The 72,089-nt window shown below is 40.4% G+C and overlaps 1 long non-coding RNA gene across 1 annotated transcript; it reads left to right on the top strand.

Moving 5' to 3' along the window:
- Positions 1–17,443: 17,443 nt before the first annotated feature.
- Positions 17,444–63,656, top strand: LOC125881807 (uncharacterized). Its single transcript, XR_007448258.1, has 3 exons — positions 17,444–17,580; positions 61,371–61,545; positions 63,503–63,656. It is a non-coding gene; the product is annotated as an uncharacterized LOC125881807 (long non-coding RNA).
- Positions 63,657–72,089: the final 8,433 nt, after the last annotated feature.

Genomic DNA, 72,089 nt, shown 5'->3' with positions numbered 1-72,089 from the left:
CTGCCATGTGGATAAACCTCATCCCGGCCTCTTGCATCACCTGTCTTTCACTTTCTGCTCAGACCTTGTGACCAAAAACCAAACCTGTGCTTTGTGACTAATCTTGAATGATTACAGCCACTGCACCCAATCTCATGGTCCTTCTTTTCTTTACATGATCCATGACACATAGAGTAAAATACTGTCCAACGAGGCCAGAAGGAACAGCGTCATCCTCACACCATGTGTCACAGTCTTTGGAGCTCAGCAGGACTTTAATATCCTGTCAGCATACTCAACAAAGAGGAAAGGGAAGAAAGTACATCCCTGTTACAGTATAACAGCTAACTTAACATTTGCTGCATAATGTCTTTAAGGGAATAGTTCCCCTGGGTAATGCACTTCATCGCTTTCTTGTCAAGAATGAGATGAGAAGATCGATACCACCCTTATATCTCTGCATGAAATATGAAGCTACAGTCAGCAGCCAGTTAGCTTTGCTTAGCATAGAGACAAAACGGGGTAACAGTGAGCCTGGCTTTACCCAAAGGTTAAAAAAAGACAACCAAATAACAAAGACAGAGAGTTACTGCTCAGCCCAGTTGCTTAAAGAAAACTGTACTGCTTACATCTGTATGTTTCATGAGTAGCATCATCGTTTCTAAAGTGACATAGTTTTGTCCTCAGGAGGTGGAAGGGATGGTGGATGGTGTGACATCGCCAACAATACTATAACAACAGGTGAGCTGGCATCTGAGGCAGACAACAGTTAGTATCCAACAAACAACACCACCAGCTGCTTTTTTGGCGACCCTTCACAGTGTTTTCACTGCTGTTTGTGGTACTCAACCTGGGTGCTGTAATGACACATGGTGGCATTTCCAGCTGCGTTTGAGCCACCAAAATTGGATGTTTTTCACTGGCACATCCTGGCAGTTTCCAGCCGTGTTTGAGTCACCAAATTATTCAGTTTATGGTCACAGGCTAGTTTCATGCACTGTTCATATCTATACCCATGAAAAGTAATGCACCACAATTTGTATATAACCTACGTTATCAGAAAGACTGTGATCATGTGACCAATGCACTGACAGGAGTAATACGTCATTTCCACTTACGTATGTGTAAAGAGACGAGGCAATTTTAAGTGCATTCATTCCTCTGAAAATCTCTGTGATATCTGACATACATGTGAAACTCCTCCCATCTGTGATATTTTGGTCTGGAATTCATATGTTCAAAAAAATTTAACTTTTGCAGTGGATTTCAGAGAGAGGTTTCTATCCATCCATAAAGAAATGCACTTCCTTGCGTTGGACACTAGAGGTATCATCTGTGTATTTACGGTTCTACGCACACCAGTCACATACGTAAGTGGAAACAAGGTGTAAAGAAGAAAGTGGGATAAAGACCAAAAGTTTGTTTAGGTTAAGGTGGTTGATGGGTCAAACAACACAGGACTTTTCCCATGAGACCAGTGTTCGAAAAAAGTTAACTTTGAGTCATGTTAAGGTACATCTCCACCATGTTCCTTTTCCCAAACCTGACCTGTGTAACTCATGTTATGATACGTACATTCCTTTATGATAAGTAGCCCTCATAACGTCATTCATGGAGTGTACTTTGTTGGATATCATACGAACTACTGTATGGGGACATGTTGACAGACTTGAAAGGAAGAAAGTGAATGAGTACATTTCTCAAAAAAATCAAACAGTTTTTTCAGCCTCCATGTTGCAAGCAGGTTATCAAAAAGAATTAAGAATATAGAATTAAGCACCTTGACTCAGTACCAAGAATTTGAAGATAACTTAGAGTATATAACCCTTAAATGGCTTGCAGAGGTGGATCTGGAAACCCGTATTCCCATAGAAAACCTGGTAATACTATTTTAGCCCTTTTCCCAACCCACACAGCACATGTACTATAGACAGGATTAACAAACTCCCTGGGCCCTTATTTTATCTCTTAAAGTCTGGTCTAGTCTTCCGTGACCAGGACAAAATCTACATTTTTTCCTCTTGAATCTGAGGCTTTGCCATCGGGCAGAGTCTCCTCCCTGGAAACCTTGACAAAGGATTTCCCAGAGAGACACAGTAGCCTAATCCTTCACAACTCTAATGGATAGCTGAAGAGATATGAGTTATATTCAGGTGAAATGGTGGAATTAATTCTAGTAATGCTTGTTAACAAAAGGTGTCACATCAAAAATGCAGATATCTTTGATCCCAGCTGACAGTCTGACACAGACTCAGTAAATTGGATCATTTTAAAGGTGATCCAGATGCAGTTTTTTACAGCCTGGTCTATTTTTTCATCTGTTGACTCTTTTAAAGGAAGTTACTGTGGACTTACATCATCATCAGTCAATGCACTTGACATGCCAGATGATGGAAAAACTTTCTTCACAACACACTGCATCTCCTGCCACCCACTCAGAAACTGGATAAGTAATGAAGCTACAAGAAACATGAGTTTATGTAAGTTGAGCCCTCCTGAATCCTGAACTGTCCCCAACTTTAATGTAAGCAAAGTATCCGCTAGAAAGGTCTGGTGTGTCACAGGAAAAGTTGTTCACTGACAAAAACACCAGACTCAGAAAATATCTGTATCCACACAGTAAAACAAACTGCTATTGTTGCTGTTGGTGCAGACAAAGGACTCCCCATTTGTGTTGGAGAAATCACAAGCAGAAAGTGATGCTTTGATGAAAAAAGCTGTCAACAAAACTTCATATTTCTTTCTCTATTTCTGCACTTCTTTGCCAGTTTTGATTTTGTTTTTTTTCCTAAGGCACAGCTGATGCAATGGCAAGGAAAATTTGCTTCAAGGCAACAGGCAATATTTATTTTAAAGGCAAGTGCTATAGCCTCGCATTTTATGTTTTTTTTTTCTTTTTTTTTTGTGGGTGGCTACAACTGCACGATCAGAATAACTTTTACTCTAACAAAACTGTGTGTGTGTGTGTGTGTGTGTGTGTGTGTGTTTGTAAAGGCTGCTCATTAAGTACAATTATTTCAGTTTGATATGATGAAAATTAATTTAATTTTAATTGTATGCTTTTGTGGGAGCCACTGGCTCTAAGAAGACCGCAGGCATTTTTTGATTTTTTGCCAACAGAAAGATGAATAATTCACTATAATGTTTTATGTTTTATTTTCTAATTGGAAAACACACACACACACACATACACACACACACACTGGAGGCACAGTTGGAGTCAATCAGATCTAGTACCTTTAACCTACAACCCTACAAATCTCTTGATTGGCAGACTTGATTTAAAGGCGCTTTTAATTGCTTTTAAATCACTCCACAGTCCGATTACATCAATGACCTCCTCCCAGTTTATGTCCCTCACAGATCACTGTGTTCACCTGAACCCTCACTCTTCCTCGCTGCAGGACTAAAGATTTCAGTGATGCTGCATTTACTTCATATGGCCCCAGACTCTGAAACAGCCTCCCTGTAGATTTCAGGGTGTGCACTTCTCTTTCAACTCATAAAGGAAAAACTTTCTTTCATCCACAATCTTTAACAGCACTTTTTCTCCTATGGAATGTTTTATTATCATCATTTTTATGCCCTTTCTTCTTGTCTATTCTATCGCCAAACCTTGTAACTACACTGATAATATTTTTATATTAACACTGAGTCAGATAGCAGTGTATAGTGTAGTGTAGTGTAGTGTAGTGTAGTGTAGTGACAAACACACAGAAAATGATCATAATTCTACAGTTTCCATCAGTGGTACCAAGTGTTCTATTTCTCTGAGCTCACTTTTCTGGGTTTTATGGTCCACAACTTTACAGTTTTGATTTACTCCAGTCTCAGAACCCATCGGTCATTTATAGGACAACTAGAAGCCTCCAGGGGGCAACAGTCAATAGGGGTGGACGATAACACAAAATCTGGTTTCAATCTGATACCAAGTACTGCAAGGCCAGAATCGGCGATACCAATATTGATGCAATATGATACGATACAGTGCGATACAATATGATACTTTTTGTTATCAAAAGTTGCATTTTTTTTCATGTAGGGGAAAGCATTGTGTGATCATGATTAATGAGGTGACTAAGTCTGCTAACGTAACAGTTAATGATTCATTTATTTTCCATAACCACTTTTCCTGTTGGGTGAGAGGCAGGGTACACCCTGGACAGGTCGCCAGACTATCACAGGGCTGACACATAGAGACAGACAACCATTAACGCTCACATTCACACCCACAGACAGTTTAGAGTCACCCATTAACCTGCATGTCTTCGGACTGTGGGAGGAAGCCGGAGTACCCTGAGAAAACCCACGCTGACACAGGGAGAACATGCAAACTCCACACAGCAGGGTTCCTTCACCCTGGGTTCAAATCCAACATTGCTAACCACTGCACCACGGTGCTGCCCCAGCTAGTGATGACCATTACAATTTCAAAATATAACATTCATCAATGTTGAAGATCTGATTTGACTAACATAATAATTTCACCACTTCATACCTGGATATTGTTTGTCTGAGCCTCACTGAAAAGACTCTCAGTGAACTCTGTCTCTGTGTCAGAGGTCAGGATGCTGAGGCATTCCCCTCCTCCTCCCTTCTATTTAGCTACAGCTCCAAGTTCCCTTTCTCGTGTTTTTTCTCTTTCATCAAGCTGTCACTGCTATTATGTGTCGGATTAAACTAGTCAGGTTTGGATGTCCGCTGACAGCCCCCAGCTGTGAATGGCTGAGGGCTGGGATGTGAGCTCACTGTCCTCCTACTGCGATTTAGGGTGAAAGTGAAACTAAGAAGACGCTGCTGGGTCTGGAGTAAGTTGTTTGAGTGCAGTCAACACAAAAGCAGTGGAGACGTTAAGAGCACAAGCACTAGACGTGTTCATGATAACAGAACATTGTTTGCACAGACAGATTTACTCTTGAAATACAAATAGGTACAACGTAGAGGAGAGAAAATCATCTCGTTTTTGGTATCGATTCTAGTGATGCTAGCAGTGATCTTCAAAATGACAATGTAGTGATGAGTGTTGATATTTTAGTATCAATCCAACCACCTCTAACGGCCAATATTTTGGGAGACTGGTCTAGCTGACTTCCTCTTCTATGCGCTGGTTATTTTGGCAAATTTCCAAAAACTGATAGTTGCATATGAACTCAGATACATTGAAAAAAGTGAAGAAATAACTCAGTCATTGTCAGGCGATAGCCGATGGGTCCTGAGATTTCTATTAAACATAACACAACATAACAAAGATATGTTGCTATTATGGTGACACTGAATGTACCTTCATACTGTATCCACCTGTAGTTACAACAGCATTGTTATTCTTTATAACTTTTTTATCAGCATTTAACCGAAATCTGAGTTGGGTATGACGCGTTACAAAGCAACGTGTTAGAGTACTTTGATTACTTTTTGCAGTAACAAGTAACCTAACGTGTTAGTTTGTTGTTTGAGTAACCAAATACTTGAGTACATTTAAGCCATATCACAGGAGAGGGAGTGATGATGTACTGTAGGCCTATATCGTCACGGCTGTGATGCGGTTGAAGACAATTACAGCCGTGACGATACACAGTACATCACAACCTTGAGTGTGATATTGCTTTTATACAACATTTCAACAACAGCTTAAACAGCAATGCTGAGTAAGGAAATGTTAACAAAAGGTGATAAAATAAATTATTTAAAGTACGTTATGTAGCTCCGCAGAAAAAAAAAAACAGTTCCCCCAGTCTGTTGCCAGGCAACGCAGCACACACGCCAGGAACTCACAAGCTACTTTGTATTTACATTGATCTGCAGCTGTGTAACTTCGTCCAGTTCGGCTGATGAAACGTTGGCAAACCTGGATGTTGGCACCATAGACATATATACATAGACGCCGCATCGACTGCCTGAGCGCGTCCTCGCCGGCCGCCATCTTGGATGGGTCTCGCTTCGCCTCCACAGTGCATTCACTTCTACTGAGGAAGGAGCTGTATGCACAAGTAAAATAGAATAACTCACTGAATTTTTAACTGATTTTCACGCGGTTTGGTTTGTTACAAACGGCACACATGTAGTTATGATACAGGATGCTTTCGTACATTCAAAATGCCGGATTTCATGCTTTAATACTTTCTGCAGATAGCAACAGCATGTTATTTAGGTCACAACACAGTTATTTTATTCACCTCAACCCCAGAGTGGGATGGATATATATACATATACATATATATAGATATAGATATAGATATAGATATGTACACACACATATATACTGTATAAACACAATATACACAATACAAAACATAGTATAGCATATTAATAAATTTATTAATATATTTTAATAAAGAAAAAGCTCTATTGTTGATTGAGTTTATTTATCACACACACCCACTCTCTTTTATACCCACAGCCATCAGACTTAATAATTCTTTGTTAAATAGATGATCTTACAGACTTGTTTGAAATTTTCTTTTCGGGGATTAGTAAAGTTATTCTTATTACACTGACTGCTGTGATACCTCAAAAGTAGTAAAAAACATTTTCAGTATTTACATAAACACTGAAATTAATTTTGGTATTGGTGTTATAACTATGAAAATGGGACTGTGGTCAAGATAATTTGGAAAAAGATACAGAAGGATGAGCAGCAGGGGATATTTGCAGCACAGCTGGTGGAAAAGTGAATATGTGCACAAAGGTGTGCTAGGCAAGGCAAGGCAAGGAAAGTTTATTTGTATAGCACAATTCAACACAAGGTAATTCAAAGTGCTTTACAGAGACATTAAAAGCAACAAGACACAATTTAAAACAATAAAAACAGTCGATTGAAAAGGGAAATAGAAATTGAGAATGATAGTGATAATAATAAAATACAGTAACATAAAATAAAAACAGGCTCAATACATTGAACTGTCAGGATAAGAAAAGAAGTAAAATAATAAAAGGCATAAATCAGCAGTGTGTAGTTAAAAAGTACGGGCAGTAGAATACAGCGGCTAAGTATTTAATCTAAGAGTACGCTTCAGTAAACAATAGTGTTTTTAGCCCTGAATTAAAGGAGCTGACAGTTTGAGCAAACCTCAGATCTACATATTATGCTATACATAATATGCTATACTGTGTTTTGTATTGTGTATATGGTGTTTATACAGTATGTTTATACAGTATATAAATACTGTATATATCCCACTCTGGGGTTGAGGTGAATAAAAGCACTGTGTTGTGACCTAAATAACATGCTGTTGCTATCTGCAGAAAGTATTAAAGCATGAAATCCGGCATTTTGAATGTACGAAAGCATCCTGTATCATAACTACATGTGTGCCGTTTGTAACAAACCAAACTGCGTGAAAATCAGTTGATAATTCAGTGAGTTATTCTATTTTACTTGTGCATACAGCTCCTTCCTCAGTAGAAGTGAATGCACTGTGGAGGCGAAGCGAGACCCATCCAAGATGGCGGCCGGCGAGGACGTCGGCTCTGATAGGCAGCGGCAGTCAATGCGGCGTCTATGTATATATGTCTATGGTTGGCACGGCCGGATTCAAACACACCTGGAGGTCTGCACAGAAGAGTCCTGGCTTTCCTTTTCCTCGTCCTCTCCTGACGACCACTCATAATTTAATTCAAATGTAATTTTGGGGGAAAATATCCATCTTCTTGGTGTAACACTATAGTGCCCGTTTGCGTCGATGTAGCGAGTGTGACAGTTGGTTAATTAACGGTTGTATTATAACACCTGTGAGCGGAGTGATTTTACTGTTAGGCTACATGTCCCAGTGGTGTTGTAGGTCTATATAGAGGCACTCATGGAATGCCTCTCGTCCAATCAAATTACTCGGTCGGAACTAACTGTTGTACATTTTCAAACAAGCCATCAGTTACTTCCGTTACTTTTAGAATGCTGGTCCTTAAGCTCCGAAACAGCAACGACTGTCTATTGGTTCTAATAACGGAGATAACTTAAACCTATCAGTCTGAAAGAAGCCATGAAGCTTGTGGCTAGCTACGTGGTAGAAGAAATGCTGTCATTGTCAACTGTGGAGTTTAAAACATTCGGCAGGATCATCAGTTTTCTGCCCGTTCTGAAAGTCACTATGTCTTTTATTTATTTATTCTTGTCCTATTTTTATTTTACTATTATTTGAGTCACTGTGTCTGTTCATGTGCCAGCCAAAATGTTGTTGTAGTCGCCTAAAAGCGTCACAAGATGGCAGGAGCTACATTTGAAGCGCCATAAGCTACTGTATCTTCCACAGGAAGTTCTGACAAATGTTTCACAATAAAAGCCTATTTAGAAAATGGAGGGATTCCCTAGCCGAGGTTATAAAGGGCTTTTAGTCTGAAAGAAATTCAGGAAGTGTTGAGTTTGAAATGACGGCGCAATGTGTTAACTCTATCAAGACAACGGGAGCAGTAACTATATAAACACACAGAGGGATTAATAAATAACGGACCATCTATAATGTAGTTTGTTTCAAATGAAGCTGGGAGCCTCTGCAGTTGTGGTGAGTAAAAGCCCCGCCGCTATTTGTTAATGTTATTACTTTATGTCCGACCGTGAGGATGTACCATTGTTTGCTAGCTTGATGCTAATGACAGTAACGTTAACTCAGCGGGTTGACAAAGTGCCTCTGCTGTTTCACACCATCATTTCCCCCTTTTACTCTGTGTGGTAACATCCCTAGAGGAAATATTAAAAATGCTGGGGTGGTGTTGTCATACAGTTGTCTACGGCAGCAGATTGTTCTGTGTTTCTACTGGTCAGAGTGACGGCTGTGATGGGAGAACTGGATCTCAGTGAAGGGCAAGTGGTCCATAACTTTAATTTTGGAGACAAAAAAATGTAGGCTTAGCGCCCTGTGGTCCATTGCCCAATAGGAAAGGTAGAATACTCAAAAGTACTTGAGTTACTTTACTCAGGGAGTAACTTTGTAAAGTAAGTGGTTACTTTTTTTAAAAAAAAAAAGTAATGCAGTAAAGTAATTTGATTACTTTTAAAGTAACCCTTACCCAACTCTGATGCTTAACCTAAGTGCTTGTATTGCCTAAACCTAAGACAAGACTCTGGATGCAAACCTGGAGTTCTGGTGTCACAATCCTGCACTTTTTCATCCCACTATCCTCCCTAACCACCTCCTTGTGACACCTATGTGTTGCATGAATGTAGTGGTTAGTTAGCTGAAAGAAATGTTGTCTCTGAACATAATCCAGGCAGTGATTACATCACCACAACACAGTAACTAAGAAAGCAGGTTGGTAACATACTAGTTTCTAGGAGACAGGGATGAAATGTTCACAGACTCTGGAGACATATGCAGATATCCATTTAGATTGTCACTGTTCTTGTTGTGGAGTTGTTTTCAGTTCCTGCAGGCAGGCGTTTTCTTTGTAAAAGCTATGTAAACCCACCATTAGTATACTATACACCAAAGACAGACACTGTTGGTGACTAGCTGGTTAATATAGCAAAGAATTTAGAAGCTAAAAAGGCAGATATTTCCCTGAGAGGTTGATGGAGGCCAAAAATGAAGCAAAAAGGAACCTGCATATTGGACTTACTTTTACCAGGTGGACAGAAACATGACTTAAAATGAAGACTTATGTTACTCCATGGGTTAGAAGTGTAAATAGTTAACAGTTTGCTGATACTGTGACATGGTTGTACAGCTTGTTGTGCTGCCACAAAGTTTCCAAAAATATCAGGTAAAATATTTTTAGACAATGCCTAAACCCTGCTCCTTTTTGTAATCCTCACCCCAAAACCATAATTAGAAGTGTCCTTACTTACCCGTTACTCTTTCTGGACTAAATGTTAAATGGAAATATACTGATCCTGCGTCAGTGAGGTGTTTCTTATGTGTCACACAGATCGTATTAGTGTAGTCATGTAAACTGTTTTTTGTCTCTTCTATTTTTTTTTTTTTTTTTTTTACTATCTCTGCTTTTTTGAAATTGTGAAGAAAAAAATGTAAATATCACACAGAGAGTTGTGTTCTGAAAAAGTAGTATTAGAGTAAGAAAATAGGAAACTGTGTTTATGCCTGTGTTTTCTTCTTACAGTCTCAGCTGGATTTGTAGTAAGTGGAAAAAGACAAAGATGAAGTTTGACATTGAAACGTTAAAAAATAAATAAAGAGGAGTGCAGCGGAGGGGCAGAGTGTAGCAGTACAAACAGACTCTTGATGATGTACAGTAGAAGATCAGAGACATTTTACACTCCTGACTGGATTTCCTCACCTTCCCCTTCTCTAATGTGACACTCTCAAGATGACAGCACATGTGATGTACGAGCAGCACTAACCTCTGTCTTCTCTACCTGATACCCCTCCTGGGTGTCAGAGCCTTGTTCTCTCCCTTTATTATAAGCGGCTGTCTCTTCCCCTCCCCCCTTACAATATTCACTGGCCTTTAGGTTACCATGGTAACAGGTGAAGGAGCTAATATAAGGGCAGTCATTGATTTGATTTGCTGAAGATTAATATAGACATAGCATAAACTCCACCGGGGATAGGAGGAGGAACCTGATTTGAAGTCCCTGAGATGATGGAGGCGGAGCCGGCTTAACTTCCTTGCTGTCACCAAGATGACAAATAATGGCTCATAATTCAGTAAATCACTGAACAGCATCTGTTCAATATTTGATAGTATAAAATTAGATCTCTATGTTTAATGCAAGGAGATACTGGAGGAATGTAGCTGTTATACACTCTGGCTTTAACAGGAAGCTGTAAATTGCATCACAGTTCAATGAAAATTATCTTGTAAGAATTATTTACTTATGTAATTATTAATAAGTTTAATAAGTTTAATTTTTATTAATTTACAGTAGGTAAAGAGTACAATGGAAACATCTTAACTATCCTGACAACACATACTTTATGTTGCAATAAAGAAAGGTCTATTTGTTTATTTGCTAGCATATGGCCTCATGCAGCAACACTGAGTGCGTTTACATGGGCAGTTTAATTCCCTTTTCATTCGGAATGAAAGTTCATTCCTATCTTGTAAACACGTAATTACAACTACTCTGTCAAAATACTTTGTTACTACTGTAGTAAAAGCCCTGCATTGAAAATGTTACGAAAGTAAAAGTATGTAAGTACAATCAGATAAATTTAGTAGTGAAATAAAACAAACTATACAAAATCATCAAGTCCCCATACATATTTATGAGAAACTGTAACCATGAGATGCTTTTTTTTTTCATGGACGATTGTGAAAATAGGTGACAATTAATTTTAGTATTAATCGACTGATAACTAGTAACTAGTAACTAACAAATAATTGTAGTGGACTATAAAGTACAGTATTACCCTCAGAAGATTGATGGAGTCATAGTAGAAAGTGTTGTGCTCAAGAAAAAGTTCCTCAAATATGTACTTAAGTTCAGTACTTGAGTAAATGTACTTAATTACATTCTACCATCAGTCAGCAGAGAGACGCACGGTGACTGAAATTATAATAACTGGCATCAATGGACCAAATACAGCAGTATTTATTTAGCATTCAATTGTAACGATCCAAACATTATAATTACTATTAAACATAATCTAAATTTGATTTTATGACATGTATGCATTTTTTTAAATGTTCCTCAAATATGAAACTTGCTTTTCATCGTGCTGGGCAACAATTTGTGGACTGTGAAAACAAGACCTTTTGCTCTTATCTTGGTAAGAGTTCTCTGGACCACTCGAAAATCAGTGGGTACTAACAAAATAAGAACAAATCACCGATACGAACAAAAGTAAGTGAACATTTTGTACATTGTTTCTTGCATGAGGCCCAATGTCTGTTACAAAACATTAACATGAAGCTTGAGTTTAACTGTGTAACACTCCTTATGTCCAACTACCTCAGAGAGGGGGGTTTGTTTTACCAGACAGTTGGATACTAAAACCCATTTCCCACTGGATGAAAATCTAATATCAGCAAATAATATCTGGCTTTTGTATTTAATGGGAAAGGTTAGAATTGGCATTCACACCAGGGTCAAATGTCTCTACAACTGTCACAGCTATTTATCAGCTCCAGCTCCAATCTGCTTCGATTGACAGGGACAGAAATATGGCATCCAGGTAGACGCTCTAATTTTTGCCCCTTTGCCAGCACGATGCAATGCCGTGCCATCACAAAATACGGGCAGCTTCATCCAAGCAGTGCTCGAACATCGTTCAAAATTTCATTTCTAAGTCATTCAGATCCACCCCTCGCTCCTCCATAATGCCAGCGTCTTGCCAAAAAATGGTCACTTCTGGCTCCAAGAAAACAGAATGCCAAATGCTGAGTAAAGGTTTCAGGATAGGAGGCCACAAACCAATCGGTGACTTTATGGTAGCGAAGTCCATCATTTATACAGCCTATGGATACACTCCCATAAATGTCCAGAACATAGAAAATAAGAAAAATAAATAGATAAATAAGAAAATAGTAGTAGAGGGCAGGGTCTCTGCAGAAAAATACTGCACCACACACTTCTAGTGGGTCAAAAGTAATGATTGAGAGGGATTACCTCGGAAAATCCTGCATAGTAAATCTTTAAGGTAAGAGAAGGATCATGGTTGTGAACTCTGGTCTCTTGAATCAGTCTGACACACTCCAGATGGTCCACACTCATACTCTCTGCCTCACTACAATGCAGACATCTTCCTTTGGAAACTGAAAAATACCCTGCTAAATCTATGGCTGCATAAGTGGATCTATAAAGATGGACTTCAGAGGGAACAAACTCCAAAACAAAATATCATCTGAACTGGAACCAGTTTTGCTAAAGCACTTTTTGATTAAGTGTAATGTGCTGCCGATAGGATGATGTGACCCTTCTCAAATCCAGCTTCAAAGAGCTCAATCCCAAAAACTTCCAAAAATCCCAAAAGCTTTAAATTACCATAGAAATGACAAATCACTGCTGAAATCTCCTGCAGCTTTTTTCACCCCACAGTCCTGAGCACATGAAGTGAATGTTAGAGTGATTTAGCCTACGGTCACAGTCTGATCATGCCTGTGAGGCAGCCGTCTTCAAAGGAAATCGCAGCTGAAGTTTAGGTAATTAGAAAGAAGAGCTATCTACAGCAGGCATCATCATACAGTACGGGCTGTTGAAAGCCTGCGTTGTCTCAGCTCCTCTCTCCTTCTCCTCTCGGTAACACATATCAAAGGGAATTTCAAGGGTGATTAAAAGTTAAACTGGATCCTTAAAGGGGAATGCCAGCGCTCTTCAGTTTCATGTGTTTCACTTTTCTGCCCCTACAACAGCTCACTTCATTAGTGCTGGGTGTGCTGTGGCCTCCGATAGCCAGAGATGAGACAGAATACACACATAAACTGTACATGTGACGTGAGCTAACAGTTATTTAACGTCACTGCATTGCTCCATTAGTAATGCACTGGAAAAAATGTCATGGAAGGACCCAGGAGGATTCTGTTTTTTGAGATGATTGTAAGGTTTGATGGCCAGAGTGGAATGTAACCAAGTACATTTATTGGTACTGCATTGGTACTACATTTTTCTATCCATCCATTCATCCATTATCATCGGCTTGATTGGGGCCTGGATGGGGGTAGCAGGCCAAGCAAAGCACCCCAGCATCCCTCTCCCCAGCAACGCTTTCCAGCTCCTTCTGGGGGACCCCAAGGCGTTTCTAGGCCAGATGAGATATGTAATCCCTCCAGCGTGTTCTGGGTCTACCTCGGGGCCTCCTACCAGTGGGAAGTGCCTGGAACACCTCCAATGGGAGGCACCCAGGAAGGATCCTGATCAGATGCCCGAACCACCTCAACTGACCCCTTTCGACGGGAAGAAGCAGTGGCTCTACTCCGAGCTCCCTCTGGATGTCTGAGCTCCTCATCCTGTCTCTAAGGCTGAGCCAAGCCACCCCATGGAGGAAACTCATTTCAGCCGCTTGTATCCACGATCTCATTCTTTTAGTCACTACCCAGAGCTCATGACCTTAGGTGAGGGTTGGTACATAGATGGACCAGTAAATCGAAAGCTTTGCCCTCAGGCTCAGCTCCCTCTTCACCAGCCACATCACTGGAGAAGCCACACCAAACCGCCGATCTATCACACGCTTGTGAGCAAGACCCCAGGATACTTGAACTCCCTCGCTTGAGGCAGTAAGCCTCATTTGATGTGCTGCACTTCATACGTAGCATATCAATTTTTCTACAGTGAAGTATTTCAGATTGCATGTGAGTGAGCTGAGTTTCTCATCAGAAGGTAATGGTAAATGATACCTAGATAAGACAGCAGCCAGCAGAAGACTACTGTTTGAAACCAACAAATAACCAAAGTGGAGAACCTTCAGTCCACTGAGATTGCTTCAAGTCAAGCAGTCTTTTTTCAGTGTGGTCCTCAGATTTTGCTGTGGAGTGAGCACTTCTGACTATCAAGCTACTCTTTGGTAGAGACAGCTGCAGACGTGACGTAGCGGCACGGATGAGGAGAAGCTTTCCACTCTAAGGCTCCGAGATAACATTATCTTCTCTCTTCTGCTTGGAGGTGGTGAACACACAGCTTACATATGACACCATCTCTGGCTTTGTTTGATTTCTTGTGTCAACAAAAAATGTTGCACATTTCCAATCTGTCGTTAGCATAGTTTGCGTGTTCACTGCATTACATGAATGCTGCTGGCAATAGAAACATGATAGTAGCAGAGGAATTTTTTTTGACAAAATTAATTACCTTTACACCATAAATTTATGCCAAAAGGCACATTTTGGTCCTTAAAAATTCATCAGAATGCAGGAAATAATTGGTATTTAAAGTTTTGTGGTGAAGGACCCCCAGAACCCCCATTTCATGTGTCCCCAACCAGTGTGTGAAACAAAACCTATGCTCTTGTTTTTAACGACAGGTCAGGACATTTCTGTGTTTGTGGCAACCAAACCAGAAGTTTTAGGCTTAAATGTGATATTTCCTTAACCGTTATTGAGTGTGTTTTGTGCTTTAACCTAACTACACATTAAGCACATCATGGTCACAACATATAACTGAAAACTGAAATGTACAGTGACATATGAAAGGTACAAATTGTAACACATCCGTAGTTTGCAGCAACGTACAATGCCAACATTTATTCTGGTGATTGGGTTGATATTTTGATTAATAATACAAACCTTAACTGACAAATATATTAAAATATATAGGTTACATGCTGGACTTTTATTTGTTACAGAGTACTGTTACACTGTGGTATTGCTATTTTTACTTAGGTAAAAGATCTCAATGCTTCTTTCATTGCTGAATGTTGGATAAAAAACTGGAATAAATCCACACACTGATTGGCAGTGGCGTGGCTTCTGCTTACTCATGGGCGTGAAAACACAATAGTCTTGGTTTACAAGTTTCTTTACTTTACTGGTGTGATTTCGTACTCATTTGCACACCACCAAAACAATTTGCCCTTCAATTCCACTGCTGGGCAGCGCACTCAAAAGGCTTCTGTTTCCATCAGTAAAGTGCACTCAATACCACATTCTGGAGGTAATTTCCCCAAGGATGTGATTCTCTCCCCCTCTTCCTCTCGCTCTCAAACACACACATCCAGAACCACACACACACACACACACACACACACACACACACACACACACACACATGCACACACCATCTACATGCATGCATGCTTATGTGCTTTATTTATCTTTGTGCTGAGCAAACACCCCGCTGTGTCTCACTTGTTCCTTGTGTCACGATGATGAAAGGCACCTGCTGTTCTCAGCAGAAACCCCTCTCTACCCTATGTTACTGACATCCTGCTTGCATTATTCACAAGTCGAGTGGTAATTCAGTCACTTCTCGGTGAGTCTCAACTTTCCTGACATGGGCTGAAGGGAAATGCAGGACATTCAAGTGGATCCATGCCCCAATGTAACCTTTCGCAGAGAGAAAATGGGGCAATAATGTGGATGACTTTCCAGTCACTTTATGTTCACCTTGTAGAATGTGACAATTACTTTCCCCCTGCTGTCTGAGATAACCCTATTTCAGACTGTATGAAATGTTTTTCCAATAATTTTATTAGGCGCCCTGTAACTTAATTACTTTGTTGTGATTGAATGCAGAAATTGCAGCACAGAACTTAGATTCACTGTGGGCTGTTTATTTTTTGTCAGAATCTGTTGTGGAAGGAAGTGCAGATGTGCTTATGGAGGCACTACACAGCAGCTCACTCCTGAATCAGCATTTAATGAATGTGTTTTTATGTAGCCAGCAAAGCAATTTTTAATTTTCTGGTCTTATGTGGTTGCTAATGTTGCTAGTGTGACCTTGGTTACTGTGGCTATTAGTTCTTGTTTTACCTAAATGGCCATGAAAACCCTTTTTCCTCCATCATCTAACTGTGAGTGCCTCCAACATGTTCTGCCAGAATTTGGCTGTTTCACAGCAGGAGATATTTCTGCCTGTGATCTTCTCACTGGTTTAAAGTGCATGGAGCTTTGTTGGAAAATCATGAAGATATATAAAGATAGGTCGATAGATACTTTATATATCCCAGGGCCAAATTTGCATGACACAGCTGAAAAATACAAAAGAACCACAGTTCAACCACACAGTGCAAAGAATGGTGCAAAAAGAAATGTCAAACACAACGGAAAAGTAAGTATGTCCTTTTAAAGACATAAAAGCAAACAACTGTGCAAAATTAAGTGAAAAAGATGTATTGCGTTGTGTCAGAAGTTACAGAAAATGCAGCTGTAGGTCCAGTTAGTGAGTCTTGTATGACCTCAGCAGCCTCCCAGTCACACAGATGTCCACACTGTGGAGGACACTGATATGATGCGATGCAATGCGATGATACGATACGATAAGATGCGATACAATATGCTACAATACGATTTGAAACATTACTATATGATACAACACGATAAACATCACTGATGAACAGTAAAAGTTCAACAGTTTCATGGCCACCAGCAGGAATGATCTCCTGCACCACTTGATCTCCTGCACCACTTGAAACATTTTAACATTAATTGCTGTATTTACTGTTACAGAGGAATACATACACACTTTTTAATGGTAGATTTAACAAATTACATTTACTCTATAACAAAGTACTTTTTTGTGCTTTTTATTTGTCTGGTTCCAGACCTTCGAATCCACCCACTCCACCGAGTTCCAGTTGATTGAAGATGGAAACTGAGTGTAACCAGTTGACAGTTCTGCCAGATATCAGGCAAGTGCTTTGCACTACTCTTTATCTCGAATAGCTTGTTGTATGCAAGGCTTAAGTGAGCATTATTGCATAAGGTTGCATCTAAATGATTAATCTCTTATTTAATGCACCGCTCAGAGAGCACACCAAGTGCCCCAAATCAAATGCACCCATGTATTTGCATCATCAGGTTTAGCTAACATGTTCATGGTAGATCCACCAGCAGTGACTTCTGTATTCACTGAGGAACTTGTACCTTTATTGAGATGTGTGTGGACTGTCTTCTGTTTTTAAGGAGCCCGGTGGGACTGAGTGGACTGGTTCTACCGGACCACAGAAGATTGGACTGGTTATATTTTGCTGTGAAAATGAACAAGCAGAGAAGTTGTTGAATCTGGAGCAGATGATGGAGGACTTCAAGATGCAGGAGACTCAGCTGCTCAGACAGGTGAGCAACGTTACATCAACAAACTTACTGTGATGTAAGCTAAAGCGGGATTTATACTTGTGCGTTAGCTTTAGGCAGCGCCAACACGTGTGGCCTACGCTGTTGTGAGCATTTATACTTCTGCGGTGGTGTGTCTGTCTCACTCTGTAGTTTCACCTCCAAAACACTAGTCTGTGAAGTGCTGTCAGGTTTAGTTGATTCACAATGCACCCAAAACACACATTAAACACATATTATTGCTGAATAGCAACGATTTCAAACACAAGTACACAGATGACATTATATTTCTGTGGGTGATGAATTGTTTCATTTTATCTCAGTACATTTTACACAAGTACTTCTACCTGTACATGAGTAAAATTAAATAAAAGTATCAGTATTTGTACTTAAGAACTATATTCAAGTTCTCTTTCCATGCCCAGCACTATAATAATGCTTTAGTTTAACACTTGCCACAAGGTCATTTTAGTTCCTAATTGCTGGACAAGGGACAGTTTTGTGTGTGGCAGGGGAGTCTGGTGTGAATCCAGATAGAGTGAATGTGGACGTGTTTTCCTGTCATGGCCTTGATTAAAGAAGAGAAGCCTATTACCCACAGTCCAGAGTGACTGGAGTATGTTGAGCTCAGGGTTATACTGGTGTAACGTGGCTGAACTGTCAATGGTAGCCATTAAGAGGAGAGAATATGTGCAGTTCTTTTGTTCGACCCTTTTCAATATGTTTTGTTATTAATGCTACATACTATATTGTGTTTGCACAATGCAGCACAATGGCAAAGTGCTCTCTCCAACACTAGTTTAATTTGAAAGAACTTCTCAAATTGCAAGCATTTAATGATTTAGTGCTATTTGATTTTTTTCAGTGTTTTGCTTGCTGTGTGTAGTCGTGGTGTGTGCTGCATGGTGGTAAAGTACTCTCACAGACCAAATGATTTTAGTGTGATGTTGGCATCTTTTTCCACATGAACGCACCACATACTCACTCATACCCATACTACATATACCAAGTTAGATTAGTATGTAATTGGGGCACAGCTGAAGAGTCTACTCAGCCTGTCCTCATGGTTTGTTTGATTGATGGCAAACTGGAGACAGATCATACAGAGTCGGCACTTGACTTTTTTTTTTTTTTTTGTTCTTTCCAGTTATGATTTTAATACCTGTTCAAAAGACAGAAATAAGGAAATCAGTTTTGATGTCAGAGTCACATCTTTATGAACTCACAAAGCCGTACACTGGCATTGCAGTGAACTGGGGATTGAAACAGACTCTTTTGTCTCACACTGTGAATGCTGAGTGACAGACTGATGTGGCAACAGAGCGTAGCAAAGAAATAGTGTAAAACTAATGTTCAGAGATGTTCCTCTTCGACATTTAAATAAGGTGTCAAGGACTGAAGAGAGGTTCATCTGTCCTTCTGTCATCAGGGAGTTGGAGAGTCTTCCCGGGCTAATATTAGACATCTCTCTTCTACCTTTTCTTCTGCAGTCAAATGGTGGGATTCGTGCAGCGTTGATAGATGTGTGCCCACTTTAAAGCAATCTCATACAATACAGTTTGTCCTTGCAAATCAAGAGCCACACACAACATATTAGTGCAAAAATGTTGTCATAGTGCTTAAGATTGTGAGTGTCAAATGAAAACAGCAACTTTATTTTTCTTCAGTTGACATGTAGCTTGCGGTGCATGACAAGTGAGTGGTTTTTGATTTGTACCCATGCTGCACGTCAGTGTTACCACTTATCGTTATAACAGCGGTGATGCATACAGCCTAATGTGTTTTCCTGTTGTATTTGATGAGATTCTCAGCAGGCTGCAAAAGGACTCTCCCACCACCTCCGCACCTACCTTCACCCACTGCTATGCCCCCCCCCCCCCCCCCCACACACACACAATACAAAAAGTACTTTCTCATTTAAATGTATGCAAAAAAATGGCTTTAAGGCATGCACCAGCAGACACAGCTTGCCACTGGTGGAAATGCAGGTGTGGAGATGAGAGAGTGCCTAATGTGTAATTCTGTCCTCTGAGGCTTGCCTTAGGGAAGAGACAAAATCACTCTTCACTGTCAAAATAGTATCTATCTATGTGTCTAGTTATCTGTCTGTCTATCTGTCTGTCTGTCTCATTGTCTCTCTATCTATCTGATTAACATATTTGATAGAACAGGTATTCACTCAGTGTGAAGGAGACACTGTTTGTGCCCTTGATTAAAGTGATCCTCCGCCCAAAATCTATCAAACACGCCCCCTCACAGGCTTTAAACGTGGCTTTGAAAAGTTAGTAGTTTTGTCCTTCACACTGCATGCCAGCTGTGGACCTGAATTCACTTTGGTTACAATGGTTATTTCATCGGGTATTGTCAGTACCTTTCAGGGACTCTCATGGCCTGAATATTCTCGGCTATCTAACCTGAAACAACCCAATCTAAAAAGCAGAGAGACGCTCATTTCTTGACACGGCAGGGACGAGTGGAATAAATTCCCAAACAAAATTAATGATGTGGACTCTCTGAACAGTTTTAAAAAACAGCTGAAAAATGATATTAGTAAAATGCATTTTTAAAGCACTAATCAAAACCAAAGTTCTTTACACATAAAAACAAAACAATAAAATACATAATAAATGTTTGACTAACCAGGCACACATAAGGGGAGAAAAGAGTAATAAACTTGTAATAACAATGGCAAATTTAAAGTTATAAATAAAACACCAAGGAAAAATGTAAAGCCAATGGCTGAATTTAAAACTAAACGGGCAGTGCAAGAAACCTAAAAATCTAAAGAAGAAATTATTAGACAACTATTTAATAAGATAACTCTTTCAAATTGATTTAAAAAAAGGGATACTGACATAAGAAGTTATGAAACATCCTTTAAATAACAGGACTTGTTTTAATTTTTTTATGACTGTATAATATTGCTGTTTTTTGTTGTTTTTTTTTTTCTTCAGGTCTATTAGGCGTGTAAGTCACCAGTTTCATCACCATACAATATTACATGGGTTATTTAGACAACAATACAATATCTTCTGATATTACAGAGTCTGGCACAATATGATTTTGATCAGAGTGATTCAGGGGCCTGTGACCAATATGAGATGATATTATATGCCCATTTAAATAGGGCTGGGTTAAAATAATTTAATAATAATTCAGTAATTTAACCTGATTTATCTGATTCAAATTGATCTCCATTTAAATGACTCAATATTGATTCATAAAATCCAAGATCGATTTTTTAATGTACATTTTTTTTATCATGGATTTATGAAGCTTTAACCCTGTTAATCTTGCCAGTAGAAAACCAGCCTGGCACTAGATTATTAACAACCGTAGTATTGCGAAGCTCCAATGTTACTGGTTCTTTAATCTGTAACTGCTAGCGTACTTATTATGTTTTGGTGTAATTTATTATCATGCTGCAGCAGCCTCTCCTCCTGCTGTCTGTGTGTTGGGGCTGCTGGGCCACGTCTTCTATGGAGACAGAGAGGTAATGATAACTTGAGCTAGCAGTCCAAAAACCAATGGGCTTCATTATCTTACACATTCAGTGTGTCTGACCAACAGTACGGGACAAACCGCCCTATTTACTGTGACATAAAACAAATGTTTGAGAAGCTGAAAGTAGCGAAATTTGGGTATTCATGCCTGAAAAGAAATTTTTCATCATTCAAATACTCCTGAATAATTATCTTCAGATGGAAGTTTTGCAGTTATTTTTACAAAAATATGAGTGTTTAAGCATATCTGAACGGTGAAGGTTTGATTTGCTTAAATCTGAAAATGCAGCTCCATGCCCTGAACCAGGTGAACCAGGATATCAAACAGAAAAGTTTTTGAGTATTGTTACAAAAAGCATAAAATAAGCTATTATATTTGAAATGCTGTAATAATTGTTTCACCACAGACATTTGAAGAGACTGCAGTTTGGATGCCACTGATTTGGTTTGTCAGCATGAGAGAGAATATCACAGCAGCCATGAAGATGCTGCTGCATGTACAGGAGACCGAGTCACTGGGTTGTTTCAGTGTTGTTCACTTCTCCTGACTTCTCATCAATGCTCACAAATTCCCTCATGAAGAAATTGGCATGCAGCGTGGGTGTTTTTACTGCGTGTTGAAAGCATGTGCTTCAGTCTCTCTTTGAGTTCGACAGTTGGAGCGTGCTACGGCCCAGCAGCACACGCATTCATCATGACAAAGATAGAGGGAAAAAAGTGGAAAATAACCAGAATTATCCTTGAACACCTAAGCCAAGTAGTAATGCCTAAGTGCAAAGTTTCTGAGCAGAGACAGTGTGGAAATTTCTGAATATTTATGACAAGTGGGAGCAGGTGGGGGAGGATATGTGACATTTTTGTGACACTAACTTAAAGCTGAAACCTGTAATTATATATATATTTTATGTCACAATTATGTCAATCTTTATGCAGCGCGGTGAAGCAGTAAAAACAGTGAATTTACTGCGGGTGGAGATGCTCTCCCTGCTGCTGTTTGTCAGGTCCCAGCTTTTTGGTTGACATTATTACTGTTGTCTCACCTCATCACTTCAATATGGACTAAATATTACAGTTCACATTATCTGGTTGGTCTCTCAGTGCAATGATTTATTAAAGGATTGAGTTTCACTTTAGCACATGCAGTGAATACATAGGTAATAAATTGTTATGACATTGTTGGACATTATTAGAATATATAAAAATGTGGTAAAAACAAAGCATTCATTGGTCTAGTATAAACACATAATACACAACCTGGTCTCACTGCGTCGAAATCTGGCGCTTAAGCAGTGACTTGCAGCATCAAACACTGATGGAAAAAGCCGTTAAGCAGGGAGAGCAGTTTTCACGTCCCGTAAGATTCCAAAGCCAAACCCTGTTCTTTTTTCCTAAACCCAACCATGTGTTTTAGTTGTTGGAGGGAAAAAAAAGTCAATTTGCAGTGTTGTACTGACGTAGTGCATTTATTTTGAAAGAGACTGTATGTAAACCATAAAATTCCTATGAAAATGGAGGTTTATTTTGAAAGAAGACAATGCATTTATCAGGCAGTACTTGACACGGCGTCCCAGAATGTCAACAACTAACGCACCCAGGGTACCTTCCACGTCGTATCTGGACATGGAAGGTCCATGACCAAACATTGAAATGTGACGAGATCACAGGTCATGTCAATGTGTTGCATACAGCAAACATCTTGTTATGACAGTGAATTTCTAAGTGCACTCATGCATGCATGTAAGGCAGCAGCCCTGACTGCAGCATTAATTAACTGATCCTCTCAAGAAAAACATACTAAAGTGAAAATATGTAATTTTGAAACAATAACACGGCATGTAAAAATGGATAGTTGAAGTATTAAAAAAAACACCTAGTTCACTTCAATACACACTGATTGTGCTGCAAAAGACATTTTGTACAGTAGTTTATGGTCAGTGGTTGGTGGTAACACGTTATGGGGCAAGTAAAAATAGCCGGCGGGCCAGCACACCCTGCGCAGACATGCCCGATTGGGCAAGCAGCACCAACTCGGACACATACTGGACAGCCTCTCAGTCCTTACCCGCTAACGTTAGCTCATGTACAACACAGGTACCACACAGAAACTTTTACAAAGGGTCATAATGTGCTTCTAGTGACTGTCCAATCGCCAGCGAAAGATGTTTTAAATGACACAGAGAGCAGAGCGATAGATAAGAACAGCATGCTGCCTGCTCTCATGGGACAAAGATCCTCTGAGAAGAAAGACGGTTCATTCTGCTCTGTCGCCAGGAACAAACTGGGAGGCAAAGATCCACTCTGAGGAAGAGGGTTCACTTTGCTGCAGGGTTCACCAAAATGTTTTTTTGTTTTTTTTTCTTTTAATAAATTGAACACACATTAAAGAACATACAAGATCCTGTAGAGAATTAATACATATAATACAATACAATAAACATTGTCAAATTAAATGAAGGACGAGGGTTTTTTAAAGGCAAATTAAATATTGGGGATTTATGTAAAAATATACATAGAGACTAGGGTTGGGTTGGTTCTCGGTAATACCAATTCGGTTCGGTACTCCGTCTTGGACCGGGTTTTTTTTTTTTTTTTTTTTTGAGACCGACCGGACCGCATACTCGGGCAGAATGTAGGCGGAGCGGACTCCGCGGAGGTCCGCCCGGTAAAAGTGGACGTCTATAAGCCCTGTGCGCTCAAAGCATGACCGCGCAGACTCTGCTCCGCGCACCAGTGTCACACAAGACTGCTCGGCATGTATTTTTCACTGACATTTTTATAGGAAACTACAACGCGGGAGTGCGCTCGACTCCGCTTATAGTACGTCCGAGTCTGTGAGCACCTGTGTCTGCCTCTTTACCAAGCGCACAGCAAGCAGGAGAGAGAGGGGGTGGGGGTGGGGGCGGGGCGGGGACTGAGCTAGGGGGTGCGAGTGTGCATGTGCCAAGGCCTCTACTGTAGCCTGGGGAGTTGATAATGGCAATTTAGTCTTGAAGAAATCAAAGAATGCGCCACTATGGCAACACTTTGGCTTTGAGCCAGACGAAGGAGGCAACCCTTGTTTGCACTGATTTAGTAAGCTGCAAAATTTATTTGTAAGGAATAAAAGAAACAACGTGTTACTGTCACTCTGTTGTCCTATGGTCGTTTTTTTATTTGAAACGAGTCAATTGTGCCCCCAAGTGGCAAAAATCCGGTATTACCAACTTGATGCGATTTTTCACAAAAACGGGACCGTTTTTTTTCCCTCATACCGACCCAACCCTAATAGAGACATATAAATAATTATATAATTAAAGATATGTAGGCTATGTTAGGTTAATACTCCTGTCAGTGACCCTGACCACTGGCATTGGCAAAAGAACTGGAGTTGGTCCCCGGACACTGCACTGCGGCTGCCCACTGCTCCCAATGTATACAGTAGGATGGGTCAAATGCAGAGGTCAAATTTCGTTTCAATGTATGTTATGTGCTGAGAAAGGACAATAAAGAATCTTCTTCTAATAATAATTTCTTAATAACTAGGAGATAACAAAAGAATAAAGAGATTTCAAAGACTTAAAAAATAAGGGACATGAATCAAAACAACAAGAAACGAGATATATCCCCAGTCATGCACACCCAGTTTTAATAAACTCAGTGCTGTTTTTCAACACATATATTGTTTTGTCTTCATTCAGTGTAGTTAGCACATGTTGTTATTGCACCATTGGTTTTGGCCTTGGTGCCCCACATTTTGGCCGTGATGTCCCAATAAATTTGAATTTATCAAAGGCCAAAGTGGCGTTGCCCTAAAAATGACTTAATTCAAGGCCTGTAATCTTGTATTTCCTCTCCTGTTTCTGTCCTCGGAGGGGCCAGTTGCAGTGTGCTGCTTTTTTATGTGCTGCTGCCTCCATTGGCTGAGCGTCTCTGCTGATGTAAGATATAAGTCATGAGCGAAAATATGCACCACACAGCCAGAAAAAGAACCTCTTAGGCAGGGCAAGTAAGAATTTAGATGGGGCAAGGAGATTTGAAAAGTACTTGCCCGGCAGGGCAAGTAGGAAAAAACCTTAACGTCGGACCCTGATCATACTTCAGTCAAAGAAAACTTCCATTTTCTTCCAAATTTCCATTTGCAGTATTATATTTCTTGGTATGGCTCAGTGCTGGAGCCTCTGCCTTTCCTCAGGCCTACTGTACGCAGAAAGCCTTTTTTGCCCATATGTGAAAAGCCTAAGATGGAGAGAGCACACCTCTCTGCCCTTCCACGTGCCTCCATGGAGAGCAGTTTAAATAGAGCGCCCCAAATGAGATTTGCTAATTGGTTGCACAGAAAGGAATCATGTGATCAGTCAGCTGCTCCATCAGTTGATTGGGCTGTTTGAGATCTTACTCATGTATTTTTTTATAAGCACCTTAAGGTTACATCAATATAGTAGTATAATTATAAAGTAACAATATTTGAGTACTGTTTTTGTTTACTCTACCCACCACTGCTTATAAAGGATAATGTGACTATGACAACATTAGGAAACATAAGCTTGGGATTGCTTTGTAACCGGCATAACGGAGTGAATTAAGTGACTTTAAAGGTGTCTAATGTATGTGTTTTGAAGTACACCTGATGTTTTAGATGGCAGAACACACACCAAAAGCATTATAAGGTGCATCAAACTGATTTGACACCCCTCCTCCCACCTTGATTTCATTTTGGAGCGTCAAATGAGGTGGCATTGACCAAAGTCATTGAGGCAGAAAGGGGAGACAGGAGAGGTTAGGCATCATGCTTACTGAGATCTACTGTGCATAAACTTAACTTGCTACATAAACCCAACAACAGGAATTAATTAACATGGTATGGAGTTATGATTAGCTATGCTTTAAGTGACTTTCACCCACCTGGAAATAAAAAATAAAATGAGATGAGATGGCTGGTCCCCTCTGGCTTTACTGCCAACCAACTGATGAAAGCAGCAGCACGCACCCAACAGTTGCCTTCCTGCGTTATGTAACATTACAGGCAACTCAAATAGAAATGTATAAAAAGTTAAAGGGAAGCACAAACTTGTGCCTTCCCAAATAAATGACAGCCTTTTCCTAAAATACTGCTGGTTCTTTGATGTTGGAATTTGAAATCTGATTCCTGCAGTGCGCCATAGGAGCATCAGTCGACGTGTGTCAAATGAGGCGCATCAGTTACGGCTTTCGGTGCATTTGGGCCTTAAGACTCTTTTATATTGTCATTGTTTACAGGATGATGCTAAAAAAGTATAGCAGTAGCACAGGCAGAGAAATGTGCTATCTGTCTAAAGCCTGCTAACATTATATAACATGTCCAGCATAAGCTACTGTCTCAATTCAAAAACAGGCTGAGGGGAAAAGTCACAGATTAGCTAACAATCAAAATGTTTATTTTTTTGTACCTGTGATCCCGTCCACAGCAGTACATTGTACAGCATTGTACACAGCAGAAACGTGAGATAGGTTGGACCACCGTTATGAACTATATCCTCCTGAGACCCGAACTTTTATTTGGTATGCATTTTCAATTTCTCCTAGCTATTTGAGATTAGTAGGACCTGATATGCATAAAAAACTAAACACTGTCAACAGTAATATAGTCCCAATGTCCTCCAATGAGACGATAATAAAGTCCCAATGTCCTCAAACTAGATGACAATAAAGTCTGAAGGTCCTCAAATAAGACAACAACAAAGTCCCAGTGTCTTTAAATGAGAACTTTCTAATTAACAGTATCTTAGCTTGTTACTGTTGCTAAAATTGGACAAATTCGTTGGCATATCAAACTGCAAATGGTATTGTTCATAAATAAACAAGTTTCAACCATAAAATGTGATCAGGTTTTGTACCTTACCAACTTTTGTGTCTGGATTAGCTTCAGACTGCCTGAGATGGCAGCCATCTTGTTTTTACATAGTTTCGCTCTTACTACGACTAGATGGCACAAGAAAAGTGTCCATAAATGAGGACAACAGGTCTAAGCTGCTGTAAGTTGCTGTAAACCCAAAATGTGATGTCTTCATATGAGGACACAGGGTCTCGGGAGGATATATCTTTAAATCTTACTGTTACAGCTGGAAACAACAACAGAAATCACTAAGTTTGCTGATTTTACGTATCTCCGGAATTGTAATCAACTGCTAGTTGTCTACCTGGTAGTGACTGTTGTTGTTAGCGCAGCATCATGGTGATTCAGTCTCTAGGAATGCTCAGTGCTCGTTTTAAATATAACAATTATTAAGTATCAAGTGTGTGTGGGTGTTCTTTCCAAACTTGTATTATTTCCCAAACATCAGGCTGCAGTTGAAGAGATTTCAGTCCCCCTGCACACATTTATCCTGCCCCAGCCTTCTTTAATGCTGCTGTCAAATCATTCTTGGGCCAAATCAGTATGTTGAAACACAAAACTCCACTATCTCTCAGCTGACTAGTTACCTGACAATTTGAAAAGCTGAAAAGATTTCTCTCTCTGAGTTCCTCTCTGGGGTAGAGTCAAAAGGGCAGAGGTAGTTCAGTGAGATTGTATTAAAAGTGGAACTTTTACAATGGTCTCATCTGTATGTAGCCGTGTATCATTTGTTCACACCTATTGCAATTGAATCGCACTGCTAAAGTGACTCTCCGTGGTGCCTTGTTGCAGTAGCACTTCCCCATCTGACTTGCAGAGAATGAGCAACGTTATTGCCTGGCCTAGTTCCTCTAGAGGCATGCTAATGGAACTATTTGGCAGCTTGCCTCCGGAGGCAGGAGGGATGGACTTGTTTCACTTGATGTCAGTGTGGGGATCTGGAGGAGAGAAGAGAATTACAGGTTGGCATTGCTTCAATTGGCAGGAAGGGAGCAAAAGACAAGACACCATGCAATGTTTCTACCACTAGACAGAGAGCCGGGCACAGATTATTTTGGGGATTGTTTCAGTTCAATTATTTTCGGTGGCTTAAGGTTATACCACCGTGCAGGACCTGTTAAGTCCATTCCCCTTGACCAGAAAGACATAAACAGCTCAATTTAGATGGAACTCCACCATCTGTTACAGGTGAGCCAGGAGTGTATATTTCCACGTGTCCCATCCCAACATAGAAACACTGCTGATTTGTACAGTAATTAAAACATTGAGCACTAATGGCTCACACATATGGTGCTGGCTTGTTGTTAGTGCCACTTGGTGTCTTCTCTGGAACAAACAGCTGTGGGTGCTGATTACCAGAAATGGCACTGAATTGCAATGCCTGGACTTTTATTTCTTTTATTTTTCCCCCCGCGTGGCTGTCACCTTAGCGTTTAGTTGTCACCATGCTGCCCTGTGGAGGATTTTTTTTTAACCAGCTACTTGTCATTTCTGTCTTAATTTCAATAATGTCAAATGCACAGAATTTTCAATGCCCTCCAGATTATGATGTCCTAAATGAGCCAAGACTAATGCCCATTCATAAGACTATTGCCGGACACAAGGGTATTATGTTGAGACTCGCATGACTATGACTGGCTGTGACAGCCATGATGTGAATATTAATATATTACCTGTCTGTCTTCCCTCCAGCACTGGCACTGTGTCTGACTTTAGCTGCATATATTTTCATTTAAAGTGCACCTTCTGGATGTGTGTTTCCAAGTACTACTCTCAATGGTACAAGCTTGTAATGACATTATAATCTCTGAGAATACTGGTAGAGCTCCAATAGCTCTCCTCCTTGGCATATCCCAGGGCTGCAAGCATGAGACCGGAGTGAGCTGCGCACTGATGCTTGGCAGTCCTAGATGCCTGCAGCTCAAGCATCTATCAGCTCAGCTTAGGTGGTTTCAACTGGTCAGCACCGTCGCGCAGGCACAGGCTGACACGAACTGCCCTGACGGGAAATTCAGGGACATATTACTCTTGAACACGTGAAGTTTTATTACCCAACAGGAAGCATTGTCCTGAAATGGCCTGAAATTCCTCTTAGAAAAGAGACATGGTGAATGTTTGAACACTGCAATATCTGTGGGTACACTTGTGAATACAATTGCCGTGTCTCTGTGAAATGACAGTATTGCAAAACTGCCTTGTGATTTTTTTTGAAGAAGGTTAACGCAATTTGTGTGAACTTCTGAGTGACGTAGTATCATATCATCAAAACAGACATTTCCTTTTTAATGGTTTGACAATCAGCCCTGACTCTGACTGTCAATGCGCTGGAGTAAAAATGCCAAGTTCATTACTAACAGCTGCCACAGCCTGAAGAAAACTAAGCCTTGATATCAGAGGGAGCCGAGATAAGAGCAGAGGATTACTAGCCTGTCGACATGCTGAGGAGAAATCAGACGGCCCAGTGAAGCTGTCTGTGGCATCAAAGGTCGTCCTTATTAAAGATTATTATAAAAAGGCTTGAAGATACTGTCAGATGAGTGGATTACTGTGGAAATATAGTCCAGAAAGTGGCAAACAGGAGGCAGGAAGGTGCAGAGAGGTCACGTTGTCTGCCTGATCAACCAACCAGGGGGAGAGGGTTTCATCTTGGGTGCACACAATGCCTCTGTCAAAGGTGCCTCAAAGGTGCTCCTAAGTATATTTGTCACTGATGATTAGGAATCGCGGGGATATGGAGCGGGGTTTATGAATGCCAATACTGACTGCTTAAGGTGCTTCATCACTGTTTACTTAGAATCCAATTTATCATCGACCTGCAATAGGAAAGTCAGCAAAATTGTCCACTTACACAGAAAGTGCTGCATCAGAGAAAGTTTAATGGCTGCACTAATGCCTGCAGCCAGAAAATGGCTCTATCATCGAGCATTGATCAAGATGGACTAAATATAGAGAGGTACACTGTAGCGCCAGTAACATTGCTTGAATCTAAGGCTTCTTCCACAACTCACAAAGGGCTATATTATCCCTTTGTGAGTTGTGAAATTCATCTTGCCATTTGTGGGATTTTCGTAAAGATCTGGAAGCAAAAGCTGGTTTTATCTGATATCTTCCGGTTAGAAGATTTCCTGCAGGTGAGTGAAAAGAAGAACAGAGACCAAAGTTAATCCTTTATGATGTTAGCCATTTGAACAAACCATTGATTCAAATCAAAAACCTAACAGTTTTTTCCACTGTGCCTCCTCGGGATGCTTCCAAAATGCAAAAGAGGGCTGGAGGAGTGTTGCATGGCGGCTTTGTAGAGATTATCTGGGCTGTAAAAGGTGATAGAGGATATTTTTTCCTCCTCTTCCTCCTGTATGGTGCTGTGCTGAGGCTACAAATTGGAGCCTCTGTAATGGGATGCAGAACAGTGACAAATGGCTTCTTTTACAGTATATAGGCTCATCCCTCTGACTTTGCCTCTGCCCTTGACATTTACTGTAGCAGACCGCTGTTCAGTACAGTTTGACTTATAATGGCAGGATGTTAAAACACTTAGGCTATTCCTTTTTCCCTGGACATCTAACTAAACATCTTGATCAGGAGTGTGCTGACATTCTGCAGTCTCTCCCTGTGCATGTGTGTGTGTGTGTGTGTGTGTGTGTGTGTCCCTCTCAGGTAACTTCCTGGTATTGTTTTAGCATCACCACCAGACTGACATGGCTGCCTGTCTCTGTCACTGCCCGTCTTCCTCATTAGATATACTGAACATGTGTCTGCCAGTGTAATCATTTGATTATAATCAGATTTGGTATTTACACCTGATATTAACATGCAGTCTGTATCTGGCTTTATCTGGATCTGATCACTGAGTTATCTTTGCATTTAAATCTGATATTAATAAGCTTTCTTGTTATCTCGATTCTGCCTGCATTGGGATCATATCTCAATGTGGAAATTAGGGAAGCGGACCTGTCAGCAACATACAAACATGGCACCTCACAGGTCTGGGGAAGTAATGCTGCTGTGAATGAGATCTGCTTTTTGTAGCCATTTGTCAGGCAGCGTGAGATGACAGGAAGAGGCTGGGTTTGGTGACATTTCACCTATAGAATTCTTGTCACTTTGTTTCATAAGTGCAATCACAGTCTCTTTAGGGTGAAAAGAATGGAATTTGTTGAATACTGCCACAGGTGGATTTTCAAATTTGATGCTTTCTTACAGCAGTGCTCAACTTGCTTTGCCTGGGGACCACTTTTATAGAATGATAGGAGACCAGGGGCCAGTTAATAAACAAACATTAATATTTATTAGTATGTATAATAAATGAATTGCCAGTTTTCACCATTTTACATTTACTGTCCTCACTCATCTTTGCCAAGAGGCACTCCAGAGGCGTTTCAAGGATTTGTGGATATTTGGGGTTCAGCCTGGAACTGTGTTGGTGGTCCGGGGCATCCTCCCCTGGCTTTTTTTTTTTTTTTTTTTTTTTGCATTACATTCTCACTCCGACATGTCACATATCGACTTTTGGTCATGGACTTTCCACATCAACCTTTTACATGTCTGTTTTCAAAATACACTTCCGTTTTCACAGGAAATGTACAGTCTGCATACTGTTTCTTTCAAGGTAAATGCGCTGCTTAGGTACAACTGTGCGGCTAAACGTATTTTTCTTGGTTCCTTGTGGTTACATTTAGCCCACAAATGCACAAGATTGGGTTTAGGCAACAAAAAGTCATTAAGAAAAAAATAACAGGGTTTGGCATTACAATCGCACGGGAAGTGAACACCTGCCTGCCAGGTGGAGGTCGGTAGTTGTTTTGTCAGTCCCCAGACGTAATTGTGTTGTAACAACAATGACAATTAAGTGTTTTGTGTCTTATGTCTCATGTAGAAAATGGTCTGTGGGCCACCAGTCATCCTATCGTGGGCCAGATTGGCTCACATGCAGTTAGTTGTGTATCACTGCCTTACTGGATCTGAATGAAGAAATGCTGTACATTATAAACAAGCTTTTACATTGTAACCATTGATAGGAATCCATTATAATGTGCAATATCATTTGCATATCAGTGACTTCACTGATAATTTGTTACAAGATTTTATGAGTTTAATATTGTTTTTGCAGGTGTTTGTATTTGTTGGTATGATGGACACCACAAGAATGTTGACTTCTGGTGTAGTGTCTATGTAGCAAGTATTAGCAATTTATGTGTCACATGGAATCGTAAAAATATGATTTCCGTGAAATGCAATCCGTTGGTTTCATCAATTTGTGCATTGAAAACAATGTAATAACAATTAATATATGTCTGTGGAGGTGCAGGGTCTTATGCAGGGTATTCATTTAGGATCCTTGTAGCCTGAGGGTAGAAGCTTTTCCCAAGCCTCTCAATGCTGGCCTGGTGTATCTGGTATCTTCTTCCCGATCTCAGCAGGGAGAAAAGGCTGTCATATAATGGGTTAGGATCTTGTCTGATTTTCCTGGCATTAATTTTGCAGTGACTTGTGAAAACATTCTTTGAAAAAACTATACAGCACTGCCTGTAGTATGTTCACCTGTACGAACCACCGCCTTGCGGCCCTACAAAGGCATTCTAGATGGTGCAGGAGTAGAAATTTCACAGTATTTGAAGAGATACCCAGAATTTCCTCAGGCGTCTAAGGTGAAACAGTCTCTGCCTTGCTTTTCTCACCGCTGAGTCAGTATGCAGTGCCCAGGTCAGGCCCTCTGTGATTATGGAAACCAAGGTACTTAAAGCTATCAACTCTCTCTACCAAAGACCCATTGATATTAAGTTGGGCATTGTTCCTTTGCTGCTAGTCCACTATTGTCTTCTTAGTTCTGCTGACGTTCAGGAGCAGGTTTTTGTTCTGAGACTAGCAGTTCAGCTCCTACACTTCTTTCAGCCAAGTCTCTGTTATCTGTGATCAGGCCCACCACTGCTGTGTTGTCAGCAAACTTGATGATGGTGTTGGAGTCTGAAGCAACTACATAGTTATATGTGTAGTACAGCAGGGGACTCAAAACGTAGCCCTGGGGTGTTCCGGTGTAAAGGATGAGGGTGTGAGCGGTGTTTCTGCTGACTCTCACCACCTGAGGTCTGCCTGTCAGGAAGTTGAGGATCCACATGCACAGTGAGGTATTTAAACCCAGCTCCTTGAGATTTGTGCTCAGCCTGGAGGGAACTATGGTGTTAAACGCTGAACTGCAGTCAATAAACAGCAGCATCACATGGATCTCTTTTTTCTCGAGAGGATGTGTGCTGTGGTGCTTCTGTAGATCAATTGGGAGGGGTAGGCAAACTGTTGTGGGTCCAGTGTGCTGGTTGGTGAGGAGCAGATGTAATCCTTAACCAGCTGTTCAAAGCACTTCATCACTACAGAGATGAGCGCCACCAGGCAGGCTGGTTTTTGTTTTCTTGTGCCCAGGAATGATGCTGGACCTCTAAAAGCACGTGGGTATGACAGACTGAGCCAGTGACAGCTTGAATATCATTGTGAACACTGGTGCTAGTTGGTCGGCACAAAGTTTGAGGGCCCTCCCACTGATACCATCTGGTCCTGCTACTTTTTTGGTGCTCACACGCTTGAGAACCCTCCTGACATCATGCTCAGAAAGGGAGATAGGTGTGAAAGGTGCACCCACCCATCCATTAACCTGTGCTTCAACTGTTTTTGCTAGTTGACTGCTGATGGCCTTGAAGTGAGCATAGAAATTGTTAAGCCCACTTGCTGAAGATGCATCAGCACTTGATGTGTTAGGTTGATGTTAGGTGTGTATTTTACTGGTTTGGATTTTTAAAAATCTTGTCTGAAGAGATTATATTTACACCCAGCTGAGATCACACCACAAGCCAGCTGATCCAATAGCATCCTGATTGCAATGTCTATTTCAAGCTTACACTGATTTTTTTCCATGTACAGTAAGAATATTCTTATACAGAGTGCATACCAGATGTAAATAGGGTTAAGGTCAAGCTGCGCTCCCTTACTGTAGCTGTCATGTCGACATGTACAATATAAACATTAACCATCTTGACAGCATTAAGGTGTGAAGTGGATTAACTTAAACATGCTTAATGGAGCCAATTTACTGATGACTTTGACATGTGTACGCTTTACCCTAGTCTCTTTTGGTGTTTTGACTCTGTGCCACAAGCCTCAGTTTTTCTTTAGTATCCTGAGTTGATATGAGATATGAGTTTATTGCAGGGTTGGGGTTCTTGTGAACCACATAAATCCTTTAATCAAGCTATTACCTTAATTGGGATACAGTAATGCTTGCATGTACATTGTACATTTTCTGCTAAAGGAGCATAGAATTGGCTCTCCTACCATCCGCTTGCTGCATAACTGCAAGAAGAATAGGCACTTTTTGACCAATTCTCTGCAGCACTCCACACTATTTGCACATTATTCAGCTGTTCAAATAGCCTGTTGAATGATTTTTGTGATACCCTGGAGAGGCCCTGCGGTTGGGTGTCCATGTATTCTGTACATAAAAGAGGAGATCCTTTTAATTGTCTCTTTTCCCAGGCCAAGTTGGCCATTTGGCTGACCCAAAGAAAGATGTGGGTTGTAGAGTCCTTGTGGCAGTGCTGTCGGGGGAGGTCTCCACATATCGTGGGCTGCTTTTATGAAAAACGAAAAGAAGATTTTGTCACATTTTTGTAGGTTTGAGGTCCACAGACTGCAGCACTAGATTTGACTGGAAATCATGTACTAAATAGCATCAGGAACAAGTAGCATGTTGCCTTATTTTAAAGTACAAGTTCTGTTTTTTATCAGACCAACTAGATGGTTATTGATTTGAAAAATATAATGTCTTTACTCTCTGTGACTTCAGGTCTATCTGGCTTAAAGCCCTGAAGACAAACTTTTCTCAGCCGCCATAAAACATGGATAAACAACAACATTGTTTTACAAAGGTATGACATTCAGCTCAATAATAACTGTCAAGGTTTTTTACTAGTCACACATTATGAGCTCAAGCATGTGTACATTGCAGAAATTAGCCTAGCGGCTAGTGGACTTTCCTCCATTCATACCTTATTTAATTTTATGTATTACTTATACTCTTTCTTACTCACCATTGGTTTAAAGTCACTGCATCTCCTGACAGAGGAGCATGGTTGAATTCCAGTCTACATGCACAGTTTTTCAGCCAAACACTGTTAAAACAGAGCAGCTAATGTTGCTGTAGTGAGAAGTTAGCAGAGTGAGATGCTCGGTAACGTTACATCGTGCTTAATCTTGTAACAGCATTGTTTACATACAGCATGTTCTCGGTCTGTTGACTCCTTTTTTCTCTGAAATCATAAATATTTCCACACTGTTGATTTATTCCTGAATATTGATATCCTTGTCATCTTTCTTTCAGCTGCTTGCCATTTGCCAGTGTCTGTTTGACAGTGATACAGAATTTCAAGATAAAAGCCCATGCTAAAGATGACAATATGAATTAGTGTTTTCACTTTGCATTGATGACACTGGATCTTTGATAACTGAATCAATATCTCGATCCAGAGATGTACACCCTTAGTGATTAACAACATATCAAAGTTGCTAACCCCTAACTTAACAATGCAGTTGATTACATATTTCCATTACTTTTATCCTGCAGTGGAATTTGCTTTCATCTACTTCACAACTTTACAAGCTGGTGAGGATCTCCCTTATTCCAGATGTACACAAGGAATCGTGGGACACTGAGGTCTGCAGAAGATAACACCACTTGTGTTCCCATTGAGGACTTGTTGGGATGTTGGGTTATGTTGTCTGCACACTGTGTTTGTAACCCTTACATGACCTAGTATGTAATCACTCAACCATGTTGAGTTGTCTGATGACGTGAAGTCATAAACATGGGAGTCTCTCCTATTGTTACCATCCACCACATCTGACATTAATGTGGCATCATCCAGTGTTTCCCACAGGTCTTAAATGAACCTGTGGTGAAAGCTGGGGGGAAGGGCTGGCATTACAAAACAAAACAATATAATATTTTAATATGTTAAATATTTCTATTAATTCCAGATACACTATATCATTATGCTTCTTTCTAAGCACATGTAGAGCTAATCTTTATCATCTCTCTGTGGCGGTCTGTCTGTCTGCTTGTGTGGGTCTGCTCATTTCTCTCGCTCTGACACAACTTAACAGAATGAGTGGGCTAGTTAAAAAAAAATAATCATTAACAGCTGTGATAGGCTTTTTCTAATGTATCTAGTGGGTGGGCCAGTTTTTAATTTTCATCACGTGCTGGGGGATGAATCAGGGGAATTGAGGAGAAAAGCAGGAGGGACAGGAAAATCAAGAGGGATCACTTATCAGATCACTTATAGTATGTATAATATTATCCTTATCCTTATTAGTGTGTTTTCTCCCTGATTTGATACAGAGAAATTAACCAAGACGTCAAGACTACGGCTGCAGATTGTGAGCCGCTGTTGTGTCAAAGACTGTTTATCCGTCATTAAGTGTTTCACCCTACCAAATTTTATACCATCTACAGGGGGTAGTGAGGGGGTCTATATGGATTATGATTTTAACAAGAGGCACACACTACAGTAGGTCAGCACCATCACCATCCTCAAGCTTGGGACCCCTACCAGAGGCCTGGGAGTTTCAGAGTTCTGCACAGTATCTTAGCTGTTCCTCAGACTGCACTCTTCTGGACAGAGACCTCAGATGTTGTACCTGGGATCTGCTGGAGCCACTCTCCCAGTCTGTGGTAATTACCCCCAAAATCTACCCTGGAAATCCAGAGTTCTCGTGAGAGCACAGTTTGAATTTGCTCAGCAAGTCACTCTGGCAATCAGTAATGATGCTCATTACCCATGCCCTTGGAGCCGAGCTGCACCGATCACATCAGTGTATCTGATATAGGCGGGCCAGAGGCGAGCTAAACACATGACGACAGTGCTGCGACGCCGAAGTCCGGAATCAGTCAGTAAACATTGCAAGACGGCTACGGATGAACACCAATTGTTTGAAACGGCTTTGGCCGCTACAGTGAACGAGTTGGACTTGGCTTTTTCTCTAAAAGAGGAACAGAAGACGGCGCTTGAATCTTTCCTTTGCAAGAAGGATGTTTTTGCTGTTTTGCTGACCGGATACGGCAAGAGTCTAATCTACCAGTTAGCTCTGCTGGTAGCACTCTGGATACGTCACCCCGTGTATTGTTCTGATTGGTCGTAGTGGTATCCAATTGCGTGCAGTGATATTTTCAAATGCATGCTTGGTGCCGCCCCTCGAGTTGGGCCATTTGCATCATAGCCAGACCCTAAATCTTTCTAGATTTGGGTCTGGATTTCCAGGCTACCCAAAATCCCAAATACCCCATAATTTAAGAAATACTCATCCAGCTTTATTCATTATGCATCAGATAGTGCAAAGTGATAGTTTTGTGACTCTGACTCACTCTCATCTGATGTCAGTCATCAACAGGTCAGCACAGATACACTAGCAAGATGTTGAAGACATTCAGCATCTGGAATAGCTTCAAAGTTTGTTAACATGACCCCCAAAAGTCAAGTTCCAGATATGCCAAAGGAGACTGGCATATCACAAATCTACAACAAGCTTGGCAAATCACCTGAAACTTTAAATAAGAGCTTAGCAGTGCTGGAAGCTACTCTTTTTTTTTCTAGTTATGATCACTAATGTGTGACCTGCATGATGATAAAGTAGCTAATAGATGCATCGGCTGATATCTTCATCTCTCATTAAATCAAGAGCATCAACAACTGAGAGCTTGTACGGAGCCAGTAGTGCGAAAACTTGTGCTTTGCTAACTTTTTGGGATCAAAACAAGTCTTTAAATTGTCTGTATTGCTCAGCAACTTGTACTAGACCAAGCTATTTAAGAGTATATCATTGTGCATCCTGTGAACTGCAGAGCAATCAGGCAAGTGACTGCAGGATATGACCATCCTTAGAGTTCCATGCTTTGGCTAAGAGGCCTGAAAAGTACCACAGTTCTGGTTAGATATGAATTTAGTTGGTAGCTGTACTTTCTCTTTTCTGTTGTTCTTCAGTAATCCTCAAGATTCATCAAGTTACGCTCCCACAGTGGATTCGAGAACCAGCAGGCCTTGAACATCTTCGCTTCCTGTCCTCTCTCTCCATCTCCACCCCTTTTTCTCTTTTCCTCTGTCTTCCCTCGGTTTGGAGAAATTTATTCCCATGGTGGCTTCTGCTGCTTCAAATGCGCTGACTTCAGCATCTGATCTGAGAACAACTCTTGTGATCAGGCAGGATTCTTACTTGTCAGGATCGCCTACTGCTTCAGTACCCTTTTCTTTCTACCCCCTCTTATTTTTATCACATCCTCTTTCTTCTCTCCCTCAGCATAATTTCCTTTTATTCTCAAGCCGCTCGCCTGCAGTCTGTTCTGTCTGCCTCTTCTTCTTTTGCCTTATTATTACTTCTGAGCTTTATAACATCAGCTTTGCAACTTTTCATGACAGTCCAGTCTTATGAAAAATTATCCGGCTTGAATTTTCTCCAAGGCTATACAGAATATATGTACAAGTCATTCTGAAGTGTAGCAGCAATTTCTCATATTCTCACTACTTTATTGTAACTTTATGTACAGACAAATAAATGATTATGTTCTGTTCTATCGAGGGTTTGAGGCCAGAGATATTTGAGCTAATCAGTTTATATCCACATTTCTAATAACAGCCGAAAAGCTGTGTCACTGCATGTGCCATCAGCCAGAGAATTCATACAGCAGTCGAATGCAAATATTAAAAGAATGATAAATGAACCAACTGAGGATAAAGTGGAAGACATCAGGCCATGTAACCCAGATCTATTCGGGCATCACAGTGGCTAAGTGGTTGGACTGTCACCTCACATCAAGAAGGACTAGTGCTTGTCGCCACGGCGCTTTCTCTGCAGAGATCACATATTCTCCATGTCGGCCTGGTTTTCTCCCAGACTCTGCAGACATGAAAATCAGAGCGACTGGGGATCCTAAATGACTTATAGCTAAGAATATTGCTGCTTGTCTTTTCACGTTGGTTCCCTCATTTAATCCAGCATTCGCCAAAATAGGAACATGAAGAATGAAGAAATCAGTTAGCTTCAGTGCACATCAGTGAAAATGATGAAACCACCTCTAATTTAAAGTTCTTTCTGCAGCCTTTTAAACAACCAATTCTTAAATACCTAACCTCTTATCCTTCAAATGATTGAGACACTCGAATTGTTGCAAAAGCTGAGAAGAAAGAAATAATGAGAGAAGAGGATGTTTGTGTGGATGATGGAGGGGCAAAGGGTGGAGGTATGGGGCCTTGATTCGAACGAATCTTCTGACTCATATTTATATTCTGCTAATTTGTAACGGTAAATGGATTTTTAGAGAAATTTAATGTTGCCTGATATCTGCAAAATTGCAAAATACATGTACAAAACTCACATGAGTACTCGAACAGTATGTGCATGAAATTATAAGGGTACTTGAGCACTTGCAAAAAATAATCTCGTTTAAGAACAGCATCTGTCCATGAGTCTGAAGTATTATAGTAGGAACAAAATTTGCCATTATTATACATAGACATCCAATATTCTGCTTCTTCTCTGTGTGTTATTCTTCGTTGTACCTTAAGTGAACTGTGTCCTTGGAGAGTTTCATTTGTGTGCGAGGAACTTGATTTGTAGCTGTTCCCATGACAGTTATCAGTAAACTGGAAACCTCCTCTTTGGTCCCGCTCTTCTACGTTTTAATCATATTATGTGACTGGATCTTTGTCAGACCTACGGAGGATACTCCAGGTGTCAGGGCTCTGACCTTTCAGCTGAAATAAGATTGACTCTGTTATAATGCTTATCATTCTGTTCTATCACTTTATTAAATAACTCAGAAGACAACTTGATCGTTTCACTCCTTATTTGTTCACTTCTGCCGCCGCACAGATCAGCCCTCAATTTCAGCACTCTTTCCTCATGCATCTTCTTCTGCTGTTTGCTGAAAATCGTCAGCTTCTCCTTCCATGAGGTCAAATGTGAGTATATCTCCAGTCACAGTTTTTGTAATGAGCTGGCTGAGCTTCTTTGTCTTGGTGCCACGTGCAAGCACTGCTAGCAAATGAGGTGATGAAAGATTAGTTGTTATCTGTGTTCATTTTTTTATACTTGTGCATATTGCACCAATTGTTAGTCCATTAACTAGTTGTTCTGTGATGCACAAATTTAAGTGTAACTGCACATTAAAGCCCCTACAAGGAACTTTCATTTTGAGTTGATTTTGGCGACCCTGTGGACAAAAGCGGTATTGTTTTGCCGGAATGAAGCCTACATTTCCCGTGAGCTCTAACGCGTATTGTTGTAAAGACGCTTACCTGGCTCGTGCATGTGTTTGTTTTGGGGATGAATGAAACAACAAGACGGGAAAACTTTGCCCTCGCTCCTATCGGGAATCCCAGCTCACCTCTGCCGCACCCCAGCTCCACCTCTCTGGCGTAAGCGCCACTGCCGCCGGGGTAAACACAGCGGTCGGCTGGTAAGGATGAAAGCCTGTTTTGCGAGCACTTCCACGGCTTCTTGGACTGAGTATGGAGCGGTGCCTCGCCTCTTTATTTCTCGGCACTCGCTGGACCCTGTCGACGCCTGGCTGGTACCTGTCGTCGGCCCGGATGAGGTGTTCCAGCCCCGTGGCCCCTGCTCTCCTCGTCCCCACTGGCGCGGGGTGAATCTGCGCAACCTGCGGCCTCTGTGTGTGGCTCCCTGGACAGCTAACGCCGTGGACCCGCCGGCTCCTGCCAGGATTGGGCTGGTAAATGCTAGATCACTAGTGAACAAAACGTGACGAGACGTGGCTGACTGTTGGTGAGTCCAGTGCTTTCACAGAACTTTTACCCGATGACTGCTGCTATTTTAACTCCCCACGGACGTCGGGTCAAGGAGGAGGAATAGCGACTATTTATAAATGTAAGCAGCTAGGTAAGATGCAGTGTGCCGTCTGAGTGCCGTAATTTGCTTCGTCCTGGAAGCGACCTGCCGCGGACCTGGAGACAGTTTCCTAAAGGTATGGATATACACTACATAGAAATAGCTTATCTTCACACCGATGGTCTCATTTGCTGTTGTAGGTCACGCACAGACATAAGCAGAAATGAGAGACTTTTGCATATCCAGTTAAAAGTTCCTTGTAGCAGCTTTAATTATTATCATAATAATAATGATGATAATAATAATAATAATCTTTTTATTTGTTTTCATCACAAGGCAATTTCACACAAGGCTGTTGAAACTGATCTCTTTGCATATATAGTATACCTCCTCTCACACACCACACACATGCATTCCGCAGGGGTCCTAGCCTAGGATCAGCCATAGTAAAGTGGCCCCTGGAGCAGTTTGGAGGTTCAGTATCTTGCTCAAAGGCACCTTGGCAGTGCCCAGGAGGTGGACTTGCACCCCTCCAGCTGCCAGTCCACACCCTGTATTTGATCCATATGGGGACTTGAACCCCAAGCCAAGTGCCCACAGACTGAGCTACTGCCGCTCGTCTTTTTATTGCATTTATTTTGTCTAAAGACTTACAAACATCACTCATATGTCTGGTTGACATTCTACCTGTACTGTGATTAGTGATGTCTGATTGAAAATGCTGGATGTTATCTGCAGCTGCACGCATGTTTCATTAATGTTTAAAGGTCACTGAAGTCTAGATGAAGTTTTCGTGTACTCGAGTACTCATGCCCATCCCTGAAGCTGAAAACACAGTAGCGCAGCGGCATGTGGGGCTGCAGCTCATCAACAGACGACCATGCAAAGTTAATGCTACTTTTACTGAAGGATCTATACTTCCTCCACCTATGCATTCGGTTAAAATCGGGTGTGGTCAGCCCCAAATTAAACTTGATTTCTCATCCCCAGAGCTATGACTCACCAGACAGTATCTTTTAGGCTGTTATCTTTATAACAACGGGATGGTGGGTCTTTTAGCTTGCAATATTTCTTGACCTCAACAACGAGTCTCTCCTCATCCAGTCTTAATCACACAAGAGACACAACAACAGCTACAGACTTCTCTTTGTACATTAATGTTGAGGAGAGGAGTCGAGCTGCTATAGGAGCAGAGAAAAAGAGCTGCTGCGGGAGCTGGTATGTACAAGCAGAGAGCCAGTGAGGGAAAATGCATTTAATTCAGGGAGTGGCAAGGCTGGAAATAGGACAGTAGCATGGAGTGCTGCTGGATGGCACGTTCAGGAGCGCCGATGTGCATCTTGCTGCTGCTAGTGTGGAGTTGTGCTTTGAAAATAAAAGGGGCATATTTTTTGATGGGCAGCGTTTGCCTACAGTGTGTTTTGACCTTAACCCTATGGGCCCGAACGACGCAACCATTCGTCATAGTGAGAAGCCACGCATATCACGTGAAACAGCGGAATCGTAGCTTTCCGAGAAGACCAAGCACTTGCTGGTAGTCCAATGTTTTCACAGTGAAAAAAAATTATAAAGTTACATTAAAATGATGTTTAACAGAGCTTTCATACAGCTTTGCACACACATTACTCTTGGATGGATTACTTGCGAATGCAGGACCGCACAGAAATGCCACACATATCACATGAAAGCGCAGGACTAGAGCTTTCCAGTGATACCACACACATCATTGTGCTGTCATCCCATCACGCTATAAATCCAGATCAATTGTCTACAAAATAAAAACCTGACAAATTTCTTTACAATCCAGTATACAGATCTTGTTATCAGTCACTTCATATAGTGAGGAATATCGTATCTTACCACGTCTTAGGCTTGCGTGTGTTTCTCCCTGTCTATCCACATTTGTAGTCCAGCTTTCAAGATGCAAATATCTCCATATTGTCCAGTTGACACTCGTCAGACTTTGTATGACAAAACCACCGCACGTCACCTTTGCGCACCCAGACAACTGTAGCCTAATTGTGCATGCCTGACAGGGCCGTAGTCACCATATACATTGAGGGGGACACGTGCCCCCCCACCAATGCCCAAAATGTCCCCCCAATATGTAACTGAAACTGAAAAACAAATATTATCTTGGAGGACATCATTGCACTTGGTTGACTCTTTTTCTATGATCTTAGATGTAAATATTGCATGTTTCTTTCAGATAAAACACATTTTTGACTTGTGAATGAGTCAATGGAATTGTCCGCCTGGCACAAACCACATGTTTTGGACAACTGTAAAGTGACAGAATGTCCCAGCATCAAGGTTCTTATATTGCCAGATTCCAGAGAGTCTCCCCTCTTCAGATATGGAAGAATATGTCATTTTCCAACTTGCTATGGTGAGATACATGTCAAAATGTAAGAATTTAGTAATACAGATTTGTTTTGTTTTTTTTAATATAAAAATTAATATAAAATACAGGAACATAGAAGGACATGTAATGATGGCAAATCTGGTTAGCCCAGATTGTCCTGAAAAAAAAAACAACAAGATATAGTATGTGTATGTAGCCTTTAGAATGACTGTGATATGAGCTTAAAAGTAAAGGCAGTAAAAATACCCCAAAAATGCCTAGGGCCCATAGGCTTAATACAGAGTTCTGCAAAACGTAAACTGACAATATGTTTAATGTGTCCTACAATATCCACTCTTGCGATACATAGCAGCTAATTTTTAGACATTTTATTCTTATGTTTAGGCACTCAAGCATGTTTTTTAAGGTAGGAAAACATTGTGATTAAATATTGAAAAAGTTAGAAGTGACATGGAGCAGAAGACAAGACATGTTTATCTTTAATTATTCCAATTTAACCAAAAGTAGAATATTTTCCTCACCTAAACTCTTTTGTCACCTGAAACGTATTACTGTACAAACCTAACTCAAGGTCTCTGGTGTCAAAGTCCTGCACTTCGTACATCAGCCATCCACCCTAACCTACTAGAGGTGTTCATGAACTGTACATACTGAAGAACATTTGAATGATACGAGCACTCAGGGGAAAAAAAAGTGAACAAACTACACAGTCAGTGACTTCAAATCTTTGAACTGCACTGAACGAAATGATTCAAATCAGCAGGGTAATTTGTGATTTCCATCTCTACTTTGGGCAAGAACACCGACTGGAGCATGTGAGCGGAGTGCAGCAGCAACAATTCCAGCTCCCCGTAATCACTCATCGTTTCCCTTTACCGACTCTGTATTCTTAGCCACCTTATTTTCAAACACAGAAGTAAATAGTGATCAACTTCCGTTTTTTTGTGCGTGACTTCCAGTCAGCCGCTTTCCCTCATGCTTTCCCTTACCGGAGCTAACGGCGCAAGCTAATTTTTTTTCAATTTTCAGTTGTTTATGTTAGTCAATCAGTTAGTTAGTTAGTTAGTTAGTTAGTTAGTCTGTGTATTTTGTATAGATAACTGTGCCCACATTTCCGTTATAATCGCACGTCAATCATAAACTATGAACCAATAAAGCACAATCTATTCCGAGTGAGACAAACTGCTTGATCCCCGTCTCCAGTGTACCAGCAGAGAACCTGCAGAACCGAATCAGCGAAAAAACACACCGGGCTAAGCCTCTCTACCTGAGCAGCTGAAGCTGCGGCTCGCACCCTCGACACACAGACGTTGCTTCTGCATGCCAGCCAAACGTGTGCGCAACTGTGAGAAATAAATATGTGAGGTGTGCGCTGCTTTTCTATCTTTTTTTCCCTTTTCTTTCTTTCTTTCTGTCAGCGACATACACTCCTAACACAGGACAGGTTGTTTTAATTGACTGAGTTGATCATTAAGCCATAGTGATGTGCGGATCGGCTCTGATAGCACCTGAATCAGCATGTACGCATCAACCATCCAGCCGTTACAACATGATTGAGCTAGCAGAGCAGTTTTGTGTTGCTATGTGTGGTATTTATTCAGTTTTGGGAAATCACGATGTCTAGAAAGCATCAGTGGCTGCAGCTGACAGGGACAGCTAACGTTAACACTAGCAGCAAAGCTAACATCAGGATCGTCATCTGTTAAAAGCCTCCCGTTGTCGGATACGACATGAAACTACTCCAATTAGCTCAATCATGTTGTAACTAAGGGCGGCATGGTGGTATGGTGGTTAGCACTCTCGCCTCACAGCAAGAGGGTTGCCGGTTCGATCTCAGGCGTGGGAGCCCTTCTGTGCAGAGTTTGCATGTTCTCCCCGTGTCAGCGTGGGTTCTCTCCGGGCACTCCGGCTTCCTCCCACAGTCCAAAGACATGCAGATTGGGGACTAGGTTAATTGATAACTCTAAATTGTACATAGGTGTGAATGTGAGCGTGAATGGTTGTTTGTCTCTATGTGTCAGCCCTGCGATAGTCTGGCGACCTGTACAGGGTGTACCCTGCCTCTCGCCCGATGTCAGCTGGGATAGGCTCCAGCTCCCCCCGCGACCCTCAAGAGGATGAAGTGGTTAGAAGATGAATGAATGAATGAATGAATGAATGAATGTTGTAACTAAGACATCCGCTGGAGAAAATATTTTTTTTCACGGGCCACTTTGTGAGTTTAGTGAGTTATTACAGACACGGCTAACAGCTAACAGTTAGCCCAGCTAATCTACGATAACCATGTTATTAATTACACACAGAGAAAATACTAATGTTTGTTCAGTCATTGTGTTTATAGACTTTACAAACATCAGATTAGTCTAAATGCTGATATAGTGACGTGAAAAATGTGATATATACATATATATAGCTAAACTCAGCAAGGTAAACAACAAGGCGATTCCCATTTACACAGTGGTAAGAGTGCTGGACCGGAAGTGTCGCACAACAAAATGGAAGCTGGCTGCGTTCTGTTTTGCCTCCGTGTTTCCGTGAAAAATAAGGTGGATACATAAGAGAAATCTCTCATGTTTGCTCCACAAGCGAACACCCTTGTCCCTCTCTCTATTTTTACTTGTTGTATGTCCTTGTCTTTCCAGTGGTATTTGACAAATTCATTTTGAGAGTTTATCTGTGTGAGGTCAAGAGGTGAAGTGTAGTGAATGCTGTCTGACATGCAATGTCACTTTGGGTTGTTTGTTTGGGTGATGGAGTGCTATCAGAACAATCCTAAGATGGTTTCTGTCTCCATTTTGAGATATTCTAAGACATTCTAAAATCTGCTCCTTGCTTCAGGCAAAAATCATACAAACCTTGATAGTTGCAACAGATAAGGTCATACAAATATGCTGCCAATACCTGCATATAATAAGAGAGAAGGACATACTAACAGTCAGTAAACTCAGACTGAGATTCTGTTATGAATCTTTTAATTAACCTGCACTTATTGTGATTAAACCTCACCTCTCATTAATGAGTGTCTGATTAAGATGATTTTATCCTTACATTACACAGCACGTGAATATTACTATTAATGTAGTCAACTTTTTGTCGACTCAAGTGCTAAGCTGCTTGTAGTCTGATCCCCCAGATGGAGGGCGGCTCTTACAGTGCTGCATAAGCTCTCAGAAATCAATAAGGTTTTTGAGTTGTATTATTCTGCTCTGTACAAACTGAACCTCCAACAGAGAAGAATAACAGGGGATACTTTCTAAATAGCCTTGAGCTTCCAACAATTACCCAAAGGCAGCTGCAGAATTAATTCAGCCTACAGAACTCTTTGAAATTACTGCAGCAAGTTGTAATTTAAATAAAGATTTTTTTAAAAGTTTGTGGAAAACTTTGGATCCTTCCCTTCTGAACACATTCGATAAATCATATCTTCTAAAAAAATAATGCGGCCGGCTCACAAACCAAAAACCACAGATCACAGCTAATGTTTGCACTCTGCAGATCAAACCCGTCCTCCCTTGGGTTGTTTCCTGTGACCAGACCGGGCGCATGGGAGGCCACCAGTCATTTTCCAATATCTGTGGGCTGAACATTATCAATACCACAGAGTCCTTTCTCCCTCAAGGTGTTGTCATCTGCTTGGAAGCAGACAACATTTTTGGCTCGATGAAAGGCAATTATAGCGTTTTGTATACAGCAACAGATGCACAGAACAGTCAAAAAGATAATAAATAAAACGAAAGTATATGATGAAACAGGCAGAATGAGAGGCGTAACATATTATATAACCTTAATGTTCCTTTTTTTTCATATGAGAAATACACCTCCCTCTCCCAATATATCCTGTCTGTTGATGGCCACTGACCAAGCTGCCCTATTTGATGCCCTGGGGATGAGAACGAGCTGGTCTATTAGCACTGTAAGCTGTCCAATAATGGCACAAAATCCTCAGACTTCCTGTGTCAGGTAATCCTCCATGGGGCAAACCACATCTTCTCAGTCTTACATTTTCTTATCTTGCAAATGAGTCTGTCTCATTACATTGGATATATACTGGTCGCATATATTTAGCCCTAAATTATGTTGATGTTTAACTGACATGGAGTAAGGGGCTCTTGTTATCAACTCACTGTACATTATGAAACTTAAAATTGCAGCTTATTTTTGATTAAATATTTGTATTAAGTTTGAAGTGTAAAACTTTATTTGAATAACACCAATCAAACCTTATTTATAAAGCACCCTTCATACAAATCAAACCTACACTAACTACTAGTGTAAAGACTATAAAATATGTGTAATATGTGCTCTCCTTTTGTTCTTAGTCAGCACTTGTGCAGAAGAATTTTAATTAATCGTACTGATTTACTGTACTCCTCAATACACTGGAAAGGAGAGCATTAAAAAACTCTGGCCTGCTAGTTATAAAAGCATGCATCAGTCTCTGTGTGCTCTGAGAGAGTGAGATGGAGGATAGGGCACAGAGAGATCCCCAGAGTCTAGATGGCGGTGGAGTAAAGCCAGCAGGCAGCTGTTGAATCTCCTTGGACATCTTGTACGATGGTGTGTTTTGCAGTTCTAGGCCTGCAACCTTTTATAGAGCCAATTGTCATGTGGGTAGAAGGATCATTGGATAGATTTGGTGTTTTGAATAAAGAATTAAAAGCAGTCCATTTAGACAGCATGAAACAGCAGAGGTGATGGACAAGATTACGGTGGAAAGAAATAGCAGAAATATACCCATACAGGGAGAAAGTAGTGGGAGGTTTTTAGTACAAAGAACCGGTGTGTGTGTATATACCTGGGGGTTGCCTTTGAATGAGCCTTTTTTCTTTGGCTTTACTTCCAAATTGTTCGGAGTCCTCCAGACTCCACTGATATGTGAGGACAAAACTAAGCATTTTCACCTTTAATTTTTTTTTTCTTTGGTGTCATGTCCTTTTTAAAACCCAGTATATAGACAAAATAACTCAGGGTGTAATCTGGATTGATGTATCATTTTAATGATCAACAATCCAATATTGTCGAAATGAAAACATCGATACATATTGTCATCTTTAAGATGCCTTTATTTTGAAATTCTCATTCACATCTGTGTCACCATTTCTGTCCAAGCACACCACCTTCCTGAACATTCAAACAGTGCTAGCAGCCTTGCACAAGACAGATTATAATAAGCAGCCAAATAAAAGACCATGAGGCTATTTAACTTCGGACTTTCACCCAGGAGACCATTGTTCTTGTCCTGTGTGAAACCAAAAGTCAAACAAGTTATTTTATTAACAATGTGGCGTTGTATGCTAGTACGTCTAGCATACAATGCTAGTGATGTTTGTCACGTGACACACATTACACTAGCAAGAAAAACACTTATTTTAAGACACACCATGATGTTTTTTTCTAAACCTATCCCCACGGTTTTGTTGCCTGAATTTAAGGAAGTTAACCTAAAGACTAAGTAAACCTATATTGGAAGTTTATTTTGAAAAACGACAACATGTATTTAATGAGCTGAAACTGCGCATTCAAGTTTATTTTGAAAAGACACAATGCATCTAACAAGTGTAAATTGACATGCCTTGTCTGAGTGTCAAAAAGCGATGCAGTAGGGGTACCTAGATCGTCATATTTTGACGCATAGGGCCACTGACCATGCATTGTTTATGTGACGAGTTGGGAGTGACACTGTGTTGCAATTGCAGGCTGCTGAATTGACTGAATTGTATTGTGGCAGAATATGTGAAATCAGCAATTGTCGAAAGAATCAATATGATTTGGTATTGTGATAGAACTTGATTTTCACCCCTAGAAGAAACCTTTCCCTTTCTGGGCTTGCATATTCAATGACAGTGGCAAAATATGGAAATATGGAGAAGTGTGACAAAAAAAAGTATTGTTAACAGATTATAGATATATTAGAAGTGTATTTAACCATGTTTTTAGTCTCTGAGAAAATAAAGAAATATCACTCCAATAACAATTTTAAGTTTGTCTTTGAGCTGTTAAAGAAGGCCAAGGGTCTTCTGTCCTTAAACACAACATCGCAAAAATAGATATTGATCAATTCTAAAACCTTGATTAATATAAAATATATCCTGTTAAAGTCCCAATCAATGTAATTCAAATATCATGCGGCAGAGTAAAGTACATTCACAGTAATTGGATGTATTTTATGGCACAAGGCACAAGCCAAAATAATGTCATCCTCCTCCGCCCACAACTGGCACAGTAACTATATTCACAGTTTTTAAACATAGACTCCCTCTTTAGTCTGGACGAGTTCCAGAAATGAAACTGCATGAATGGAAGAGAGATTTTGCGGATGCACATGATGTTTCAGGTTTTATGCCTAAATGAGCTTGTTTTACATAACAGCCTTTAGTTCTGCGCTTGTAATGCACACTCATCGTTTTTAAAATGCTCAGTGAGTGCTCTCTCTCAGTCACCTTCACCATCATTTCCTATTTAGTCTCTACAGTTTTATTAACAGGGACCAGACTGCAATGTTATCCCTGCTTTGTCTTCTGTCTAACTCTGTCACTCTACGTTTTATTGTACATTTACACAAGTCACAGTGTCACGTACAAGCTGATTATTTTCATATGCAATTAACCCTTTACATTTACAACATTTAAAACCTTTACAATCATTAGCATGCTTTTGTAGCTGCTGGTTTCGGTCCATACAGATCGTGTTAAATAAAAGCTGTATTCTTAGTCTATTTAATAGTGTAAAAATCTCCAGTGGTTTGCTTTCAAACGCTGTCCCCTGTGGCGTTTTACTTTCGCCATGGTGCTCCGTTGCTACCCAACCCATTTTCAGTCCTGGTGATACTCTAATTTTATGGGTTACAGACTCAGTGCAATGACATTTTGAGAGCATAGCTTCCTTAAATTGATGCACAGTGTTTCCTAATTACACAGGATGTAAGGGCAGGGAAGGACACGGCAAAGGTTCATTTATAGAAATTAAAAATGATGGCTTATCAGGTGGAGAGAGACATAAATTTAAGTTTGATTGGTAAAGGTCAGAGAGAGCGTACCATTAAAGTTATAATCCTTAATGTTGTCATGAAATTAAACCCGTTTTGTTGTACTATTAATGGGCAGTGTTTTTTTTAACAATCAGTGTGCTTACATTTTGTAATTAACTCTCAATAGCTGTAGTAATTTTTATTGGTGGTGGAGTCCACAATAATCAGAATGAAAATTGCCCACCTATGCATGAGGGAAACGAAGCATGCAGTCCGGCATTGCTGTTTTTAATTTGATCTCACTGACATCAGGCTCTCTGTTCACTGTTCGCTCTCCTACAGCCATGTCACAGCTCTATTAACTGCAAACTGAACATTTACTACTGTTGCTGCTTCACTTTAAAAGAGTTGAACTGGACAAAGGCAAGCTGGCTTCTCTTGTGAAACAGTCACTGTTGGCCAAATGTTGACAGACTTCTTTACTGAAACAACTCAAGTTTGTTTGGCTGCACTATAACAGATCCACCAGAAGCCTTTCTGTTGTATTTCTGTCAAAGTAGCTGCTCAAGAACTCTGGGACCTGTAGTATTAGGGCACGATCAGCAAATGCAGACCAGTGAACATCTCCTGCTGAGGCGATATTTGTGATACATATGAACAGTGCCTGACGTGAAAGAAACTGAAAGCTCGCTTGCTGGTAAGTGTTAGCTTGCTTGCTAATAAATACCATGAAATATATTGGTAGGTTATTGGTACATTTTCCTTTTTTTACATTTCATGCCTGTCTCTCAACTCACTGCCAGCTGGACAGCATCTCTCAAGTGGGTCAGTTTGTGTTTGCCAGTGTTATAAAATATCGGCTGGCTAAACATTGCAACAATCACTGTGTTCCACTTGTTTGCTGTTGGTTGAGGCTGCAACCTTGCTGGTCAAAGCTCACCAAAGGTGAACTCCACGCGATACAAAGATCCAAATTTACTTTACTTTTTCGCCCCTTTTACTCACATAGAATGGAAATAAACAAGGAGAAAATATTTGCCAGTGTTACTTTTGCACATATGTGACTGTGCCTTTAACCCAGCGGTTGTTGTAACCACGGTAACCAGAGGTTTTTACAAATCAGCCAGAACTGAATTATATCTTTAAAGCAACCTTTTTCACATTTGGAGGCATACGCAATTATTTGTCATTACTATAATACATTAGGCAGCCTAAATATCAAATATGAATACTATAGTAGAAGTAACCTTCACATTTATGGTATTTGATCACTCCCAAGACATTATGTAGATACATTTATTTGTCCTCATTAGTTGACTAATGACTAAGGCCCTGTCTACATGCACACAGATTTTTTTAAAAATGGAAATTTCACCCCTCGTATTAAAAAAGTCTGTCCTCATGACCTTCATTTTGCAAAATATCACCGTCCACACTAGAGCACTAAAACAACACTAAAAGCTCATCGGTGTTAAGTGTCTCCCACATTTTCCTCTCGCCACAAAGGTAGGAGTGTTTAGCCTAACTTTTGTTAAAACACGTACTGGAGGTCTTATCACAATGGATTCTCCTTCAAAATAAGGACAAATGAGCTCACTTAAGTTTTTCTTTCACTTCCCATTCATGACAATCACACTCTTAATATTGTCCCACCATCTGTTGGTTTGACTGGACATGATCCAAAAATAGTGTTTATGGCAGACTTTAAATCGCAGACGCTGAGGTGGACCAAATAACACTGGGCGCAGCAGATGCCTTTGTTTGTCAGAAGTGCTGCATCAATACTTAGTAGTCATTAGACCAAACAGTGTAAACAAATCAGTAGTCTGCCATTTTGTTGAAGGTCCCATATTGTAAAAGTCAGATTCCCATGTCTTGTTTAATATGAAGCAGGTATAGGTGCTGTATGAACACTGTGAAAGTATCAAAAAGCTCAAGCCACAGAGAAATGCACGCAGTCTATATTCTGTGCCTTTAAACGAGCCATCAGGATTTTACTGAAGTTCTTATGTAACAGCTATGCTATATGGACCATTTCAAAATGGGTTGAAAGATAAACATTTTAAAAGGGTCCTTTCATATCTCCTGTTTGACTGTTTTGCATGTGAATGACATCAGCTGACAAAGGTATACATTGACCCAAGCTGTTGCTTAGCAATGCAATTCGCCGTTATAATCATTCCCCCAGTTGCAAGGATGATGCAGAGACGCCAAGAGCGCAGATGTGGAAGACCCAGAAACGCAGACCTTCTCACGTTCTCACTCCTACCTTGCCAGATATCATTGTTTGGTCATGGACTTTCCATGTACAGATATGACCTGAAAGGTCCCTGGGTGCCTTGGTTTTTGGTGTTCTGGGATGCTCTGTCAAGTTATGCCTGTTACGTGCATTGTCTTCTTTTGGAATACACTTCCACTTCAAAGGAAATTTACCGTTCACATACAGTCTCTTTCAAAATAAAGGCACTACGTTGGTACAACACTTCAAATTAATGTTTTTTTGGCCTTCAACACAAACACACATGGTTAGGTTTAGGCAACAACAACATGTGGTTAGGTTTAGGAAAACAGAACAGGGTTTGGCTTTATTATCTTATGGGATGCGAACACCACTCTCCTGGGTGAAAGTCGGTGGTTGTTAGTCCCATCCACGACCCCTCCCGCTTGCCCAACACACACTTTCACTGATTTAACTTTCGTTCTTGTCCCACTGTGTTTCCCCCTGACACCACTGAGCACCATTAAACTATACAGTGACCGGCTGCGTATCTTGTTGACATTAAAGGATAGCTTTTTTTGTCAGTGTCTGACACCACAAGTCACTGCCCAAGCGCCGGATTCCGATGACTTCGGAGCGAGAGTGGGTTGATCAGAGCAAACTGGGCTTTTCTGGAAGGGAATTTAGATTGACAGGCACTAACATGGAGCGTTTCAGACAGAGGCTGACTACAGGTATATTCAGGCTGACAGTAATAGAAAAAAACATTAAAACCTGTAAACATGTTCAAGTAGAAACCCAAAATACAAGTATGAACCTGAAAATGAACATAGCATGGGACCTTTTATAGTTTTTGGCGCATGGTTGTTAGACAAAGCAACAAAGGGCATACAAAAATTGGGGAGATGACATCATTGTTTTCCCAAACACTTAACATGTTCACACAGATATAAAGTAACTGGAGTTTTGAAAAATCTGAGCCTTAGAAGGCATTTAAAAAACACCCTTGGTGTAAGTGACCTCCAACCGTGTGTGGACAAGATGCAAGACACGTCAAGAAAAATATCAGTTTTCAAAAATATCTGTATACATGAGGACAGGGCATAAAACCACTCAGTAATTAAAGATAAAGTGTTCAAAAAACAAACAAACAAAAAAAAACCCTGAACATCTGCAGTGCCAAACTAGGCAAGCTCCATCTGCTGATGAAGACCATGTGATATGACTGAAAGCTCCAGACCAGCGACTGTACTAAATGTTCCTTATGGTAGTTTTTCTCAGTTGTGAATCTTTGCAGCTACAGAATGGCTGAGCAGTTGTTAAGGTTAAAGAAGGATCATGCTGTTGGTTAAATGTTAAAATGTCAACACTCACTTATTTATGAGACTAATGTTTTAATAAAGTGGAACAACTGAAGCTGCAGCGTTGCCCTCATTTCCCAGACTGTTTCTTTAAGACCTCTCTTAAGGACTATTTGTCTGGCTGCTGTTTCACCTGTGGGCTCTTATCTTTGCATCTTGTGTTTTCTTCTGCTATTGCCTACAGCTGTCCTCTTATTTGTAACTTGCCAGCCCTGAATAAGAAATAGAGATTACACGCCGCTGATTAATGAAACAGTGGAGAACATTTCTTACACAATGTGAGATAGTTCTGCATTGTGCTCTTTCCCAATAAAGCACAAAGACATGTTCAAAGCACAAAAGGCGGTCTGAGGGGGGAGAGAACAACAACTGTATTTCCTCCCCACAGGCTGTTTAATACAATGTGTAATGGAAGATCAGAGTCTCTGGTCTACCGGGGGATTACTGCAACCTCTGGCTGAACCACACACAAATGAATGCAACTGAAATCACGTCGTGTATAAACGATAAAATCCATGGTGTGCTGGGATGCTGTAGATCACGTATGTATGATCATGCCCTTGTATAGTTTAAATCCTAGATGTGAAAAAGACAGAGATTTAAGAGCTATAAAAGGTCCAGTGTGTAGGATTTAGAGAGATATATTGGCAGGAAATGGAATATTATATAATATGTATGTTTTCTTTAGAGTATAATCACCTGAAAATAAGAATTGTTGTGCTTTTGTTACCTTAGAAAGGGCTGTTTATATCTACAGAGGGAGCAGGCTCTTGCCATGTTGCACCGTCATGTTTCTACATTTGCTCAGAATAGACATACCAAACACTGGCTCTAGATAGGACCATTCATGTTTTCATGTAGGCCTCCATAGTTAGCAGCCCCTCTGCATCAAGAGGCTCAGAAAAACACATAAACTGCTTTATTCAGTTGTTTTTACTGGTTTAAATCGCTTGATTTGTTTGTTATGGAGAGGTTTCAGCTGGTTGCAATCTGCAGTTCCCACCACTTTAAAGGGACAGTTCAACCCAAAATCAAAAATATATTTTTTCTCTTACCTATAGTGCTATTCATCAGTCTAGATTGTTTTGGTGTGAGTTGCCTAATGTTGGAGATATCAGCTGTAGAGATGTCTACCTTCTCTCCAGTATAATGGAACTAGATGGCACTTGGCTTGAGGTGCTCAAAGTACCAAAAAAAAAAAAAAAAAAAAAAACCATTTGAAAAACTAAACAGCAATGTCTCTTCCCAGAAATCATGATCTAGTTGCTCAAGATGATGCACAGACCTTGTTGTGAGCAGTTTCATGTAGGAACTATTTACTTTGTACCAAACTACACCTGCACAATAGGAAGCATGTATCTACTCATGAACAAGAAACTTGTGCTTGTGACAGTGTGCAATATAAACATGAATGGTGTCCTACCTGGCTGAGCTGTAACATTAGCTAGCTCAGTGGTAGTAGGTGAGGTAGCAATAGATGCACGCTTCCTTCACTGTAGTGATATGGAGGACATTCACGACTGTCCTCCAAAACATGACCACAAGGAATGTTTTTACAAGCAGAAATTATTACCCATATTTCCATTTTTGTTAGGCTGTGACCTCTAAGGGTCGGAGGGAGGGAAGGTGGATGGGTCAAACAAGCACCAGACTTTCATCCAGGAAATCAGTGTTTGTGTCTCATGTGGAACCAAAATTCAATGTTAGTTATTTTTAACAATGAAATATTGTATGTTGATGTATGTTTATGTGACATGTGTCAAAAGAGATACGTTGTGCAACCCTAGTCACAAATGTACCTATTTTAAGCCAAAACATGATGTTTTTTCTTAACCTAACCAAATAGTTTTGATGCAACTGCAACCGTTTCATAACATCACCCACGTGTTTAAAGCTGCAAATGATAATGGTCGTCGGAGCTACTCTGTTGTGCTCATTTAGGATATGCTTCTGTGGGTTGTATTCAGAGGTATGAACATACTTCTTAAGCGGTCGTATTGGTTGGAGGACTTCTTGGTATCTGGTATCCTCCTTGGCTTAGCGGGAACATTAGTAAGCTCAGTCGTGCTAGGTAAGCTAGCAGTGGACGAACACATCCTTCTGTGGTACGGTTGGTGGGGGTCTTTTGGTAGAAAGAATACAGATCGGACATGAAACTGCTTGCAACAAGGTCTAGCGATTATCTTGAGTACCTGCGTCATGATTTCTCGAAAGAGACATTGCTTTTTTTATTTTATTTATTTATTTAGTGATTTGGCACTTTGAGCTCCACAAGCCAAGTGCCATCTAGTTCCATTATCTTTGAGAAAAGGCAGACATCTCTACAGTTGATATCTTCAACACTTGGACATTCACACCAAAACAATCTAAATTGATAAATAGCACTGCGGGAAAGAGAAAAAATATATTTTGGATTTTGGGTTGAACTGTCCCTTTAAGCACTGCTGCAGGTCACTGAGGCTTATACATGATCTAACCTTGAATGTAGCTGTTAATAGCCAGAGATAAAGTATTGGCTAGTATTTCAAGTGGATTCTAAAGGTTTTTTGGGTACATTTTTGAGGTCATACCTCCTCTTTCTCACACCAATAGCCAGGTATGTTTCACATTAGTTAAAGAAAAATGTCTCTTTAATTGATTTTTTTTTTTTATTAACATCTAAGCGGAGACATATCTCCCCTTTGATCTGCCTCAGGTTCAATGGACGCTATTAACCTTTGATTGAACATTAACACAGATCAACGACCTCAAAAGAGCCCAGGAGGATCCGAAAATGATTGATTTCAGTATGTGTGTTTCAGGCTTACGTTTTCTTTAACTTATCAAAAGAAAGTTCATCCAACTGCTTCCTCACCTTTATCACTTCACAACATAACTGTTGCTTTTTAAAAAGAATGGTTAATTAGGATGTTTGCCTGAAACGTCAAGACTGATGCACAAACAGTTGGGGTACAAATCCACAAACTGTGAGGAAAAGTTTGTTTACAGAGGAAATCGTTGAGAGGAGAATATTGTTTTGTCTCAACTGAGTCTGAAGGACTACATGATTTATGTAAAGCAGCAATCACCATGCATTGGGAAGTGCCAAATCCTCGACCCGGTGTGGATGTGACCTTTCATACTAATTCAGAGCTATTCATTATAGAAAAGAAAAAAGGACTTGCATCTAAACAAGACAGACTGTGATTTCCATATGCAACACTTAACCATTTATCATTTAATTGAGATCGGAGTATTCCTCGTTGGTGGAAATTAATAAAGGCTCTTAGGAAGCTCGGGAAAGTCAAGAGAATTCCTCTGCATAATCAAATATGCTAATTAGAAGAAAAGTGGAATTAATCTGCAGCAGAGACCGAGGCCTAGATTAGTGCAGGAGAACAATAGGGTGCAAGATGCCAGAGTGTGCTATTGTACGGTTGCCTCTTATTGACACGAGCCATTTTTGTTCTCTATGCAAATGTTTGCATCTGAAAACTGGAGTACACAGACCTGTGTTTGAATTCTGTTTTTCAAACATGTTTCTATCGCAGATCAGCTTAATGACCATCTATGAAAAACAGGGTTGTGTTTATCGATCTTATCTGCTTTCTGTTCCTACTTTAAAGAACAGGAAAAAACATATGATCAACTGTCTTCACTCAGGAAATAAACGCTATGTCAACTGATACTTAGGCATGATGATCTAACAATTTGGCAGTAATAAATCAAACTGTGATTGCTTGCACAGGTCGTCAAATAATGATAATGGGCAGATTAATACATCTTTAAATTGTTCAGGGTCAAAGTCACAAAGTATCAATTGCAGCTGCTGATAGCACCATGAATTGCACATCACTTGGAACTATTATCTGGCCCCTTCTCAAGGTCAAATTTATGAAAGGCATTGTGCTAATGGTGTTACAGCGCAAACATGCTTGTTATGTAGCCAAGTGCAATTGCCTTTTTTTGCATCCAGTTGCAATTATCTATGTGGCAAAGTATAAAATTGACTTTGCAGCAAGAACACAGTGGGCAGAACAGTGGCAGAGGGAAAAAGACATTTTCAGGTCCTGACAAACGAGGTGCAGAGGCATTCCCCCAGACTTGCTGTGTGGAGTTTGCATGTTCTCCCTGTGTCAGCGTGGGTTTTCTCTGGGTACTCAAGCTTCCTCCCACAGTCCAAAGACATGCAGGTTAATTGGTAACTCTAAATTGTCTGTAGATGTGAATGTAAGTGTGAATGGTTGTCTGTCTCTATGTGTCAGCCCTGTGATAGTCTGGTGACCTGTCCAGGGTGCACCCTGCCTCTCACCCAATGTCAGCTGGGATAGGCTCCAGCAAACTACGCAACCCTTGACAGGATAAGCAGTTACGGAAAAAATTAATGAATGAATGAGATAAACTGTATGTGGTATTGAATATCCCAGTCTGTCACTGCACTTCAGTTACCACCAACTCTGTGAAAGCAGCAATAATTTCACTGTAACTGCGCGTGGCTATTTGGCTCATTTGTATAAAAAAGGGGCCAAGTTGGTGCCAAGTGTATTTAAGATACATGCAAATTGCACTGGAGAAGTGAGACACTATTTGCTTGGCAGCGCAGTTATGGTTGCATTTCACCCTTTGCAATTGCTTTCAAAATCACACGTTTTTTGGGGGCGGGCCTGTTTGTGCAGGTTTTGTTACTCAGCTGAGTCAGAACTATAACGCTAGGGCCACACCGCCCGCGGAAGTGCTGCGAAGCGCAGCGCACTGAAATTCTCGCGCGCGCCGGAGCATTTCCGTTCACACCAGACGCGCATTTCTCCACGCTGGTCGACAAGCGCTTCTGCTCCCAGCTGTTTTCTCCGTCACATTTGGGGCTGTTTTTCCATCATGGGTAAGTAAATAACCTCATAAAATTATAACACCATGTTTTCCTAACAACTGTACATGTATGTGTGTATGTAGCCTACGGTACACACACAGAGGCTACACAGACACACACACACTCACACACAGACAAGGAGTGTATGTTACCAGCGTTGTGTAGTTTGGTCTGTATATAGGCAGTTGAAATACCAGTTTGTAAATCTACTGTTGATTTTACTAAATCTGGTGTTTTCTCTTCCTGTTTCCCAGTGCGAGTTGTTGTCTTCATCTCTCTCGCGCTCTGTTTAGATAACACTGACAATATGTATATAAACACACACATACATACATATATATACATATATAGATATATATATATATCTATATATGTATATATGTATATATATATATATATACATACACACACATATATATATATATATATATATATATATATATATATATATATATATATATATACACACATCACATTTGTCAAACGTGGTATTTTATTTTGAAATTCGTTTGATTCTGAAAATTGACCGGATTCTGTTGTTGTTGCTTTGTTTGATTTCCTACCTAGCTTGACACATTCCCTCGCGGCTCGCGCAGAAAATAGACCAGACGCCGAACTGATCCCTGCAAATCGTGAGCCTGCCGCGGAGCTTCCCGGCGCGGCGCGGCCAGTGTGGACGACACAGTCGGTTAACACGGGCGCTGAAAGGAAACTGCCTTCTCTTCTCGGCGCTTCGAGGCTATTCGCAGCGCTTCCGCGGGCGGTGTGGCCCTGGCGTAAAACTATTTTACATTGTATTAATTGTATTGTTTAGAGCACAGGAATTGCTTGCCAGCAATGACTGACAGCGCAGATGGCCCACTGGAAGATATCATTATAGGAATCAAGTTATTATTTTTTTCATTGCCATAATATTTTGCATAATGATATAGATCAAAGTATCCTCATACAACTGTTTGTATTCTATCTTATGAATTAGCACCCTGGTTGGGTTTAGGAAAAGAAACATGGTGACCTGGTACAGGGTACCTTAAAATAACTCAAAGTTCACTTGGTTTCATGTGATTCTTAAAACTGTTCTTCTAAGGTAAAGTACCTGCCTCCTTACATGGACTTTCTGTCTTTATACTACTTCCTTCTTTGCTCCCAACAGTGTGTTGATCATGTCTTAACAGGTCCAAGGACAGACGGATGTCGTATGCTGTAAAGCCCTCTAAGTCAAATTGTGATTTGTGATTTTGGGCTTCATAAATAAAATTGGATTGAAATGAATTGAATTAGTAGCCTTCCTGATTGTGTGGGTTTTCCACCAGTTACTGACTCATGGTTATGTCTGTTATAAACACTGTGGTGCATTATATTTCATCAGTATACATGTGAACAGTGCATGAGAACAGCCTGCCTAGACAGCTTAGTGACTGACGGCAGATCTGGTTTCACGAAATAAACATTTTTTATATGAAATGAATTGCAAACTGCCCTCAGGCAGATTCTTTGATCCCCTTTAAGATTTTAAAGCTTTATTAGGTAATGTGTTCATAATTCTTCAAATAGTCTTTATTAAAAAAATGATTTGTTGTTCAATGGCTGTTTTTTGTGGTTGCATGAAAGTGAACGTTTCTTTGACGGAGTGATCTTGATCTCAACAAGACCATCTGATGAAACCTAAAGTCTGAATAGTATCTGCCTATCTACAGAAAACCTTTTGTTTATTCTGCATTGAAATTTTACTATCGCCCAGTCTGCGAAACTAGAGGTCATAGGATTTCTTTTAATAAGTTTGATGCTTTAACATTTGATAAATATGGACCCAGAATAGTATACAAGTATAGAAAGTTACAGTTTTCAAAACAGTCAGAAAATTGTGGAAATGCATTTAGTATATGCAAAATGCTATATTTCAGCACACCCTCTGCTCATCTAAGAATGAAACCGCAAAGAAATTTTAACAAACACTAATGAATCAGCTCTCACACACACACATACTTATACACACTGACATTAATGCAGAGAGGTCAAATTAATAGTCATCTAAATTGCCAAAGGGCACTCCTTTTTTCTTCTCCAAAAGCTGTTTTCTATTCATGCCCACAGTGTCGGAGTGATCTCTGTGATGATTTCTTATCAACACGCACAAGTTCCTCGACCTTTGAATGCAGAAAATAACCCAAATACCCAAAGAGAATAATGATGATTAACTGCAGGCATTTCTGTAATTAATGAAAATTACCAGAGAATCCATAATTAATGCGGAAGAGCGAGAAAAAGTCATTGCCAACTCTTGATATGTGATTAGAAGTGAGAAAGGGGCACTTATCTGTGGATAAATTAACTTTCTGAGAGAATGTATCTCGGTCACGAAATTCAGCACCTGGTTTATTTTCATTTGGTGGCAGAGGTGAACGTGAGATTATATAAAACGGAAAACATAATTTTTAGACAAATAACTTCTTTACAATTACACATTAAAATATTGAGGTCATGAGCCCAGTTAAATACATTTTAAAACATCGGTATATGCATTAATTCTGTAGCTGTACTTCACCTAACTAAAATATTAACCAACAGTGCTACAGTAAGCCCATATGCTGGTATAAAGACATAAAAAATCATCTCACACACAGAGGCAGGGGTCAATGGGATTTCTGAGAGCCCTTGACAAAAGAAAAACAGACTATGCATGTTTCCACTTCTTTGAGGGATGACCGGCATTGTAATGACTTGGTGATTGTGCGCAGCTCCCTCTTTTCATTTGATTCGACACTCGCCTGTTTTTACCTTTGTCTCCCTGTCGACAGGATCTGTTTCCACTCCACGGACGTTTGAGGAGATCCCAACCAATCAGGGACGACGACGACAGCTAAAATCACAGCGAGGTGAAGAGGCTGAGGCCAGCAGAAGTTTGAGTGATTTGATATTGTTTCATTTCAGAATGAACACTCGATTGCAGGGACTAACTGTCAAGAATACAAGGTAAGAAAAAAAAAAACGCTCCGAGGAACCAGTTCAGTAAATTACATGGATTTACGGAGAGCAGGGAGGCCTCGCAGAATGATTTTCAATAAGACTGAGATGGATGAATATGGTGAATGGCAAACGGCTGCCGGATCCATTTGTTTTGAATCCTTTCTGTGAAATTAAATCCTCAACTGATTATGAGAGAATGGTATTACATGGATGAGGAGGCAGGAATAGAAATATGAAACAATTCCAAATGTAGAGGAGCGCAAGTGTTTTCTCTTACCCATTGGAAATAACGCTCCATGCTGATGCCACTACCCTGTGCAGAATTGGCTCTCGCTGATAGAAATCATCCAAGAAATGGCTTTCATGATTGCAGCTAATGTTTGCATTCAGCTGTTTGCCAGTTTGGATATAATCTCTTCTGCTTATTTATGCGTTTCTTCGAGTCAAGATTAAATTCCTGCATGCACCTGCATTCTGGAGACTTGTAACGTTGACCAGGCGTGTTTGTTTGACTCACAAAAAAACCTGAATTGAGTGTTTAAAAGGTCGTGTAATTGCTTTCTTATCGCTAAAATCTGGTGTTATTTTGACAAAGCTGCCAATAGACTTGCAATTCTCAGACAGTGTTCTTGCTTCTTCTTCTGTGGCGAGGCTGGCAGCGTCACAGAGCTCCAAATCCTGGCCAGGAGGCCGGTGTGTACATAGACGGTTTTCAGTGCTAATCTGATTAGGATGAGGAGATAGGGATGCCTGGACTATATGTCATCTGAGTACAGCATCACCGCTATTGATTAACTGAGCAAACATCAGATGGAGACACCAAACATTTACACAGAAATGTACACACACACACACACATACACACACACACAGCCAGCTATTCCAGGCTATGGCAGATGGTGGTCAGATAGACTCCCATACAGTATATGGGTTCATTTTCCGAAGGCATTTTCCTGTGTATATCCTGCCAAACCGGCGCTGTCTGTCCACTCTACCAACAGGCTGCTGGTGATAATACATTGGAACCGAGACAGATGTCTCTCATCAAACAACCAACTCATTCATAATGGAGTGAAAATTAGAACCCTAGACGACTGAAACAAGAGATGATTGTGAGGGCGAGTGTTTCAAATCCAAACCAGACCATAAACCTGTCAGCGGGCTGACAATAGGCGATCAAATTTTGATCAACGATTCCCAGATTTCGGAGGCACCCTGCCATCACACCTCATTGATCATGTCGACTTGTTTTCTGATTAAAACCGCGTCACTTTGCTGAGAAGAAGCATCCATCTGTTGTGTTAGCAAGGAGCCATGTGTGTTTGGACAAAGTTGTTGTGTGTGTAAACACTGTAATGCTTATTTGTCCATGTGAGCCGTGAGAGAACGACGACTGGGATTACAGAAGAGAATAGACAAATAGGAAGTAATCTGTCGGGGGGAAACAAATTCCTGCCCGGGGGCCAAATGTCCTGACTGTGTATGCTTTATTTGTGTAACAATTAGATTTCACATCCCCTCGTAATTACCAAATGTTGTTGACTCCCAGACATTACATGGCTTCAAAGCTGTTCCAGATGATTAGCAATGTGCGCACATCAGAGGAGTTGGCACTGACAAAACTGAACGAAAGCTTGCAGTTCACTAATTTTTAGCTACCCCAGTGGCTCGGCTCTATGGATCGTTGTGGCGGTTGGTCTGTTGGTCCACCAGTTTGGTCCAGACTGAAATAATTCTAGCTATGATGTCATGTACAAATTTTTATGACCCCCAGAGGATGAGTCCTACTTACTTTGGTGAGCCATGGATTTGACATGATTTGCCTCAACAGCTGTTGGAGGGCAATGCAATTTGGTACAGATAACCATATTCTCCAGAGGATACTTCTTAATTACTTTGCTTCTTAAATACTGTCAACATCATGTTGTGCAGTGGTTCTCAACCTTTTTTTGTGTGTTCCCAGACTGCTTTCTCGATGCCAGCCTCTCCTGGCTTGCCTTGTCTGTTCATCTGGTATTGGACCCTCTGCTCATCTGACATTGCCTCTCGTCTGCTTTGGTGTGTCACACCAAGTGCTTTGGACTGAACCCGTGTCTTAGAAGGCTCCAAGCCACGACACTGACTCTCACTGTTGTATCACCTGCCTGCTCATTCTGTGTTTGACAAGTAGTTTATTAAAGGTCATTACAAACTGTCTTGTCTGCCTTTGGTGCTGCAGCCGAGTTCCTACCACACCTGTGATATCTATAGTTAATCAAAGAGTGAAACCTATTCCCCATTTTCCTGGAACTTCATCAAGGACCTCACTGATCGAGAGCCACCAGCAGGTCAAAGTTTTCACTTACCCAGTCAGATAAATCAACGTCTACTGAACGGATTTGCACATGCTGAACGGCCATTTGTAGCTACCAGAAGATGTATCCTAATTACATTGGTGATCCTCTGACTTTTCCTCTATAGCACCACCATGAGGTTGACATTGGCAGATGTTAGTGAAATGTCTCAACAAGTATTGGATGGATTGCTGTTTAATTTGGTTCAGACATTGATGGCTGCTGGAGAATTAACCATAATTACTTTGGTGACCCCCTGACTGTCATACACTATGGAAAGGTTTTGTAATTCATTTGACCTGTGTAGCGTCTATCAGTTAGATTGCCACAAAATTTTCTTCACATATTCATGGTCCCCAGAAGATACAACCTCATAATTTTGGCAATCCCCTGACTTTTTACTCTAGCACCGATATGAGGTTAACATCTGAGGTTCTGAGTGAAATTTCTCAACAACTATCAGATAGATTGCCATGAAATTTGTTACAGATGTGTACAGTCCCCAGAGGATGAACCCTAATGACTTTTACGACCCTGATCTAGCATAATCACCCAGTGAAATATCTCATGTCATCTCTCCATTTGTTCAACACTTTGGTTTATGACCAAATACCTACACAATTACATTTCCATCAGCCTCAATTTTTATTTGTGTTTGGGACAATAAGCAAATGTTAGAATCATAACCCTCTAAACTACAATGGAGAAAATCGTACACATTAAATTTGGTGAAAATTAGCATAATATTGTTGTCAGCAAGCATGTCAATGTATCCTCATTTAATGGTTTATGTTATATCTTATGAAAATGTACATACAACAGTTTTTTTTATAATATCTAGCAACTTAGTGCCCCACGAATGACATTACATACTTAATGTAAAGCAACACATTTAACGTAATACATAGGTTAGGTTTAAGTGAGTAAAGTCGGTTAGGTTAGTTTTAGGAATAGAACATAATTGGACGTCTTAAGGTTTAGACAAGTTACATAGATTAGGTTTGGAAAAATAAACCAAAATTCCTGGGGAAAGTCCTATGTTTTGTGACCCATCCACCCAAACCCGTCTGCTTATGTGGACTACTTCCTTCTTTACTCCCATCAGTGCATTGGTCATGTGATTGCAGCCCTCCCAATTAAGTGGTTTATACACAAATTGTGATGCCTTACTTTTTGTAGTTTTACATATGAACAGTGCATGAGAACAGACTGGCGTATTAGCATGCCAATGTTAGCATCTAGTTCAAAGCACCACTGTGCCAAAAGTACAATTTCACACAGCTGCTAGCATGTCTGTAAATTCTTAGTCTTGTTGAATTCAAGGTTAGATTTAGATTTCCACCCTTCTGTAATCATCATTTTAATTGGAGTTAAGTATTGGACCTCAATCTTCAGCTTCTTTCATCTCATCTATTCCCATTCCATTTCTTACTTCAAATTCTCAAGGTTTGTTTATACATGCTGTTAATATTCAGGAGTTGTGGTATTTGAGCAAGGTAAGGAATTGCAATTGAAGTGCTAACTAGATGTGTTGAAAGCTGCCCAAGGGAATGTGGTCAGGGTTATGGTGTGGCAAAGAGAAACTCTGGAATGAAGAATAAAGGTTAGAGTGCATGAAGATTGAGACTCTTCAGACTCTGCAGGGAATACTGATCTCCTGTGAACATTTAAAACCATTACAGCAAGGGGCATTTAAAGCCATTTCAAAGATCCTTAGCTGTATAGATAATGCTGATGCTTACTCACTCATTTACTCAGCTACATAGGCACAGTTTCCTCTAGTTTCCCATATTTTGTTAAATTTGTGGCAAAAATGAGGATATCACATAAAGTTTTAATGATTCCTGCATTTCTGAGTCAGCTAAGATGGATGCACTGTAGATAAAGAAGTGGTGGAAAGAGCCAGGGCTGAATGGTAGAGTGACTATCAGATAGAGATTCACTTTCTCCTCTAAGGGAGGGGAAGTGGCCATTAGTCAGGGAAGTAATCTAATCAATGTTGTTGTGCACAACAGTGCAGACAGCCGCAACGCATCACTGAGCACTATTATTCTTAGTCATGTTCTCATTGAGGGAGAAAACAGCGGCTCCCGACCGCCCAAATCTCCCTCCTCCATGTGTGCAGGTCCTGCAGCGGGAGGCTGGTTACATGCCGTGCTACAGATAGGAGGAGAGAAGCTGTACTGACTGTTAATATCATATCCCGTTAATGCATTTGAAACAGTAATATAAATGTAGCAGGTAGCAGTATATTATCAGCATCCACTCCTGTGCTCAACCTTCATTTTCCTGCTGTGCTGGTTTATGTTGCGGTGCCCCTTGCATGTGGCGATAATCTCTGACTGGGCTGCAGGAGAGATAGGTGAGAGATGAAAGAGGAGGAGAGAGGAGAGCGGCGCTTTGATGGCCAACTGCCACGAGTTCGGCCGAGGTCAGACTGCATCGCACCACACTTCATAAACTTTTTGGGCTACAAAACTGCAGGGAGTATGAGGATTAGACAATAAAGTTTAGTGGCAAAGGTGCAAATAGTTCATCTGTATTCATATATATAATGGCATACATCATTACTTATTACAGTCTCTTCTTTTCCCATCTTTCTGCCTGTATTTTCAGTTCTTATCACAGTTACAGGCACAAGAAAGAGCAAGAAAGAAAGAAAATCATATTTAAAATGAATTAATTGTAGCATATTATGTTTTGTATATCAAAATACTGTGCACAGTATTATTGATCTAGACATTGTTGCAGTCCAGCAAGGTTAAGAAGCGAACAATTCCAGCATACATCAGGTATTAATATTTAACTTCTGTATAACACAATTTTATGGCTGCTTTGACAAATGCCTCTCATCACCTGCTCACACCGGCCCGCTTTTTTCACGGTTCAAACCCTCATGGGGTTAAGTGAATTTTTTGATAGACAATTCATTTGGAATAAATGCTGCGCTAAATTCCTTTGAGCTTTCCAATATCACCGAAAGCACATTTATGGTAACAGTAAATCATGTGGGGCTCTGTCATAAAATCATATCCCCCATTGATCTGGAGCCCTTAGAGCCCGAGCTGTGTTAATGGTACACCAATTTCTTGTCCTTTATTGTGCAACTCTGTCCCGATGAGAAGGTCAACCTCGGGATGGCGAGCAGCGATGTGACGTGAATGACGGCAGTTTGTACACATGCAGGGAATTCACCATTGAGTTAATTCATGGCCTTTGTGCTTCAACCCAAAGGAAACCGGGATGATTTTTAACATGTCACTTAAGGAAAGTCAAACCTTTAAAAAGGTATGCATAAAATTGAAAAATACTATTGAAAAGGAATTTAATATTTTGGAGGGGAAAAAAACCATTTGTTTGCTTTTCTAGCACAGAATAAGATGCAAAAATCAATACTTCTCATATGAGCAGAGGAAATCTCAGCTAGTCACTAGGCTAATTTATACAATGTAAAATGCCATAGGCTTGTGCTAGTAATATTAGAATCTTGTATTTGTTTGGAAAATGTGTTCAGTATAAAACAGTTGTTTTATTGGTGAACGTTGCGAGTTGTAATGGAGCCGAATTTTGAAACGTTACCTGTATTAAATGTAGCTGTTCTTGTTTTTAAATGTTGCTATAATGGAAAAAAATAGATTTTTTTTCTAATAGTGCATGTTTGGACAGGTTTGGAGAGCAAAGGATGGGAACTCCTGTTTTCAAAAATACCAAGGTCGTGTGGAATAGTCCTTCCTTAATATTTTGTGCACAGACGACACATTTTTACTCCAAACTCAACAAATATGCCAGCTTGGTCAGTGGGCCTACGCTTCAAACTACGAGGCTATTGATACCCCTTTGTCAGTTTTCTCTCGTAACATGCTACAGTGTCTTTCCAAATTAAACTTCCGTGTTTACAGGAAATAGGTTTTGGCAACTACTTAAGGTTTGGCAACAAAACTACTTGGTTAGGTTTAGAAAAAGGTCATGGTTTGGGTTAATATAAGTACTTTTGTTACTACTTATGTAAGTAAGTGTACAAATATGTCATGTAAAAAAATGCCATGTTACGTAATTTAAAAAAAAACAAACTCTATGTAGACGTTTGGTTTCACACAGGACACAAACAGTGGTTTCCTGGCTGAAAGTCCTGTGTTTGTTTGACCCAACCACCACCTCTCCCTCCCACCCTTTACATATTTTCTTGCTCTTTATGATATGTCACTACTGCAAGTCGAGTTTACATTGGAGGTAAAGTACGGTGCGTCTCATACAGATGCTGAAAGGGTTCCATATGTCGCTGTCAGATGCCAAGGGCCGCTGATCCCAAGCTGTTGTACTCGCTCTGGTAATGAGAACAGGCTGACACAGATGAAAGTTGTGTCAGTCGTCTCATGTAGTTCTTGGCAAATAAAGTGAAGACCTTTTTTCCCCCCATAATATCACAATATTCTTTGAAACTGAGTGTTCTGCTGTAACCTTGTAGACCACCAATAGTTAATAGCATTGGTACCCTGTCAGTCCAAGACAGAAAGAGTTGGTAAAATTGTGTTTGTCTTGTTTTTCAGCTTCGAGCACCAGGACACAGTACAGCAGGCAGTATACTGCAAATGAAACCAACTGCTGTTAACATATCATATGCTGGAGAGGTCAGAGATCAAAGATTCACATGCTGGATGAAAACCAAACAGCAAGCATTCCATTTATCCACAACTTCTTTGTCCAACAATGATGCATTTTTAAAAATGACACCGACTTTTCAAACCATCCGGCTCTGAATGCTGTGAGGGCTCTGAATTTTTGAACATCATCTCACTGTGTGCTGCACTCAGGGTTTTCATTTCCAAACAGGCTTTAGAAACCAGAATGATGCCTCTGACCTAGGAAAAAAAAACATACAGGGTACCACAACAACAAACTGAACAGGGGACAGATAGATTAGAGGTTTCTCATTCCACCATTTCTTTAGACTGACCGAGGGGACTGCCGGCTATATTACACTGAAAATCTTACAAGGTTGCTTTTAAGGCGACGGCTTAAATGGAATACAATCCTGTGCTCATGTCCTGTAGGGCCTTTTCAGTCCACTTTTATACAGCATTACACTGAGATGCAAAGACAGAAAGTAACAGACGAAAAAACATCAACCAATAGTGCATCGCTACAAGAGCTGCTATTCTGGGGCCACAAAGTAAACTTGAAAGCTCCCTCGAAATGGGTTGTGATCGTGGCTAATGCCCCTCATGGTGCTTAGTGATGCAATTGGGCTTTTTCACAACGCTGCCATTGACAGAGGGGATCAAATCATTTTCTTGACTAATGGCCACTTCCACTCCCCAAGGGGAAAGCAAATCTGTGGCCGATGCATGTGCTGTTCTCATCACCACGGACATAACTTTTATCTGATTAATATATTCAAACAGGACAACTGTCTGGGACAATCATGAAATGAGAGGCCTGAGAACTAATATCCATCCTCCTAATCAGTGTGATAAAAATGTTCTATTCATGGAAACAAGGCTTTTGAAAAGACAACATTGACAGAGGGAAAAAAAATCATCTTTTAAACAGGGTTAGGGTTATCTTCAGCCTTCAGATACATGTCATTAATTGCCTGTTACCATTACAATGTATAACTGATTTAATGGGAAATAGTATTCTCTGCTACATATTCTAAAAAAACAGATACAAAGAGGTTGATTAATTTCTCCAGAGAGAAAAGAATTTCATTCATTTCAGTTTCAGAGCTTCAGAGCGTAGTGAGTTTGAACATCATAAGTGGATCATGCAAATCAATTGCTGCCTTATCACATTTAAAGCTGGAGCATGTTGGCTCTCAGCACTGGTGGGCCACTTGAGGATTGCTGAACGACCGCTTTACCGTTCACCCAGGAATAGAAGTGGTAATTATTCTTCCACTGTCTCTGGAGGATTTCTCTGAGTCACTGGTTCATGTTAAAATTGTTCAGATGAAGTTGCATTTATGGTGACAGCAGTTGGGTGACAGCAGAGAACCGAGTGTATCTTTTGCAGTTATTTTGTGAGAGAAAAAGCAGGTAACCTCCATATGCATATCCTGCTTTGATGATGTCAGGTTTTATTCTTTCTACAAATATATCACAGTGATTTGTTTATGTTTTATGTTGCAAACACTGGAAAAAGGTGTTTCATTGACCAATAATAACACAAGTATCCATGTTAGCACTCATATTTAAAGAAGGCACAAATATATCATCGCCGCCGGGTTAAAACTTCATAAGTCAGAAACTTCTACTTTTCAGGAAATGCTTTTAAAATAATTAAGCACTGCCCTGTCAAAGTTGGTATTGTGTCTCCATATATGGTCAGATACTTCAGGGTGTCTACAGGTCCTTAAAAAGTCTGAAAATGTCTTAAATATTCTTAATATAAGGCCTTAAAAAATATTAGTGTCTTAAATTTAAAAAAATACCAACAATAAATAGCATTTATGACAGCAATGAGATTATGTTTACTTTTTACATTAAACACGTTAAACTTAAACTCACCTAATTGTAGTCGTTTTCCATACTGACATCAGTGTGTTAACTTGGAAAGAGTACTTACACATGTGTCACACATGCATATGTATTGTGCATTTCCATTGCAGGTTTGGTCTTAAATTTCATATAAGGTGTTATTAAGAATGTGTCAATACATGTGTAATATTTGATCAAAATCAAGTGCAAATTGAGTTCTTGATGTTTTTGACCAGGGAACGTCGACATACTTGTTTTGTCCATCACTAATTAGAACCACCACATCTAAGGCAGTAAGTGCACTGTATTATGTTATCATCAACGCACAGGTTACAGAGTTTATTCAGTTTTTCCTGTCATTTGATACATTTGGCAAAAATCTCTATCTTTGTTTATCAGACCACAAATGAGACAAGAATTAGCTAACTACCACAACCTGCGATCCCTCTGCCTCACCCCACAGTGCTAGAAGACAGTTCGCCAGGAGAGCGGGTGAAAGCTCCAGTGATTGACCGTTCGTAGCAGCTGTACCAACTCGTGACCCCAGCACCACGCTAGTGGCAGTGGCAGTTAACATTGAAAAAGGCTGTGCTTGTTCCAAAAAAGAAAGAAAGAAAAAAAATATTTTAGAAGACAAAATCGCCTCGTGTGCAGCACCTGTATTATGGCACTTCCTTTAAAGGAGGCAGTGTGGCGCTATGATGTTTTCCTGACAGTTTGAGAATCCAATGAAATTACAAGATTTAGTCACAAGCTCCTTTTAATACGTTTCATTGGTTAAATATTTGTAAATATGAGGTTTCCAGCTGACAACGACAATGTGAAAATGAATGCTGCAGTATTATGATCAGGAGCTGCTTATGTTTTAAAGTTATAGCTGCGTCAGCGTAAAGTTGCAATAATTGATTGTCTGGTGACTTCTGGGCAGCGAAAAAAGCTCTAAATACACTGACATATTAATGCCTTCCATGTTAATATGGCAAACTTGTTAGCAAACAGTTGCTTAAAAATATCCAGCAGGCATGGAGCAACGTAAACATTAGTTTGGGGGTATTTTTCTGACCACCTGGCGAGTATTTATCCAAGTCTCTTATTTTGGCTCTGTTTTTGTCACCACCATCTCCCCAGGGAAGTAACGTGGTTCTGTAGCTGCTAAATGTGCTACTATCTTCACCAGCTAGTGGCTAACTTTCTCTGTCTGCTGTTTGCTGATGGGCAGGTTTCTGGAACTTCTTCACCGCAAACTGCTGCCTGTTATGGCCGAAAATAACGAGATGAGAGCCATGAGAGTGAAAAAAAAAACAGTTAAGTTGTGGGCCGAGCTAAAAGATGCTAATAAGCTCTGTGGAGCTGATGGGGAACTGCAGTCAGTGGCCAATTATCTGTGGACTAATTACGATGAGGAACCCCTTTCACCTACCAGTAGTTACATGATACATTGCACTGCAGAAAAAATAGTGTAATTTTAGGAATTATGTTGAGTTCTGTATAGCTACGTCAGTGTTATCCCAGTTTGTCCACACTTTCATGGCCAATTTTGTGTGGTTATTTTCTATCCCTGGCATAGAAAGATAACGTCTGCATGCTTATAAGATTGGCGCAGTTACCTTTCCAACTGGGGAATTAGCTGTCAATGAGCACAACGCCAGACATATGTAATCGCTGAAAAAATCTTAGATGTGGACGATGATTCAGTGGTCTGGCATGAGAGTATTAATTCATGACTATATTGTATGAACAT

Source organism: Epinephelus fuscoguttatus, linkage group LG21 (assembly GCF_011397635.1).
Source record: "Epinephelus fuscoguttatus linkage group LG21, E.fuscoguttatus.final_Chr_v1".
Lineage (NCBI taxonomy): Eukaryota > Metazoa > Chordata > Actinopteri > Perciformes > Serranidae > Epinephelus > Epinephelus fuscoguttatus.
The sequence above is the reverse complement of the archived record's forward strand: the minus strand, read 5'-3'. Positions and strand labels throughout refer to the sequence as shown.